The sequence below is a fragment of the Engystomops pustulosus genome, chromosome 3 (assembly GCF_040894005.1).
Source record: "Engystomops pustulosus chromosome 3, aEngPut4.maternal, whole genome shotgun sequence".
Classification (NCBI taxonomy): domain Eukaryota; kingdom Metazoa; phylum Chordata; class Amphibia; order Anura; family Leptodactylidae; genus Engystomops; species Engystomops pustulosus.
Genome location: NC_092413.1, coordinates 143,071,432 through 143,143,520, shown reverse-complemented (window position 1 = coordinate 143,143,520; position 72,089 = coordinate 143,071,432). Strand labels below are relative to the sequence as shown.

Sequence of the window (72,089 nt, the reverse complement as noted above, 5' to 3'; positions counted from 1 at the left end):
TATTAACACTGGTCAAAACTCCAGATTTTTGCAGAAAAGGTTGACAATTTAATATGGATAGGGTTGTCCAGACATGTTTCTGATGGAAAATGTCTAGCGATCTTTTGTCCAGAAGATAAGATGTCAATGGAGGCTTATTCCCTCCTCCACATACACAAAGCAACATACTAAGCAAAGCATACACATATGTGGATGAGTTGAGATTTGTAGCTATTAGCTAAATAAACTTGTTCTGGATTGTTGTGGGACCACATTTCTTGCAATGGATAATCATTTCTTTAACTATAGGCGATGTTACTTCAGCTGAGCTTATTTATACTAGTTACATTTGGAAAATATCTCTACAAATACAAAATTTACATGTCAGGACAAAAAAAGTCCTAAAAAGTTCATAAAATTTTATAAATTCAACTATAAAAATACAAATGACATTCTCCGCATTTAACAAAAGAAAATTGGGTAAAATGTGTGTGATCATTTTAAAAGTAATTTTTAGCAAGTATTTTGCAGACAGTAATTGCTGGCTATCTCCAACACTTCCATCAACAATGAATGGCAGCAGCGGAGATAGCCAAGTGTTCTGCTTGCCAATTTCTGACACCGCTATACAAAGGAATTAAGTGGCAGGACACATGTTTGACCTGCCCCTACATCATTTACCAATAACGGTACCTCCATCAGATTGCGTGGGATCCCGCAAGTAGCTTCCTCAATGGGGTTCTAACTAGAGATGAGCGAACACTAAAATGCTCGGGTACTCGTTATTCGAGACGAACTTTTCCCGATGCTCGAGTGCTCGTCTCGAATAACGAACCCCATTGAAGTCAATGGGAGACTCGAGCATTTTTCAAGGGGACCAAGGCTCTGCACAGGGAAGCTTGGCCAAACACCTGGGAACCTCAGAAAAGGATGGAAACACCACGGAAATGGACAGGAAACAGCAGGGGCAGCATGCATGGATGCCTCTGAGGCTGCTTAAACGCACCATTATGCCAAAATTATGGGCAACAGCATGGCCATGACAGAGTGACAGAATGAAGCTAGATAGCATCTAAAACATGCAATAATTGACCCTGACACTATAGGGGACGGCATGCAGAGGCAGCGGCAGCAGGCTAGAGAGTGTCATGGCGACATACCCTAAATGGACTCAGGCTTCAAACCAATGGGTGGCAGAGAGGAACCAAAGGAGGTGAGCAAGAAGTGCTCAAATAATATCGGTACATGATAAAAGTTTGCCAGTATATTTTGTGGATTACACAGCAGGGTGGCGACAAAGTTAACATGGAAGCCATGAAAACAACCCAAAATTCTGCCTGACACAGCTCGTTTGATAAGGGGACCATGTATGGAGGCAGTGAACTAGTAGTAGATTAAAGGTGCTGCAGTTAAAACTATGTTAGTTGGATCTTGGCATGGAGCTGGCGCTCCGCTGCCAGGCGAGCTTTCGCCAATCCAAGCCCCTGTCTCTAGGCTACTCCCCAAACAGCACTTCTAAGAACCTTTTGTATAAGATCAAGTGTAGTAGCGTTCTTATAAGTTTAGGATATGCCGGGTGAGGGGAATGTAAACAGATGCGCAAGAAGCGCATGATGCGCATGGAGCTGGCGCTCCGCTGCCAGGCGAGCTTTCGCAAATCCAAGCCCCTGTCTCTAGGCTACTCCCCAAACAGCACTTTTGTATAAGATCAAGTGTAGTAGCGTTCTTATAAGTTTAGGATATGGCGGGTGAGGGGAATGTAAACAGATGCGCAAGAAGCGCTGAAATAATATCCCTAAATGGTAAAAGTTTGCAAGTATATTTTGTGGATTACACAGCAGGGTGGCGACAAAGTTAACAACTTTGATGTGGAATCCATGAAAACAACCCAAATTTCTGCCTGACACACCTCGTTTGATAAAGGGACGATGTATGGAGGCAGCTATATGGACGACTTTTGGAGGTAGGAATGGAGACAACGTGTGGAGGCTGCTATGGAGACAATTTAATTTGGATAGTGCCTGTATGTGGCAGTCCCAAACATTTTTCAAACCAGAGGAGCAGGTAGGTGGCCCTCCAGTAAAATGGGATAGATTGAGTGCCTGTATGTGGCAGTCCCAAAAATTGTTCAAACCAGAGGAGCAGGTAGGTGGCCCTCCAGTAAAATGGAATAGATTGAGTGCCTGTATGTGGCAGTCCCAAAAATTGTTCAAACCAGAGGAGCAGGTAGGTGGCCCTGCAGTAAAATGGAATAGATTGAGTGCCTGTATGTGGCAGTCCCAAAAATGTTTCAAACCAGAGGAGCAGGTAGGTGGCCCTCCAGTAAAATGGGATAGATTGAGTGCCTGTATGTGGCAGTCCCAAAAATGTTTCAAACCAGAGGAGCAGGTAGGTGGCCCTCCAGTAAAATGGGATAGATTGAGTGCCTGTATGTGGCAGTCCCAAAAATGTTTCAAACCAGAGGAGCAGGTAGGTGGCCCTCCAGTAAAATGGGATAGATTGAGTGCCTGTATGTGGCAGTCCCAAAAATGTTTCAAACCAGAGGAGCAGGTAGGTGGCCCTCCAGTAAAATGGAATAGATTGAGTGCCTGTATGTGGCAGTCCCAAAAATTGTTCAAACCAGAGGAGCAGGTAGGTGGCCCTCCAGTAAAATGGGATAGATTGAGTGCCTGTATGTGGCAGTCCCAAAAATGTTTCAAACCAGAGGAGCAGGTAGGTGGCCCTGCAGTAAAATGGAATAGATTGAGTGCCTGTATGTGGCAGTCCCAAAAATGTTTCAAACCAGAGGAGCAGGTAGGTGGCCCTCCAGTAAAATGGGATAGATTGAGTGCCTGTATGTGGCAGTCCCAAAAATGTTTCAAACCAGAGGAGCAGGTAGGTGGCCCTCCAGTAAAATGGGATAGATTGAGTGCCTGTATGTGGCAGTCCCAAAAATGTTTCAAACCAGAGGAGCAGGTAGGTGGCCCTCCAGTAAAATGGGATAGATTGAGTGCCTGTATGTGGCAGTCCCAAAAATGTTTCAAACCAGAGGAGCAGGTAGGTGGCCCTCCAGTAAAATGGAATAGATTGAGTGCCTGTATGTGGCAGTCCCAAAAATTGTTCAAACCAGAGGAGCAGGTAGGTGGCCCTCCAGTAAAATGGGATAGATTGAGTGCCTGTATGTGGCAGTCCCAAAAATGTTTCAAACCAGAGGAGCAGGTAGGTGGCCCTCCAGTAAAATGGAATAGATTGAGTGCCTGTATGTGGCAGTCCCAAAAATTCTTCAAACCAGAGGAGCAGGTAGGTGGCCCTCCAGTAAAATGGAATAGATTGAGTGCCTGTATGTGGCAGTCCCAAAAATTGTTCAAACCAGAGGAGCAGGTAGGTGGCCCTCCAGTAAAATGGGATAGATTGAGTGCCTGTATGTGGCAGTCCCAAAAATGTTTCAAACCAGAGGAGCAGGTAGGTGGCCCTCCAGTAAAATGGAATAGATTGAGTGCCTGTATGTGGCAGTCCCAAAAATTCTTCAAACCAGAGGAGCAGGTAGGTGGCCCTCCAGTAAAATGGAATAGATTGAGTGCCTGTATGTGGCAGTCCCAAAAATTGTTCAAACCAGAGGACCGGGTAGGTGGCCCTCCAGAAAAATGGAATAGATTGAGTGCCTGTATGTGGCACTCACAAAAATTGTTTCAAACAGAGGACCGGGTAGGTGGCCCTCCAGAAAAATTAAATGCATGAAGTATAGCAAGAGCCAGTGGGCCCTGTCAAAAAATAGCCATTTTCCTCTGCTTTACTGTACAAAGAGGAGGAGAAGGAGGAAAATGAGGAGGAGGAGGAGGAGTGGATCAATTATTCAGGTTGAGCTTCCTTCACCTGGTGGAGATTGGAAATTCTGAGAAATCCAGCCTTTATTCATTTTAATAAGCGTCAGCCTGTCAGCGCTGTCAGTCGACAGGCGTGTACGCTTATCGGTGATGATGCCACCAGCTGCACTGAAAACCCGCTCGGACAAGACGCTAGCGGCAGGGCAGGCAAGAACCTCCAAGGCGTACAGCGCCAGTTCGTGCCACATGTCCAGCTTTGAAACCCAGTAGTTGTAGGGAGCTGTGTGATCATTTAGGACGATGGTATGGTCAGCTACGTACTCCCTCACCATCTTTCTGTAAAGATCAGCCCTACTCTGCCGAGACTGGGGACAGGTGACAGTGTCTTGCTGGGGTGACATAAAGCTGGCAAAAGCCTTGTAAAGCGTACCCTTGCCAGTGCTGGACAAGCTGCCTGCTCGCCTACTCTCCCTCGCTACTTGTCCCGCAGAACTACGCACTCTGCCGCTAGCGCTGTCAGAAGGGAAATACTGTTTCAGCTTGTGCACCAGGGCCTGCTGGTATTCATGCATTCTCACACTCCTTTCCTCTGCAGGGATGAGAGTGGCAAGATTTTGCTTGTACCGTGGGTCCAGGAGAGTGAACACCCAGTAATCGGTGCTGGAATAAATTCTTTGAACGCGAGGGTCACGGGATAGGCAGCCTAGCATGAAATCTGCCATATGCGCCAGAGTACCAACGCGTAAGAATTCACTCCCCTCACTGGCCTGACTGTCCATTTCCTCCTCCTCCAACTCCTCCAACTCCTCTTCTTCTGCCCATACACGCTGAACAGTGAAGGACTCAACAATGGTCCCCTCTTGTGTCTCGCCAACATTCTCCTCCTCTTCCTCCTCATCCTCCTCCACCTCCACCTCCTCCGATATGCGCTGAGAAACAGACCTCAGGGTGCTTTGGCTATCAACAAGGGAATATTCTTCCCCCGTCTCTTGTGACGAGCGCAAAGCTTCCGACTTCATGCTGACCAGAGAGTTTTTCAACAGGCCAAGCAGCGGGATGGTGAGGCTGATGATGGCGGCATCGCCACTGACCATCTGTGTTGACTCCTCAAAGTTACTCAGCACCTGACAGATATCAGACATCCACGTCCACTCCTCATTGTAGACTTGAGGAAGCTGACTGACCTGACTACCAGTTCTGGTGGAAGTTGACATCTGGCAGTCTACAATCGCTCTGCGCTGCTGGTAAACTCTGGATAACATGGTCAGTGTTGAATTCCACCTCGTGGGCACGTCGCACAACAGTCGGTGAGCGGGCAGTTGGAGGCGGCGCTGCGCTGCCCTGAGAGTGGCAGCATCTGGGCTGGACTTCCTGAAATGCGCACAGATGCGGCGCACCTTCGTGAGCAAATCAGACAGATTGGGGTATGTCTTGAGGAAACGCTGCACTATCAGATTTAACACATGGGCCAGGCATGGCACATGTGTCAGTCTGCCGAGTTGCAGAGCCGCCACCAGGTTACGGCCGTTGTCACACACAACCATTCCCGGCTTGAGGTTCAGCGGTGCCAGCCACAGATCAGTCTGCACCGTGATGCCCTGTAATAGCTCTTGGGCGGTGTGCCTTTTGTCGCCTAGGCTCAGCAGTTTGAGCACCGCCTGCTGTCGCTTAGCGACGGCACTGCTGCTGTGCCTAGAGCTACCGACTGATGGCGCCGTGCCCACGGATGGTAGTTCGGAGGAGGAGGTGGAGGAGGGGTGGGAGGAGGAGGAGGCATAGTAGGCCTGAAACACCTGGACCGAGGTAGGCCCCGCAATCCTCGGCGTCGGCAGTATATGAGCAGCCCCAGGGTCAGTCTCGGTCCCAGCCTCCACCAAGTTAACCCAATGTGCCGTCAGCGATATATAGTGGCCCTGCCCGGCAGCACTCGTCCACGTGTCCGTGGTCAGGTGGACCTTGTCAGAAACGGCGTTGGTCAGGGCACGGATGATGTTGTCTGACACGTGCTGGTGCAGGGCTGGGACGGCACATCGGGAAAAGTAGTGGCGGCTGGGGACCGAATACCGAGGGGCGGCCGCCGCCATGAGGTTGCGAAAGGCCTCGGTCTCTACTAGCCTATAGGGCAGCATCTCCAGGCTAAGCAATCTGGAGATGTGCACATTAAGGGCTTGGGCGTGCGGGTGGGTTGCACTATATTTGCGTTTCCGCTCCAGCGTCTGGGGTATGGAGAGCTGAACGCTGGTGGATGCTGTGGAGGATCGTGGAGGCGACGATGGGGTTTTTGGGCCAGGGTCCTGGGCAGGGGGCTGACTAGCAGCTGACACAGGGGAAGGAGCAGTGGTGTGCACGGCCGGAGGTGAACGGGCTTGTTGCCACTGAGTGGGGTGCTTAGCATTCATATGCCTGCGCATACTGGTGGTAGTTAAGCTAGTAGTGGTGGAACCCCTGCTGAGCCTGGTTTGGCAAATGTTGCACACCACAGTCCGTCGGTCATCCGGTGTTTCCTTAAAGAACCTCCACACTTCTGAAGATCTAGCCCTCGCCGCAAGAGCCCTCACCACGGGAGCTTCACTAGTTGACAGTGGCGCTGATGCACCAGCTCTGGCCCTGCCTCTCCGTCTGGCCCCACCACTGCCTCTTCCAACCTGTTCAGGTCGAGGACTCTCCTCCGTCTCAGAAGCACTGTGTTCACCCGGCCTCTCAACCCAGCTTGGGTCTGTCACCTCATCATCCTCCGATCCCTCAGTCTGCTCCCCCCTCGGACTTCCTGCCCTGACAACAACTTCCCCACTGTCTGACAACCGTGTCTCCTCATCGTCGGACACCTCTTTACACACTTCCACTACGTCAAGAAGGTCATCATCACCCACAGACTGTGACTGGTGGAAAACCTGGGCATCGGAAAATTGCTCAGCAGCAACCGGACAAGTGGTTTGTGACTGTGGGAAGGGTCCAGAAAACAGTTCCTCAGAGTATGCCGGTTCAAATGGCAAATTTTCCTGGGAGGGGGCAGACTGGGGGGGAGGAGGCTGAGGTGCAGGAGCTGGAGGAGTGGGGATTTCGGTGACATGGGTGGACTGCGTGGAAGACTGACTGGTGGTGGACAAATTGCTCGAAGCATTGTCAGCAATCCACGACATCACCTGTTCGCACTGTTCTGGCCTCAACAGTGCTCTACCACGAGTCCCAGTAACTTCAGACATGAACCTAGGGAGTGTAGCTCTGCGGCGTTCCCCTGCTCCCTCATCAGCAGGTGGTGTCTCACCCCGCCCAGGACCACGGCCTCTGACCCCTGCAGTAGTTGGACGCCCACGTCCCCGCCCTCGTCCTCTACCCCTAGCCCTGGGGTTAAACATTTTTAAAATGAGAGTTATAACTTTTTTTTTTTTTTTACTTTTTTTTTTTTTTTTTGTGTGTTTTTTTTGTGTTTTTTGTTTTTTTTTGTGTTTTTTGTTTTTTTTTGAGTTTTTAGAACCAAACAATCCTATCCTATTGCTATGGCTATTTTCTAGCCAAGTATCAAAGGAAGCACACTACTATGCCAGATGAGATGACACTGAGTTATTGCCTAATAGAAATCCAACCCCTACTGAATTTTGCCACTTCAGCCTTTGCTATGGATATGTGCGCCACTAAGCGCAGAACACAGCGGTCGCAAGTCTCACTACAAATTGCTCAGAATTGGCAAGTACATGCACTGCAGAAACTACAGCCACCAGCAGATCAACCAGAAATCAAATATATAGAACGCTACTGTAGGCTTCAAGAAGCTATTTGTATTCTCCTATGGCTATTTTCTAGCCAAGTATCAAAGGAAGCACACTACTATGCCAGATGAGATGACACTGAGTTATTGCCTAATAGAAATCCAACCCCTACTGAATTTTGCCACTTCAGCCTTTGCTATGGATATGTGCGCCACTAAGCGCAGAACACAGCGGTCGCAAGTCTCACTACAAATTGCTCAGAATTGGCAAGTACATGCACTGCAGAAACTACAGCCACCAGCAGATCAACCAGAAATCAAATATATAGAACGCTACTGTAGGCTTCAAGAAGCTATTTGTATTCTCCTATGGCTATTTTCTAGCCAAGTATCAAAGGAAGCACACTACTATGCCAGATGAGATGACACTGAGTTATTGCCTAATAGAAATCCAACCCCTACTGAATTTTGCCACTTCAGCCTTTGCTATGGATATGTGCGCCACTAAGCGCAGAACACAGCGGTCGCAAGTCTCACTACAAATTGCTCAGAATTGGCAAGTACATGCACTGCAGAAACTACAGCCACCAGCAGATCAACCAGAAATCAAATATATAGAACGCTACTGTAGGCTTCAAGAAGCTATTTGTATTCTCCTATGGCTATTTTCTAGCCAAGTATCAAAGGAAGCACACTACTATGCCAGATGAGATGACACTGAGTTATTGCCTAATAGAAATCCAACCCCTACTGAATTTTCCCACTTCAGCCTTTGCTATGGATATGTGCGCCACTAAGCGCAGAACACAGCGGTCGCAAGTCTCACTACAAATTGCTCAGAATTGGCAAGTACATGCACTGCAGAAACTACAGCCACCAGCAGATCAACCAGAAATCAAATATATAGAACGCTACTGTAGGCTTCAAGAAGCTATTTGTATTCTCCTATGGCTATTTTCTAGCCAAGTATCAAAGGAAGCACACTACTATGCCAGATGAGATGACACTGAGTTATTGCCTAATAGAAATCCAACCCCTACTGAATTTTCCCACTTCAGCCTTTGCTATGGATATGTGCGCCACTAAGCGCAGAACACAGCGGTCGCAAGTCTCACTACAAATTGCTCAGAATTGGCAAGTACATGCACTGCAGAAACTACAGCCACCAGCAGATCAACCAGAAATCAAATATATAGAACGCTACTGTAGGCTTCAAGAAGCTATTTGTATTCTCCTATGGCTATTTTCTAGCCAAGTATCAAAGGAAGCACACTACTATGCCAGATGAGATGACACTGAGTTATTGCCTAATAGAAATCCAACCCCTACTGAATTTTCCCACTTCGGTCTTTGCTATGGATATGTGTGCCACTAAGAGCTAAACACAACGGTAGCAAGTCCCCCTGCTAATTCCTCACAAAATGGTAAAAGATGCAAATTAAAATAAAAAAAGTAGAACGTTATTGTAGCCCTAAGAAGGGCTGTTGGGTTCTTTGAGAATCACTCCTGCCTAACAGTAAGCTAATAGAACACCCTAACGCTTTCCCTGACCAGCAGCAGCTCTCTCCCTAGCGGCATCCAGAGACAGAATGATCCGAGCAGCGCGGCCAGCGGCTAGTCTATCCCAGGGTCACCTGATCTGGCCAGCCAACCACTGCTATCGACGTGTAAGGGTACCACGTCATGCTGGGTGGAGTGCAGAGTCTCCTGGCTTGTGATTGGCTCTGTTTCTGGCCGCCAAAAAGCAAAACGGCGGGAGCTGCCATTTTCTCGAGCGGGCAAAGTATTCGTCCGAGCAACGAGCAGTTTCGAGTACCCTAATGCTCGACCGAGCATCAAGCTCGGACGAGCATGTTCGCTCATCTCTAGTTCTAACACAGATTTTCACATTTGGTGCCAAAATATATAGGGCACAAAAAGCTCAGAAACAGTGTGCAGAAACACAATTTTAGTATGCAAATCGAGTAGGTGATGGGTTTTCTTTGGGTACTGTACACAAACATCAACGAACAGATGCAACATTGTTCACCAGAATTCCTGCAGAACAATGTAAACTACACTGAAAACTACACAGAAAATGTTATTGTTGCTAATTAAGGCTTCTAAGAGCTATGGATTCATTTGTAATTGATTCACTATGGGTTCACTTTTGTTAATTAATTTGCCAGTGGAATCTGTTGTGTGTTATCAGAGGTTGTACTTAACTAAATTTTAAGACATTCCAGGGACCATATAGATTTCTATTATGATCCAATACTTAAAACCATAGAATTCAAATAGATTGTACTTTATTTTTCTAATGACTGTATGTGGTCCTACTGAAGCATGAAAATGGCTAGTTTAAACTAGTTTAAATTTTAAATTGGATCCTACATAACCAAAAGATTCAAGACAAGGAAGCAGCACTCCGTGGAAAATTCAGTGTTTTATTTCGCCAGTGGGCAGATGCAATGTTTCAGCTGTCTCTATGCAGCCATTTTCAAGCATGCATTGAGACAGCTGAAACGTTGCATCTGCCCACTGGCGAAATAAAACACTGAATTTTCCACGGAGTGCTGCTTCCTTGTCTTGAATCTTTTGCTACATACGGGATTTGGAGTCGGATCCTTGCGAAGCTTGCACCCACCACGAATTTTAAATTCATTTTTCACTGTGCTGCTCCCCCCGCTTTTTCTTTGAACCTACATAACCAACATAATAATTTTAAGAAATAAATTATCATAAAGCAGTTAAAGTTGTAAATACTCCCTCCCCCATGTGGACTTGTACAAACACTGCATAGACCACAGGAAAATAGCCCATACAATGCAAAAGCAAGATCAGCAGTGCCAGGTGGAGGATAACAATGCAGGTTACTCTTTCATTAGGTTCCCAGTTTTTTTTCATCTACAGAATAGATAATTAGGAGTTAGGAATTTTAATTCTTTTAAGGAATAAAGAAAAAAAAAGACCTCCTCTCTTTCTGTTGAAACAGAAACGAAGAACCCAAACGTCTAAAGGGTTGACTAAAATGGCAGAGGTTCCTTCACAGCAGCACCTACATAAAGTCATCACACTAGCAATCCATCTATAAAATATAAGTGCAATATTGTAATTATAAAAACATTAAAGGAAATCTATCATTTACTTTTATGCACTATAAATCAAAACATACTTTGAGAATGCTGTAGCTACAATGATGCAGAAACAAATCTTGTTTAATCCCTGAACCAAGTGGTTTTGCTTAAGTCCATCAAGTCCTACCTTTAAGAATTAAATAAATGTTTTTCCCCATAACCCGTGATATTTTTTCTCTCCAGAAAGGTATCCAGGCCTCTCTTGAACACGTACATAGGGCCCGCCATAACAACCTCCTGCGGCAGAGAGTTCCATAGTCTCACTGCTCTTACAGTAAAGAACCTTTGCTGTCCCCGGTACTCTCTTCAACTCAATTATGCACTACTTTAGCCTTGTCCTCCCAGCATAAGCTGAGAATACTTCATCACTTTAGTAAGCAGCTCTTAGTGGGCTCACACAGTGACAGGTCCTCTTTAAGGTTATCTGCCCCAATACCATGTACAGAATTCTTCCAATGACAGTCATCACCTTCCTACCTCCCTCTAAAACTTTCATGCCAAGCAGTTTGTTTTTGAAAAATAACATTTTTAGAAGAAAATTTTATTATAGAACATATAGATGGTAATTCCACTGAACTGAATATATTTTTCAGAATTTTATGGTGTCAGAATGAACAGCTATATTGATTTTGTAGTTTTGAAAATGTAAGATGCTGTCTCGACAATAGTATTTAGGAAATACACTGGCATCCAGTAAAAACTGATTTTTGCTGAAGAAGGGGTTTCATGAACCCCCATGACATTGAATTAAGAATGTTCTACATCACAGAGCATTATAAATGTCCTAAATCTAAGAACAACACAGGTGTCCTGCGGGGCTCAAGTCAAGCAAACTTGTTTCCCTTCACGCAATACTGGAATCTGCCCAAACAGATTTCTTAGGGAAATATATCAAAAGAGATGATTGAAGAGGTACTTCTAAAGGAAGATTTGGCTCAGTGATTCCATGTGACTATAGTTTAAAAAGAAAAGAAAGAAAAATTGAATAGAAATGACACTGAGACACTGATTGGAGGGCCTAAATACCCAATGTACCTTCCCTACAAGCTTAACAAACCATGTGTCCCTATCAACAAAAGAGTCTCAGCAAGACAGGAACATTTAACCCAAAACATATATACACTCCAATGAGCAGCTCTGTCAAATTAACAAGAATTATTTTCATGGCTTGGTAGAAAGTGGAAAATGGCTGGCTAATGAAGCGAACGCACTTCAGACAAGGAAGGCATGGCCATTTTCTTCCTGAGACAGTACCACACCTATCAACAGGTTTAGCATGGCATTGCGATACAAGACTTCGGATACAAGTATTACAAAACTTATTGGAAGAGCAGATTGACAAAAGCAATGTTGCCCACGATTAACCCCTTAAGGACCAGGCCCTTTTCGTTTTTATTTTTCTCCCACCACCTTCAAAAATCTATAAATTTTTTATCTTTCCATGTAAAGAGCTGTCTATGGGCTTTTGTTTTCATAACAAATTGCACTTAATAGTGGTGGTATTTAATATTCCATGCCGTGTACTGGGAAGCAGCAAAAAAAAAAAAATCCAAATGCAGTGAAATTGGTGAAAAAAACGCATTTCCAACGTTTTCTTGTGGGCTTTGATTTTACAGCTTTCACTGTGCGCCCCAAATGACATGTCTACTTCATTCATTGGGTCTTTGTGTGACCCGAGGCTGTCATGGCAATAGATCGCTGTTCCCCGATGACGTCAAGGGGAGCGACGATCGAAGCCAGGATTGTGGTGCCCATGCGCGGCCAGGTCCTTACTGCCTCCGGCAGCATTCAAAGGGTTAACACCTACAATCGGTGCTAGCACCGATCGCGGGTGTTAGTGATAGGAGTTTGCTTATGGGGTTAAGATAAAAGCGGAGCTGCAGAAGTCCAGCACAACAAATTCAGCATCTGACATGGTCTGTTTCTGATTACACATATGGTGCAGCTCAGCTGTTGCCAATATGATATTGAAGGCCTACCATAATCATAAACAACTTCATTGGGGGGGGGGGGGGGTTACCAGAACTCTGAGGTGTGTTTGCACCATTTTGCAGCAAATGTGGACATATGTGGCGTTTCTAGGAGCAAAAACTTACCCTAGAGTTCTGATGAATCCTTCTGCTCATTAACAAAAATACAAAACCTATGGAAATTCAGTAGTAATGTCTTTCAAGTCAAAGCATGGGATCTTATTCATATAGAACCAACATATTCCGCATACAGTCATCACTAACAGTCCAAAACATTCTTTGCAAAAATCATTTTTATAAATCAATGTGGAACTATTTTCAGTAAAACATAAGATTGGGTAGGCGAGGGAGGGGCTGCATACCACAAATATATTTTTAACTAGATGTTATGCAGACCCTACCACTGTTTATCGTCCCACTTGCCTACCTCCCATTTAAATCAAAATGTGTTGGCCAGTCTCCCAGCTTCAGTCCTTCACAGTCACTAGAAAGCTTTACCTTTTTGGCTGTGGAACCAAGAAACATTCACCTTTTTTAGACAAACACGTCAACCATACAAGTCTCAAACCCTTTCCTGACAAGAATAATTGAATATAACAGTATATTTTAAAAAAAGATGCATGTTTTCAGTGTGCAAAATCCTGAATCCACTTGTCTCGTTCATTGAATTTCATCCAGTTTTTGAGTGAATGTACTGTATGCATTAAGCTCAACCTTTTCTGACCTCACACAGTGAACAGTGAAATCTGTCAGAGCTGTTGAAGGCTTCTAGTTATAAGTAGAAAGTGATCGGAGAGAATGTGTCTACATTACAAAGCACCTGTCCTGGACACTATGAAGGGAGACATTTTCTAAGCAAATCCAATATTCATGACAACGCAGCCTATCAATTTACTTGGAATTGTTGCCTTAAGAATATTATTCGTAAAGCCTTTCAATGAAGTCACCCTTCCCAAGTAATCAGATAGGCTGCAGTTGTTTGAAGCTGGCTCCTTAGAAAAAAAGATCCTTGCCACCTCTACACATGTGATTGAGGTTTCTCAATTATATTCAACATGAAGAAGTAGATCTGTTACAGAAATATCTGACAAATTCCCCATTACTCTTGCTGGGCTTTGCAGTGATTGAAACACCCACTTTCAGATTGCAAAATTTCTGCAAAATTGTAGATTGTGGCTGCAGGTACTTTCACAGGACTCGTGTTCAAATACTAAAATAATTATTACCACTAATATTTCTATAGGTTTCAATTTTTACAGTCGTTTTAGACAGGCAGACCATTAGCTATACATGGATGCAACAATAGTACAGCTGTACGACAAATTTACCCTTATTAACTTCTGAAATACAATTTCTGAAATATACAAGTGTTGGAAAAGATCCCTAGAGAAGAGAGCATATCTTGCCTTATGGGTTACCACTGGTAATCAATGGTAAAATTACTCACCAAGTTTTATCTTCTATTAAAGGAAATCTACCATCAAACTCATGCAAGATAACCAAATGACACCTACTCATAGCTCCAGGCACGGCGACTGTGGTAATCTTCTTACATTTGTTATCCATGGCCTCCTTTCCTCCAAAATCAACTGTTATAATAATTCTGATGAACCTGAAGGGCTCTGGTGGGTGTTTCCATCAGTGCTATGAATGAGCAAATCAGGTGTCCCCTCCCCTTCCTGCTGCTGCTAGATTACACAGGCAGTGGGAGTGGCCAGTGAAGCAGGGGGTGGGGCGAGACATGTACTACTCATTAGCATAATTTCAACATGTTTTTTTCTTTTAAAGGAAGGAGGCCATGGATAACACATATAAGAAGATTACCCTAGTAACAGTTCTTGGATCTATGTGTCATTGGTTCATCATGCTTGATTTTGATGGTAGATTTTTAAAGCCTCTCTCAAGACAAATGTAACCAGTTTCTTAGAGTTAGAGGAACAGAAACACACACATTGATTTTTTTCTTAAATAATTTAATTGAAAAAAGTATTTCTTAAAAAAATTATAAAATGTAAAGTTATGATGACATTTTCCATTCTGAACACATCCCCATTTCATTGAAAATGTGAGTATACTCACAAAGTAAAGAGCATAATATGGTTGCAGGAGGGGGTGGGAAGTAAAAAAAAAGAAACCTATGTAGAAGGAACAGGATGCAGTAGTTGAATACTAATAAGAAAAATAGGGGAAGGGGAGGCACGGGGTGTGAAGGCAATGGGAAATGCCAGAGAAAGGAGTGTGTTAATAAGCAGGATAACATGGCATAAAATAGAAGTGAGTGAGCTGTACGGTACTACTTCCTCTATTAGGCACAGGCAGGCGTTTCCTTACAGACAAAATAGTACCAGGAAGTGTATCATGTTAATTGACAAAACAGATTAATAATTGATTGGCCAATAAATCCATCATCACAGGAACTCACACAGAAATGTCTCCGTACAACCTCACTTCTATAGATGTGCACAGGCACTGTATACTTCTTCATGCAGGCATAAACAAAAGAGTGGGAGACTTGGGGATTATCGGTCTTGGATACATACAGAATAAAACAAATAGCTAGCTCTGCAACCCTGCACCTTTATCAAAGTCCAGGAGGTTTTGATGCAAGTGGAAGACACTAAATTATATTGCCTTTCTTGTACTCTCAAATACCCCTCTATTTACCATTAGACTGCTCACAATCATACACATACCATATACAACCTCTATATACATTCAAGCAACACATTCACACATCACTCAGCATAAATGTATTCACGTCGTAGGAATCATCTGTCCAGCATACAGCAGCAGATCACAATGAAGTGTAAATAATCTGTAAGAAGAGGGTTGAGAGTTCTTTTGTGCAAAAGGAACTGTGACTCCACTTAAAACCCCACCACTATCCATGATCTCTCTTGTGCACCCTTAAGCTCCTGTAGAGCCCTATCCAGTCCTTATAATTTCTTCAATATGAAGAGCTTTGTCTCATGGCGTAGTCATGTCACACCTGGACGGGAAGAGTTTGGCTCATCTGCAGCCTCATGTCTTGGACACTATTGAGAAGCTTCTTTTGATGACCAGCTAGCGTCACCCCGATACGGAGCAAATCCCTAAAAACAGAAATAACAAATTAAGAAACTTGAAATATTTTTTTGAATCAAACTAGAATTTAAATTTTTAAAATACAAAAAATAAATAGTTTAATGACTTACTCTGCCGTCATCTGAGCCACCAAATGGAAAGAAGTGAATCCAGCACTCACAAAGTTCTCCTGATACTGGCCCATTTTGATTGCCTCCAACCAATCACCCACAGTGGGAAATGTTGTATAATCTGGTACCGTACGGTCTAAGAGTTGTTGCGAAACACTAAGATAAAAATAAAGAATAAATCTGATGTAGACAAGATGTATAGAGTGCAATTCATAAAATTTGTGTAAGAGTGTCTTAATGGAAATCTACCATCAAAATGAAGCATGGATGAACCAGGGGCACATACGGATAGATCCAGGCACTGTGACTGGTTGTAATCTTCTTATATTTGTTTTTAATGGCCGCCTTCCTACAAAAATCAACTTTTGAAATTATGCTAATGAGGTTGAAGTGCTTGGGTGTGTTACCAGAGCCACTACGTGCTGTATATTCACAGTCTGCTACACTGTACCGGAGCACAGGGGAGGGTGAGACATACTCCTTCACAGTGTAGCAGCCTGTAAAGCTTCAACACTGAGGGTCTCTGGGGATACCTCCTAGAGCCCTTTAGGATCATAATCATACATTTTAAAATTTGATTTTAGAAGGAAGGAGGCCATGAACAAATGTAAAAAGATGACCACCAATCACGATGCCTGGATCTATGAGTAAGTGTGGTTTTTCATGCTGGATTTTGATGGTAAATTTCCTGAGCTGAATTGTGCTGGACTAAGGCATCACAAGATTTATTAAAAAGGCACCTAAATTTATGATGCCCCAATTGATCAAGAGGCACATCAATTCCTGACAGAAAATTTTAATTTCAACAATTGAGAATTGAAAATGGAGTTGTAAAGCACATAAAAATATTGAAAAAAAAATGTCACATATTCCAAAGAACTTACGATGATTTCCTAGACACTTACCCTGCTTGTGCTGGACTAGTCACTTTCAGACTGGCTGCATTGCGTATTAACTTGTCCAAAGAACTGACTATCTGTGAAAATTTTGGCCTCAAATTACGATCACGGAGCCAGCAGTCAAGCATGAGTTGATGTAGAGCAGATGGACAATCCATTGGAGGTGGCAGACGATAATCCTGCTCCACAGCATTTATCACCTGCAAATGGGGGATTTATCCATTAATACATAAATATAGAACATTTTTAAAGGTAGTTTCCCTCCCTTGTACTCCACCTTACTTACATCTTGATTTGACATATCCCAGTATGGTCGCTCACCATACGACATCACCTCCCACATAACAATGCCATAACTCCAAACATCACTTGCAGATGTAAACTTCCGATAAGAGATTGCTTCTGGAGCAGTCCACCGAATAGGTATTTTTCCTCCCTTAGTGGATAAAGCAAGTAAAGCATATTATAGAATTGGCACTTACTCCGATTACTGTACCTTAATTTCTGTATAAAACTCAGTATATTTCTGAGTTCACATTACATGAGATTTCAAAAGTAATTATTTCTGTGCATCAATAACAGCCATGTGAGCTCCATGGGAACAATGAATTTCATAGGTCTTACACCAACATTAAATTATAAATAAGCTTCCAAACAACAATAGTGCAGCTGATGGTACATTTTGTAATATACTTATTAACGAAATATGTTCCGTGTACTTTTTCCCCCTGCCTTTCTTCTGTAGCAGTTTCTGTAAATTGGGTCTCCATTCAACACCATCAGTCGGTCAGATAAGAACCTGATTGCATTATTCATAACTTAATTCTCTAAAGTCTCTGGCTAGTCTTACTTCAGAGAGCTCAATCATCAATGGAGATTTGCTTTATTTATGGAAAGAGTTAATAGATAGTCTTATTTGCTTGAGGTGAATGGAGCTCTCAATGCTTTCTTATACACAGCTCACCACAGGAGAAAGAGCAGAAAGACACAGAATCTGCTTTCCTTAATGGAGTATATTAATTCACTATTAATTCATATTCCTTTTGTAAAATAAAAAAAAAAAAAAAGCTGCAAAAGTTTAGTTGCTTTTTAAGTGATGAAAGCCCCAAGCCTCTTTCTTTACACTTTATAAAATCAGTTTGGAAACTGGTGGAAAATTTCAGAAATTACATTCTAGATGCACAGAGAGGAAATCAACAAATGGACCCAAATATATAAGCTATCAAAGACCCATTGAATAATTTTGCCATCAGTGTTTAGTGATATGAAACTGCTTACCAAAGAGCTGGTATAAGTCGGGTCAGACCGGCTGTTCTCCAGGAATCTTGACAGTCCAAAGTCAGACACCTTACAGACGAGGTTGCTGTTCACCAAGATGTTCCGAGCAGCAAGATCACGATGAACATAGTTCATTTCTGACAAATATTTCATGCCAGAAGCAATACCACGTAATATTCCTACTAGCTGGATAACTGTGAATTGTCCATCATTCATCTGCAGAGTGTGAAAAAATATTTATTTAAACTATATTTACACTCAATCTAAAAAGTACAAAAAGTTTCTATTTGGATACTTGGCAAAAAGTGAGCATCTTAAAAGGAAACCTACCACTTGAAGTGGCAGGTATAAGAGGGAACTACCGAGCACAAGCTCAGGGTGAGCTGGTGCCGGAGCTTATTTTTGTTAGTGTTTTAAACCGCAGTATCGCGGTTTAAAACACTTTTTAAACTTTATGGCCGAAGCTGCTTCGGCGCAGGGAGGTATGCGCTCAGTGCACCATGCGCACGGCTCTCCTTCACTTCCTATGTAGCCGCGTGCACGGTCGCGCGCATGGTAAGCGCCGAGCACGTACCTCCCTGCGCCGAAGCAGCTTCGGCCATAAAGTTTAAAAAGTTTTTTAAACCGCGATACTGCGGTTTAAAACACTAACAAGAATAAGCTCCGGCACCAGCTCACCCTGAGCTTGTGCTCGGTAGTTCCCTCTTATACCTGCCACTTCAAGTGGTAGGTTTCCTTTAAATGGGAACCTAACACCTACTAAAGTAACCTGTGGCTTCTATAGCATTACAGTATATATAGTACATATATAGCATCTTTTAAAATATACTTCTCTGGAAAAATAAGCAAACTGTTTTGTAGAAACACAGTTTTTCTTGATTTCCTTTAAAGTGACTAATAATGCATTGTCAAGAGAAATTTTGAGCTTAAATCATGCGATTATTTGGTCTGCTCAATCAAGTGCTTTATCCCAAAGTTTTAAATCTTTTTGCATAGTGGGAAAACGGCACCCTTTTGTTCAGGTTACCAAATCCACACATATAGTTTGGAATATAAAAAAAAATAAACAGCAATGAAGAGCATTTCTGCACATGTGTTGTACATGTAACCAGGGGCGTAACTTGAGGGGGTGCAGAGGGTGCGGTCGCACCAGGGCCCAGGAGGCCCATAAGGTCTCACTTTCCCATATGAAAAGACTAGTACTATAAACCATACATTATAGTTGGGGGCCTGGCACAGACTTTGCACTGGGGCCCATCAGCTTCAAGTTACGCCACTGCATGTAACCAAAGGAGTCTGTTACAGAGCATGAGCCCCTACTGTAAATCAGCTAGTGATGCCTTAACTTGGTGAGTCATTGTGTGTATTCAGGTGTCTGAACATTTATTAGAGACCTGTGGAATTATTACTTAACCATTTATTTCCATGCTTCCCTTCACTGGGAAAACAATAGAAAAATGTGTGTTAGATCAGAGTTTAAGGCTGCAAACTGCTTGCTAGATCTTGTTTATTTAAGGATTCCATTCTATGTCACTGCACCAGTAAACTAAATGTGAAGATTATAACCTGCCAACACTTTACCTTCTTATATTCAGGCATGCTATGACAAATGTGTAATGTAAACACAAACTTTCTAACACAACAAAAGAAAACTTGTTTGGATCATCTTATCATGAAGTACCCTGTGTGTATCAAGCCTGGCAGACCAACATTTGATTCCCATAAATTACTACACACTCACCCTCAGGAAAGAATCAAGTGCCCCATTCTCCATAAATTCTGTCAAGATCATCACTGGCCGACTCCTGGTCACAACTCCTTCCAAACGTATGATGTTTGGATGATCGAACTGTCCCATAATACTGGCTTCACCCAAAAAATCACGTCTTTGTTGTTCTGTATAGCCTGCTTTAAGCGTTTTGATTGCTACCAGCTGTTCTCGGCGTCCTGCTTGTTTCAGTCTTCCGCGGCAAACTTCACCAAACTCGCCTAGCACAGAAGAGAAGAAATCAATCTGCCCATTCTTTTTGGCACTGTAACAGATCGCATTCTACTTAATATATTCATGATAACCTCATGTCTGCACTATACACTTCTAAATCCCCAATTGTATCATTAAACGAAAACTGAGAAGCATCTGACTTTTAACAGATAAAGTAAATGTGTTTATGAGACAAACCTGCGCCAATCACTTCTTCAATCTTCACACACGAAATGTCAATTTCTTTAGCAAAGTCTCGCACAGCTTCATTAGGATCCTCGTAAGTGAATGGATCAATATAAAGCTTCATGCCAGGAACCACTGTGAGAACAAGAAGTATCAAGTACCTTTAGCAACTGTGCCATTTGGCAATCAAATCTACAAAATCACCCATACAAAGAGAAAGTCAGGAAAGCCATAAAGTGATTTCACGGTCAAAATAAGTTTATATTTTGAAGAATAACATTTATGTAATATATTCTACCATAAGTGCACATTCATGAGAAGAAAAAGGGTAACCAACATGGCGAGTACAACCAAAGACTGAATTGATCTGAATTGATGAAACATGTGCTTCATTGCCAAAAGTAGTGTGAAGAACAAATCCATTCTCTTTTTGTTTTTTATATCTTTTACGGACTGGCACACAAAGTATAAAGTTGAATTTATAAACATGTATTTAAAAAACTGGGAAGAAGTAAAAAATCAATGCTCATAGAGTTAAATGACTGGTTAGGTGAAAAATACACTACCATTTAACGTGCCATAGTTAAATTAATGTATTTTTGGCTGGCAGTCAAATAATAGAAGGGGATTCCACAACTAGGTTTACGGTACATTCACACGGCCGTCTGGGGGGGTATATGCGGCCAGGTATACGTCTTCATAGACGGCAATAGTGGCCTGGAGCTGTACGGTGCCACACATGCATGCTCCCTCTTTCTCAGTGTGCGCGGCCGTGCTCTATGGAGGGGGAGGCGGCAGCCGGGCGGGTATACGGTTGTGTGAATGTACCTTAAGGTGGTATTTTTGCTACATTTTTATTTCTGAGATTTTGGTGTAATGGTACAGTGAAAATATGCAGTGCCTATGTAATTACCATTTACGTCATATAGAGCATTAATAATATATAACTAAAAAAAGCTAAAAAGGCCATATACATTATTACCTAAATTTACTCTATTTCTTTAAAAATTATCTCTAAAGACAGGCCAGCCATTAAAATTGTATGGGTCTTTCTGCAATGGGGTTTCAAGATTTCTGATATACTCGTATGTGTGAACAAAAATATCCAGGGTAGACCGACAGTGGCTAGCTCATCTCACCTTGTGGAAAACACATGTATGCTCAATTTATTGTGTATGATGGGGAAAGGAGGAAGATACATGGGAACAAATTGTAGCCATACATTGCATATACAAAATATCTCCAAATTGTTAATTGGGGCTTCATACCCAAGGAGGTTAAGGAAACAAGGGACATGGCTGGTCATTAATAATGCAGGTGTGGAGGCAACACCATTTAAAACCCCTAATAAAGAAAAGCATTTCACAATACCAGAGGAGTGGCACTAATTGACAAAAAAAGGGGTGTAGCTATTCAAGGGGAGGGGTGGTATGCGAGGACAATGTGCAAGAAAGACTCATATAATTTAACAAAGACCAAATCACTAATGCAGCTCTATGGGATCCATTCACAACTTCTAATTAAGGTAATGAGGGGTGGGCGATGAGTTGAGGGCGGTAAACCCTCAGAATGTAAATACTGTTTAATGGACTCACCCTGACAAAGAAATAGCCTAATAAAATGAGCTGTGTGTTACAACAAACATTATTTTTCTCTCAAAGTACATATCTACACAAGGACACTGCAGGTAGACTTCTATATTTCCTTGAAATGGTTCACAAATGAAGACAGATTGCCCTCCGCTGCTTGACAAATAATTCTTAAGCTAATGGATTTCCTCCTAAATGTAATATGGCTGTATGCTAGTAAATGAGAAGTTAGGAGAGTAGTTATAGTGTGATATTAACGTCATACTTAAAGGGGCTGGCCACTTTATCTCATATTTTTATAATGTGTATGTAAGTAAGGGGGGGGGGGGCGGTATAATAATAAAAGTTCTGCAGCTCTTTCATGATATGCGAAGTGAAGCCGCCTGTCTTTTACCTCATCAGCCAGAATGGCTGTAGATGGAGGGTCATGTGATCTCTGACCATGAGCAATCGCCATGAATACTATCATAAGGTCCTGGCCGGGTGATGAACAGATAAGATCACATGACGATCCATCTGCAGCCATTTTATGGTCAGAATTGTCTGAATGGACAGGAGACTTCACACAGAACTATTCATCAATGTATATTGGTAAATTACCCAATATCCTGCCCCCCACACTTGCACCATGAAAAGTGGCCAACCACTTTAATAGCATTTAGCGCTTTTGTTGGGGTGGCCATTATTCCAAAAATTACATAAGAGCTAGATTTAAGACCCGATCTTCTAAGGGGGAAGATGAAGTGATCATGATTGTTGTGCTATTTCAGTAAATCCATTTCAATGTAAGAGAACAGTACAGCAACAAAAAAAAACAAAAAAAACACCCAAATCCCAAATATTTTGTTTTTTAATAAAAGAGGCGCAAAGGCAGTCTGTAGTATATCATACGGACAATTAAAAAGACACATTTAGGTTTTCAACAAGCATGGAGAACTACGGCTAGGAAGAAATAGTGTTAACAACTGCCAATTAGTGCCGAACACCACAGGACATTAATTACAAATTGCTAAGCAATGCATAGTGAGAAGAGACATAATGTGCAGCCACCCAGAACAAGCAAGTCAGCTGTAACTACCAGAAGAAAGGTCATCAGATGTTAGAACCAGTCACAAATGGAGACTCATAAATGGCACAAACAGGAGGGAGATGATATAAAATCACAGGTTAATAAGAGGGCACCAGGGAAAATTCATCTTGTACAACAATGAGATCCAGGCTGAGAAAATGAAAACAGAATGGCCATGGGCAGCATAAAGCTGCAAGACCAATCAGTAAACTATACTCACTGTATTGCTGAAGCTTCTCTGTGTATTCAGATTCAGGGTCATTCCTCTGTTTTCTGCTAAACATAATTAAAAAGTGTTTTATTAAAATGCTTTATCAGAAATCTCTACACAATTTTACCAAATGGCAAATCTTATTTATAGTTAAAGGGGTATTCTCGCCTGGGCACTCACATTCAATTTCATTAATCTGCCATATATAAACATTTCTTCAATTGGATGTTATTAAAAAAAATGTTCCTGTGTGAAGATAATTTCTCATAAATGTAGTGATATGGTCCCTTAGAAACGAGATAGCTTCCTCGGATACGGCCACCTCTGCTGGAGTGAGTGCACAAAGGAACAAAAAGTTTTTGTATATGAAATGTCCGTGAGTTACTGTATGTCACACAGCCATCCTGTGGTAATGATTGCTGAATCGTGGTGGTCCGGCAGGGCTCAATACAGCATGTCTGGCCACCGCTGCCAGAGTGTGACATGGTCGTATCCGAGGAAGCTATCTGGTTTCTAAGGGACACCATGGCTACATTTATTAGAAATTATATTCACACAGAAAGATTTTTTTTATTAACATCCAATTGAAGAAATGTTTACATATAGCAAATGAATTTAATTAAATGTAAATGCCCAGATGAGAATACCCCTTTAATATTACCATTGGTATTTTTTGTGGCAAAATTTAAATCTGATCTTAATAAAAGGAGAAAAAAAAAACTACCAACCCTGACTTCGGTTAGGGAAATAAGACTTATTATAGTACTTCTCAAAATATATTTGACCCCATCATTTTCAACCCCAGTACATAACTCACCTGAAACAAACTATTACAATAACGACCACTGCAATTATAAAAATGAGCCCAGCTGTCACAGAACCAACAAGCATCGGGACCTGCTCCTGTAGACTGCTCCGATCCCCTGTGCGGAAAACATGGAAGGGAAAAAAGGAGGAGGGGATGTGAGGGATCAGTGGGTATGGGAACATTAAGGAAGTGACCAATCACAAGGACACAGAGTAGAATCTGTAGACAGAAGGTGCTCAGAGTGAGGCCTACTTGAAGGGTAAGGGAACAGTAAAGGATAGGATAAATAGCGAAGAGAAGTGAGGACCTGTTTGTTAAGAAAGGGTAAGGAAAAAAATATCACCTGGCAGATACATATATACACACATATATATACACACACACACACACACACATACATATGACACATTTGTCAAAAGTTTATAGAAATATTTCCTATTTTTATTGAACCCAACTAATCAGTTGAAAAGAAATTTTGCGATAGTTTAAAAAGTCGCCAATTATATATGAGGCTCAATGGCTTCTGCTTCTACATCGACACATTCTGGATGAAAAATGTTATAAATTTGTCTCTTAGCAATGCTATGGGTCAATGTATGAATATATTTTGGGAATGGCAAGATGGTAAAATTAAAAAAGTAGATATTTCTAAAGTAAAGGGGGATATTGGAAGAGATTTATTAAAAATTGCACATGGCATAATGGTGCAAAAATGGTATTTTGTATTAAACCAGTTTTCTCAATTCACTCAACAAGGGTGAAGGGCTTTGGTTTAGGGTGGTGTTTAGGGAATATGACCTGTCAAAGCGAGACATTTTCAAGTTGCCTGTCTAAGTTTACATGGTCTAGCTATTACAAAATGCGGGGCTCTAACCATACAGGTTTTTTCTCTTCATGTTGATAGGCACTATTCTGGGAAGCCTACACAGTAACCTGTCAAATATAACTTTCCCTTGGCTTGTTACAACTGGCAGCCGCCTAAATGTTGCCATAAGCATAACACGCTGACATGTACATGTCCCCGGTGAGTTGTCTGGATTACTACACAGGCATACCTGCATAGTAAACACAGTATCTGGCAGCTAGTATATAAAACTTCAAGATGGAGAAGATGTTGACAAGTGAGACATTAATAGTAGATGTTACAGGGGAAAAAAAAAAGTAACACTCAAAACGTAAGACAAGGCGTGGGGTTAAAATATGGTTCAAGAAGATTTCTAAATGATTCATTGGTGCTTTTAGGAAAAACAGAAGAAGTTGAAATGAAAAGAAGTACAGAATAGGGATTTACGCACCATCCTCAGCTACTGTCGGGAACTCCTTTGGTTCACTGTAAGCACCATATCCAGCTACTGTACGAGCACGGACCTGTACCACATATAGAGTGTCTGGAAATAGACCCTCCATACGCACACTTGTACGCTGGCTGGTAACTGTATTTCCTGCCCCACTGTGACCCTGGAAAGAATTACAAAATGTTAATACTCATAAAATGCAACATTAATTATTCTAAGAGCCCCCTTCTGGCAGGATCCACTCGTCTTCCCTTGTTTTTAAGGAAAAAAGGCTTTGAAACTTTTGCAAATGAGCCCGAGGTGCTCATGGCTCCATTAACACCTAGGGAGCCCAGATCCCCTCAGAATAATTTGCATAATTTTAAAGGCCTTTTCTTATGCCCTGGTTTTATCAAAAGTTTAAAGAAGAGCAGATCCTGCCAGAAGGGGCATACACCAGTATGTCAATGTGGTTAGTTTACAATACTTGATTCTGGTGGTTGATGTCCTTAAAGATGAAAATAGGGAAAAAAACTATTTGATACTCACCTTTGCATAATATCGGATTTCATAATCCAAAATGATGCCATTGGGACTCTCCGGGGGAGCCCAGGACAACATAAGAGAATTTGCCGAGCTGCCATGAGATTGTACAATAGGAACCGGTGAAGGAGCTGTAAGAAAAAAAAAAAAAAAAGTAGTGTTAGTTTTCGTCCATTTAATTATTTTTCTACTTTTCCTACTTAACGGGGTTGTCCCAAGTATACAAGATAACTAGCTTTGCGAGGGTCTTACTGCTCTGACCCCCACTTATCTTGTGAATATGACCCCCGCTCCTCCAGACACCAGGGATACCATTCACACTAATGGATAGAGAGTCAGTAAAAGAATGCCGCTCTGCCTTTCTATAACATAAGAACGACAGAAATGGCTGAGGACAGTGTTTGGGTATCTGACAGCTCCCACAGACTGTGAATGGAGCGGCTGGGCATAGGCTAATCCAGTTTTCCATCCATTAGTGAAAAACGGATCCCTGTTCTCCAGATTGAGGAGGTTCCGTTCTATGGATTGCTGGGGATCCCAGCATTCGGGGATTCACAGAGAAGGTGATTAAAATCCTGCCCACAAGATAGGTTAAACACTTCGGATAACTCCTTTAATGTCTGCTATCCCCATATCTTTTTTTATCAGTTTTTATCCTCTTATTAACAATTTTAAAACACTTGTAATAGTAATACATGCTTACCAGCTTGGTTGGTTGTAATATTCACAGAATAATAATTTGGAGGGTGGGGGTTCTTGCTTGACACTCCATTAACTGCTTGTATTTCAAAACTGTATTTCGTGTGAGCCTGGAGATGACTGACTGAGACGTGTCGTTGGGTAACTCCAAGTTGGCGTGGCCAAAACTGAACATTATCATCACAGCGAGAACACACTCGTTCGGAACACTTTTTGCAGATCACGTTATATGACACATCTTCTCTGCCACCTAAATTAGCAGGTTCTCCCCACTCTAGGACAACAGAGGTCTCATTGACATTGGAAATCACATGTTTGGGTGCTGAAGGCACAGCTGAAAGAAAGAGAAAAGCATTTTGAGATGACCATACCGATTCCCTTTGGATAACAACCTACATGACCATATCCATATTTATATAAAACCTACTGTTACACTGATGTACAAAGGGAAAGAATATAAAATCAGTCAGAAAATTGTTTCCTCACTTTCTTAGTCACTTACATGTACATGGTTTTTCTGGAGTCTCGCCATCAGCTCTGTAATAACCCATCTGGCAAGAACAGATGGTGGCTGCACTAGAAGTGGCTCGGCTATTAGCTGGGCATGGAAGACAGGGTCCTTCTCCCTGTATTGACTTGTATGTCCCACGGCTGCAGGCTGGTAAATAAAACAAGAGGTTAAAACCTAATCGATATCATCCTAGAAAACAATAGGATAAAAATATATTTGCTTTATCCATCTTATTGATGTGCAAAGCAAAGTAGCGGACCTTGTATGTATAAAAAAAAAAAAAAAAAAAAAAAAAAAAAAGAAGAAAAGCAAAAAAAAAAAAAAGTCTTAAAATTACTTTTAAGGAAAATCATTGTTAGATTGATTACCTAGACATTCTGTGTTCTTTGCCACAGCTTCATATCCTGCTGCACAAGTACAGGAACCCACCGGCACCATCCACTCTCCATCCCCATTGCAATAGAGCTTGAGTGGGACAGAGACTTCCAAGGCATTAGGCACACAAGCCCCAGGAGCAATAACCAACGAGGTGGCTTCAGCACCGGTCAAAGTCTCAGGAAAACTAGCAAATCCTGCTATTGTCTGTGGACACTTCTTATAGAAAACACGCACTGAAATTAAAGAAACACAGGCACCCAAGTCTTGAAAAGCCAGATAAAAACCAGCACGTGACAGAGGCCCAAAGCTCCGCACTTTAGTGTTAACACGGCCAGAGTCACGTCTTGAAAAGCTCTCATCAGGTGCAATGGTGTCCACCTTGATATATGGAGTTTCCATCCAGGAAGGGCTATTCTCAGAAGCAGAGTCAGTGTCTGACTCGTAGTAAAATAGATTAAAGGTTTCTTTGCAGGATCCTGGTATATTTGGAAGGCTGTTACAATCTCGCACAGTAAACTTTAGCTCAACATAGACACGCTGAACTTCTTGTCGAGGAATAAACTGTGTCCGTAGCCAGTTATTTTGATTCAACATCTGTACGTTACACACTTGATAAGTCCTAATTGGATTAGATGCTTCATCGTAGCCACTGACTTCCTCCCACTACAAAAAAAAAGTGGAAAAAGAAAAGAAATTAAAAAAAAAAAAAAAATACAAATAGAAAATGTTGTTTGGCTTTGCAAGCATTCTTCTTATGGTAAAAAAGAAACTAGAAGCCAGTTAGACTGGTTGTAAAATATCTTAGAATGGTGTAGAAAAATAGACATGTTCCTCTGATCCACTAATGTACTGAAACTGTGGTGATCTTCTGATATATTTGTTATACATGGCCTCCTTCCTTCTAAAATTAAATCAAAATTATGTCACTTACGGGCTTTTGGGAGAGTTACCAGTGCTCCTCTGTGATGCAGATTTACAGGAACACTTCTCCCGTACCCATTATATCAGGCAGAAGGAGGTGGATGGAGGGGGGGCAGTTCTTCGGAAGCAAAGGGGTAGTGGAAGAAGGTAGAGTCTGTGAAAATGATAGCACAGAGCATCTCTGGTACTAACACCAGGAGCCCCTTGGGTAGGTAGCATCATCACATGAAAGTGGATTTTAGATGGAAGGAAACCATGGATAACAAATAATTAGAAAGTTCCTTTAAAATCACCTAGAACATGAGAAGGAAAGTAGTGAATAGCAATTACTTACCCCATATTCAGGATATGTAACCCATGCCAACTCTGACGTAGTCCACCGAGTGTCCAAAAGAGTGTCTACAGAAACAAAAGAAAGAAACTAATAATTAGAATAAATTATTTGCATTACTAAAACCATTAGACACTTTCCACAGGCGCACATCTTCCATATGTTTTCACTGTGCCACACGAACACAATATATACTATAGCAGAAGCCAGGTAGCCACAATGCTTTCTTTTGCACCCGATTTGTAATATTAAAACATCAGAAGTAAACTCGTCTAAGGAGATTGTTTAAAGCAAGTAGATCTTATTAATAAGAGAATAATATGTAAAGATGAAAGGATATCCACATGTTGCTAGCAGAAGAAGGTACTTTGTAATAGTATGAAAATCCACATGCTGTAAAAGTATTCACTTTTATTTAAAAAAATTGCTCATGTGAATAAAAATAACTGCACTTCTGCAAAATATAAAGATTGTAGCTTAAAATTTGCAAACATTTTGTCTTGTCTTGATAACTATAGAAAAGTTTTAAAGAAAAAAAAAAAAAGGTATGGCTTTGCTCTTTTCTATGTGTGACTTTTCTAGTGTCCTAGGTCACGGTACAACTAGCTTATTCAGTCAACCATATGTAATAATTATAAAATCTAAATGCAAAGTCTAATTTTCAGATTACAGATCCTGGTCATAAACCAAACAGGCCAAAAAATACAAAACATAAATCCAATTGGTCCACATGGGAAATTGGCATCGCCTGAGCTTCAGAAGACTCTTACACCAGTCGGTTTCATTCACCGATTGCTATAGCTCTGGTCTAAAAACATTGCAATGTTGACATTAAGAGGCAAGTATTAAAGGCATATTTTATTCCACTTTTCCCTCCAACCATTATTGAAAAGTTGTCCTCAGACTTATGTAGAGAACGAGTTCCATGTTTATAACCACCCAATTCCCATAAAATTACACCAGGCGAGGGGGGAAAATGATGATACTTAAAGTGGGTGACTCATAGCTGGGAAAGGGGACAGTGCGATGAGTGTATATTTATGGTATAATAACTTCTATACTACATTTACCTACATTGAGCACATAAATTCATTGCTTCAAAATAAATACACAAACTAGACATTCAGTCATTCCATCTCCGTCCTACATATTTATAGACAGTATAGATCTTGGAGTTTCGTAATATTTATTCTGGAAAGTTGCCCGAAATATGAAGTGCCAGAGTACAAGTACAGGAATTACGGGTCTAGTGAAGAAGCTATGAGCAATAAAACAACATGCTTAACCCCTGAATTATACTGATCTACCACTTGAAGCTCAGACAAAGAAAAGGAAATGAAACCGTGGATACCATCAAAGTCTGGTGTTCTCTTATAACAAGTTACTTTAGCTGCGCTTAGAAGCAATATTCATGTTTTTTGTTAGCAGGAGGTTGGTAAACACCGCCTCAAAGTTTGTAACAAACGCTGCATTAATGGCGGCATTTCTACAGTGGGATTAATGGCTCTTTTACACTTGTGTGGTTTCCATGCATTTTAAAGGCATGGAAATAAGGTGAAATCGACACTGAACTCAAAACAAATGCTCTGGCATCATTACCATATCTGTAAGCATTTCACTCTTCTTACCAAGAAGCAGACTTTGCAAAGTTAACCACTTTAATATGGCCGGTCAGAAACAAAAGTGACACATTTTTACACAATATGCCATTATACCTAATGAACAAGCAGCAGGTCTCCATATTGCCCAGGGCGAGGGACTTCAGATTTTCTATTCCCCTGTACTTGAATGGGTTTATCACTACTCCAGAAAACCCTACATGTGATCTCTGAGCCAATCATATGTAAAGCCAGAGATGGCCCACATATAATGGGGCTGATTTATCAAGCTGTCTGAAAGTCAGAATATTCCTAGTTGCCCATGGCAACCAATCACAGCTCAACTTTTATTTTACTAGTGCTCATGAATATTTTAAAGGGGAGCTGTGATTGGTTGCCATGGGCAACTAAGAATATTCTGACTTTCAGACAGCTTGATAAATCAGCCCCAATGCGTGCAATGAACGCAATGTAATCATTGCACAGGAGCCAGCGATACCGTCTGAAGGGTTGAGTACATAGTTTCCTACATTTTTCCCTAAAATGCTAAAATGTAATAGGGTTTCCAAAGAAGCCAAATACCTCAGGAAAAAAAAAAAACACGCAAAGGGCAACTTGAATTGCTTTTTCAGGCTGTACAATTGCTAAACAGGTCTTAAACTGGCCATCCGTGAGACAGTTGTCTACCAAATGCTTGTTGAACAGACAGCTATCCGTCCGGAAGCACCTATAACCACTCATGTACATACCCTCAATTTCAAAGCAGAGAGAGAAATAAGCCACTGTCAGATGACGATTTTCCAGTGAAGCTTAACCCAATATACAGAAAATGGAACCTATTATTGTAAAATATGCTGAATATTTGAGTGAAAACCCAAGTTTCACAAGAGGTCCCCAGCAGGATGGATTTAATTGTTCATCAAATACATTAACACACACCTCCAACTGTTAACACCTAATTGTCTATTCAAAAGTTTCTGGGAGGAGTAACATAATATAGTGAAAAAGGGGGAAACATAATTCTTTTCCGAAAGGCACATGAAAGAAGAGGCAAGAGGTCCTCGAGAGGAATTAAGTCACTGAGGGGAATTCATCAAGACTGCCAGACTCCGGAGATGGTCCCCCCAACATGCCAAAAGTAACATGTGGATTGGATAAGCAAGAAAACTGGCAGGAAGGGGGAGATTCATTTGACATCCCCACCAAAACTGGCATAAAAGGCATAATGAATCTCCCCCACTATCTTTTATACAGTATGTGAAGGAATCTGCTTGGTCACGCGACAAACTGGTTCAAATAAGTGTTAAGTAGCAATAAAAGGGCAAAGATCCATAATATTATCATTTGAATCCTTAAGTATGCATGTGCTCCTGATATCAGATGAACGGTAGGGACCCTCCATCAGACACGCCCTCTGAGGCTCAGCCATCATATGTACAGTATATATGACATCAGCACGGGAACGGAATGCTACAGATGGGAATGGGGGCCCCTACAATAGTGGGAAGTTTGGCTTTTCACGTTTTTTTACGTACAAGAAGTCCCCCAAAGGGAATTTTCAGAATATCCCTTTGAGAAGAACATTCATACAATCTGTACAGGCTTCATAAGAGCAGCTTTTTAACATGAGAATAACTTACAGAAGCTTACACCATCACCTAGAAGTTTTATATCAGGGAAGTTACAAGATATGCCATGAAAAAAAAAAAACAAGCTTTATTTCCTTAGAGGAACTAAAAGGAATAAATACATGAAGCATCTGGGTGCCACAAATTGGACCAGCTGCAGGGAGCTGATTTTCCGATCTTTATGTACTAGTCAGCGGAACAAATGCAGATGTAATGTTGCATATAATGAACTGTGTCCAAAGAATTGCTGGGGAGCCCTAATTTGATCCAATCAGTGCAGATGTAGTTTGACTTTACAGAAAGTTACAAAACATATTCAACAAAATAAAAAGAAAGAAAAATTCAAAAGTCCAAGATGCCTTCAACAACAATAAATACAAAGATCATTGAAATCATGTCTCTTTTCCCTTCATATACGATTGAAAAATGAAATTTTAATGAAAATAAAAAATGTATCATCAATAATCAAATCAATAGATATAGATAATGTGTATTCAGATATATTGCCATAAAAAATACCAAAAAGTACAAAACAGAACCTCTTGGAAAACAAAAAGGTCTGTTGTAAACTGTAAATTGGTTTCAAATATCATATGGAATCAGACCAACAGTGAGAGCAAAGGTGAACAGAGCCTCACACATGGATGATAACAATTGCAATAATTGTGTCCTCCTCTAAAAACGGCACATCAATGGTATGCCATATCACCATTCCAGTCCCCAGCGAGTCATTTCAGAGAAAGTTTAAACAGCTGCCAAGTCCACACAGCTCCAATGTCACACGTCACTTTGCTACGATGCCGATATGAACATTTTGCCCCTTGACTTTAATTAACATTTCTATTAGTTTTGGCTCGTCAAAACCTAAAGCAATCCTTAAACAAGGCTTGAAATCTCTATTATGGAAAGGGTTATTCTTCTATTTCTGATTAGATGCAGAATGACCCATCCAATAACCCTGTTATGTCTGATGAAAACGGAAAGCTGCTTTTCCTCCCCGGCGACTTACTCGTTTATGAAAACGAAGCAAAGACAGTTAACCTCTAACCCTCTCAAAAAGGAAAGCAACTGTAAAAGGGAAATTATCATAAAAAAAATATTTGCACTTTTATAATCACAGGACACCAATTGGCAGTGATGCCCTATGTCTTTCATTCGCAGTTTCTTTTACTGAACCTAAAAACAAGTGCAGTAAGTTATCAGAAGAACAGAAAACCTTCACTATAGGCTATCCAATGAAGCAAAACATCTGAGGATCACATCTTAGATTATTAATTCCCTTAGTGTCCACTAAACAAAGATGTACATGACAACCCCATGCATTTACAGCTGGCCACCCTGGACTTTCAGCTTTTGTATGCAGCAAGAGTTGTCCTTCAGAGGTCAGGACTTTATTAAAGACTGTGTTCGGCTCCTTCTAGACTTTTCCTACTTTATGACAGATGCCCAGGATAGGTCACCAGTATGTGATCAAGGGTCTGACCCCTGGACCCCAACTTTTCAGGTGGTCTAGGGGGGCGGAAGCGCAATGTTCAGTTCATTGTGCAGGTTCCAGAACCCATAAGGTGCTGGAAAAGATGTGCGATTGTCTATTTTTAAGATAACATCATGTGAATTTCAATAACTTATTGCCCTACCTTATAAATGGCTGACAAATGTATGAATCAGAGTTTATCATTTTTCAATTGGGCAACGGTAAGATTTAGGCAAGTGGTAATTCTTTTGGGCAGCATTCTTTCAGAGACATTTCTTATTGGCAACGGCTGAATCACTTTTGGTTGTTCTCACTTAAGTGTAATGCCTGTACATGGACATTCTTTGAGTCCATCTGTATCTTCTACCCACTGGCGGCAATGACATCAGCAGTAAAATATGGAGACTCTTCAAGTACAGCAGGAGACGCCAAATGAGATAATTTCAAGCACTCTTCACTCAGTTTGTACTACAGGCCTGGAGGTATAAGTGAGGCACCACAGCATCTAAAAATATTTACCTGCCTCTCCGTTAGAAACTCTGGCAAGTCAATGACCCTTTTTCTCAATCTTGGCTTTTAGATGCTTTGTGAAATATGGAGTTCCCAGTAATTTACTACACGCTGAGCAGAACAGTTGAGCCAGACATCTGCATGTAATACATACATATGGAAAATTGCAGGGTTGTCAAGAATCCAATTGTTTGTATTTAAATATAATTGGAACATTTATCACTATAAACATATGCAAATGACAGTATATTTATCTGTGGAGAGACTAAAAACAAGACACAACATTTGCATTCAGTGATGGTGATGTAAGCTGCAGATTTGATTGATCAATGATTTTTCCAGCAGATTAACTGTAAACTTGTGTATCTATAAGAAGCATCACGATTTGACCAAGTTAAAAGAAATCTACCATCAAAGCACAAACTCATAGATCCAGGCACTGTGGACAGTGATAATCCTCTTCTATTTGTTTTTAATAGCTTCCCTCCTTCTACAATCAACTCTTAAATGATTCACAAGGGCTCTGGAGTGGTCATTACCAGAGACCCTCCTTGTTGTAGCTTCAAATGCTGTTACACTATGCAGGAGCACTTCTCCCTCCAACTGTGTGTTAAAGATCACTGCTGCAGTGAAATTACAGCAGGCAGAGGGAGGAGGGGGGAGTTTTTGCACAGTGTAACAGCCTGTAAAGCCAGAGCATATATGGGCTCTTGTAAGTGCCCCTAGAGCCCTTCTGGTACATTACAATAATTTTACAAGTTGCTTGTAGTAGCAAGGAGACCATGGATAACAAATACAAGATTACCACAGTCATGATGCCTGGATCTATGATTAAGTGTCTCTGGCTTATTATGCTTGATTTTGATGGCTGGCAGAATTCCTTTAATCGTAATTGCAGAATACTTCAATTTACAAATAACATGGGCAACTAAACGGGATATGTGCTCTTTGAAACCACTTGTCATTTTAATTTATGCTTTTTATTTAGTAGCAAATAAATTTTTTTTATAACCTAAAAATATTGAACCTTATAAAACAAATCCAATTTCCATTCTACTTTCCAAAGTTACATCAATACAGCTTACCATGAGCTTCAAAATTTATCAATCTGAAAAAGACTATTCACTGACTAAAAATGGCAAGTGTGTATTCCATAAAAGGCTGTATAATTGCAAGGCTAAAATGTAATTATTCAATTATAGATTCTGTTCACACCAAAATGTATCCAATACATTAATGTAGCAATAAATAATTCTTTCATAATTTTATTAAACACCCCCCCTTCAAACTAAGCGTATAGAAACGCCATATGTAGATTTCTAAGTAAAAGGGGTAAACTTATTTCATACATTCATGCCTTATGCAGACTATATGGCATATGTGTCAAAAATATTTAAAATTAGGTGAGGAAAACATTATCCTACACCTGTGAGCCAACTTCAACTTTGGGAGTAGGACCTTCCTAATCTTAAAATCACTGACATGAACACACACCTCTCTCCATTCTTTTCTATTAGAGGTCCAAAAACTTGCATGCCCATTTTTGCAAAAAAAAAAAAAAAAATTAAAAAAAAATTTAAAAACTGAAAACTATTGTCAAATGGTGGCAAAATGAGCAAACTCAACATGCTGGAGGAAAGCAGACTTTCCAACCATACAATGCATCAGTGCTCATCACTGTATATTTAGCAATAACATGCTGTGACACTATGGCAATCATTCATGAACACACATCGGAGAGTGGAAGCTTTGCATCTTTATATACGACAGATCAAGCGTCACCTTGATACAGCTGAGGAAGAAGGAGGCACAAGAATAAGTAGGCTGTAACATAACTACCTCTATACTGAATTATTTATACATCTCACATCCGCTAGTAAAATAGCCCTTCACTTTCAATAAGTCAGGTCTTTCTTCCTGCAATATATTCCTGTTCCATCTGCTGTCAGAACTTTCCCTTACCCATCTCATATTATGTACACATAGGGGACTTTCATCTCTAATATGTGCTATGGGCATCAGCAACACTGGGGAGGGCACCAAGAAAAAGCAGGGATGTTTAGCTTGTCACACAAGATAACCATTCCCATATGGGTGAGCAGTGTTAGGGTAACACCTATAACCTTGAAATATTAGTAATAACACTGCTCCTATAATATCAATATGATAAATAGCATAAACAGAACAAACAAAAGTTTCTAATAAAGTTCTACACCACATGAGCATTGGAGAACCACAACCAGTCACTTTTAGGCAGGGACCGGAAAGCACCAATCTATTAGAACAGTTTTGTACAAGGATTCTTTATTAGCATTACATTACACATGTGTTGCCAAACTACAATGAGAGGATTTACAAAGGGTTTGGTACGGAACAAGAGAACGTGGGGGAAGGGGAGCCAAGAACCTTCTCATATCTTATTTCTGGTATTGTGGCAGATCTTTCTGCTAATTCTACAGTTTCTTTTGCCGTTTCCCAGGCAGTAAACCTTGTTTTCCTATGTACAACGTGGTGGGAAGTGATTTTTACGACTTTCATCGATCTTGAGGACAAGAACTTCTCTTAGCACTAGGATTTTACAATACAGACGGAAGTGAGCCTCTGCCTTTATACCCCTGCTGTCACAATACACACTTTCACTCTTATAAAGACTTCAAATTGGGCGTGTCAGCAACATTTTAAGGTGGTGGCCAAGATCCGGTATTATGGGACTGTTTGTCGATGCCTTCGGTGCATGACCAGGCAGTTCTCATTTCTCCGTCTCCTGGATCTATTGACTTGTGGGATAGATTTGTGTTCTCCCGCTACTAGGTTTATCCAGTGGGTTTTGTGAACCACTGTTTTACATACTTCCGAATTTTTACAAGTTTCATACTAGCCAATTTGCACACAAGCTTTACCAGGTGTCACAAGAACATTACCTCCAGATTTCAGAGCACCTCCACAACAAGTAATTAGAATTGCTGTAGGAAACTATAAGAAAGGTATTCCATGAAATATAAAATTTAAAAATTAAAATCACAAAAAAATTGGAAGTCTCCTCAAATCTTTTTCTTTGTAAGGCAACATCTTTCAAGCTTTTTCAATAACGTCTTGAGGTTTCTTGCTAACCTTTAAGTAATTTGAAATAATGATTCCCAAGAACCGCTTGTCATATGTTGACTGCAATGCTGATATACTGCTGCCCTACACAAAAAGTATGCTATAGGGGGACACAAAAAAACCTCAAGTGATCCGAGCTAGAATGGAACCACATGGTGGGCACCAGAAAGATAAAGCTTTATACAATATACATATTTATACACAACACTCTGCCCTGAGAAATATTTCTTTTTATAACATAAGGTTTCAGTGTAATTTCGAACCCTGGCGATGTTTCAAGTTGGACACATTTTTCTCATTAAAAGGAAGGGGGAAAAAAAAAAAAAAAAAGAATAAAAAGAAAGGCCTGGATTTGGTGAGATTGCTGTGTAAAACAGGGAAAGCTAATCCTAACACAACCCCCTCCGTCAGACAGTCCCAAGGGACACCCCCCTCCCTACAGGACAGCTCGGCTTAGAAAAGGGCCCCTGTTGAGGGGGAGGTGTAAGCACACATGTACAAGCTTTTTCAGGCCTATGTTAAAAAAGTATGACTTTTTGGCAGCCCTTTGCCATGCTAAAATGGCTCCAGGGGGTAAAGTGTAACAATCTTTATTATTAAGACTTGGGGACAGATTAATGTTTCGCCATTGACCAATGCATTCTTATTGTATGTCTCAATGATTTCTTTTAAGCAAACCTATGGTTTAAAAGCAGCAGAGCTGCGGTCACTTGCTGGAGTCTTAACCTAATCACTGCCATAAACCCAATGGCTTAAAATGTTGTGCTAAAGCAAATTTTACGTAAACTTAAGTAAATTACAAGACTTCCTGCTTACAAGGAATCATTCTAGGCAAACATTAAACAGACTGTAAAGTGTTAAGCGGCTACAATTTTACATATTATGTATTCAGCCCAATAATTTTTTTCCTAAATTTTTACAGCTATATTACATCGGTCATTATAAATCCAGCATGGAGTTGCCATGGTAATAATCTGGGAATTGTGCCAAGGTGAACTTTGATACTTGTTGTATCATATTGTTGTTACATTATTCTGGGCAAAGGGCCAGGACACAGAATGACAGAAGATCGATGTCATCTAGTAGTCCATGACTGGCAAATCCAGAAAAATAAAAATCACTGCAGGCATATTCCAATGTTAGCCAATGTGCCTGTGATACAGCATATAACAGGTATACAATAAAGAAAATAATGTGCCAATGTGGGAAAAGCAGAGTAGATGATTATGACTTGTTTTGGATAGAGAATCAAAACAGTGTTAAAGATGCTGCAAAATGAACTGATTTGGACAGGTTAAAGAGATGACCATATTTATACCAAAAGGGACTCTCTCCAAATAACATAAAGTTTATTACCAGGAGTAGACCAAGTGCCGACACATCACAATATACTCCATCGATGCAATCCTCAAGATACTACACGTGCTCCTTTGTTTACCGAGAGCATTTTCAATGACAAGAGATACTTACATAGGAATGGACATATTAGATTGAAAATTGTGAGAAATATACCCGTAGTAAATAAGTTGTTCCCAGAATATCCTTTAAACCATACACTATTCAGAGCTCAGACAGAATTTGGTGAGCATTGTCATTTCTCTCTAATCTGATTCTAGAAAGCTTTTTGTTCTTTCACTGTATCATTCTGCACACTGGTCACTTGTATTGTTCACATTGTGTCTGCTCATCTCATGATTATACGATACCATGATGACAAATTATACACTCAGAAGTGCTGCCAACGGTTGGAGGGTCACTAATATGCCAATTTCTTTGAAACTTGCCAAATGATATATATCTACTTCACCTATACTTTTTGGAAAAATCCATTATCCATAGAAGTGTTATTTTATGTAACAATTTAGACACAAGATTCCAGAGTGTACATTTAGGTTTTATATTTTAGCAGAAGTTTTGATCTCTATTGAAAAAAAGAAAAAAAAAAATCACAAGTTGAAGATAATGGGGCTCATTTACTAAGGGTCCGAACGCCGCACTTTCGTCGGGTTCCCTGAATATTTCCTATGTGAGCTGAATTGCCCCAGGTTTTTGGTGCACGCAATCGGATTGTGGCGCATCGGCTTCGGTCAGATTCAGAAAAACCGCAGATTTTAAAAAACAAATTGTGTCGCAAGATCAAGCACTCACATGCACCAGGAAGAAGGTGGTGAACTCCGGCGGACCTCGGCGCAGCAGTGACACCTGCAGGATCTCGGATGCACCATCTTAGTGAAACAGGCAGACCCGAATCCTCGCTGGACAATGCACCGCGGGATCGCGAGGGAAGGGTGAGTAAATGTGCTCCACTGTGTGTAAACAGAATTGACACTAGCGAGGACTCTAGTATACAGCAATACCCAACAACTCATTTGCAAATGTATGATTTGTTTTCTATTCTAACTTTTTAAAAGTTGTCTGAAGTCAGCATACTTTAACAGTGCTATGTATGTTTCTAATTTTGCTGTTGAGATACATGGCTTCTCATCTCTGTTTTGCGTTTTTTTGGGGGGACTTTTTAGGTGCATTAATGGAAGCATGGGGTCACTTGTACTTGCAAATATAAGAGGTCTCTGATTTGCTCTGAAAAAGGCACACAACAAAGAAAACCTCCGTCTTGGAAAATAAATTTAGGAACACTACAACAGACACTCACCAGCTAACTTCTGAAGATGCTGGCATAGCCACAAAAACGTACCCAAAAAGGAGAAAAAAAAAAAAAATCAGGTCTAAAAAATATGTGTCCCCTATGTCTGCAATATGCAATGCTTTTAGGCAACCTGCACATGAACCTGGCAGTTATCAGTCATGAAAAGCACATGTTAACATCTTTACACTCGTTTTGCTTCCGTTTAGTGGGTTCTTGGATCCATTTGTCTGTTTGAGTTGCATTTGTCTTCCATTTTTTTAACATCCGTTTAGAAATTTAAAAAAAAAATTTATCTAAATGGCGCACAGTTGTTGTGCCCATGAAATTCAACAGGCATCGTATGATAGATCTGTATACCATGCTCCATGTCCTAAATGGCAAAACAACATATGGTACACATGTAAAAAGATAGTTAAATGCTATGGGTAGATAATCCAGACATTGTGCTCCCACATTGTGAATGTAAATCCACACCTTGCTGCTACAATATTTTATATGTAAATTAACACTCCATTCAAATGTTCAAGAGGCGAAGCCAAATGCTGGAGCTTCACATTGACAGACATCATAGAATATATATGTATACATATCTTTATAGCAGCATACACAACTATATAGACCAGGAGACTAGTGAATCATCAAACAAGTCACATAAAGGAAAAGACCAAGAAAAACACATACGTAAGTAAACAAAACACATATTTGACCCAGCATTCCTCCTAGGACTAAAGTGGTTTAACTCTATATTTGAGAAAACAGATTATTCACAAATTCCAATGAGGTAAACCTCAAACTGCCCAAACCAGAAGAGAGAAAAAGGGTGTGATCCACACACAAAACTTCATGGTCCCAATGCAGTAAAAACATTGGAAAGTCAGCCTGTACAAGATGCCTGAAAGCAAACACACAGAACCATCTGTAAGTCTAGACTCGCACAATGGGTTTCTGGTTTCAAGAGGTATCATTGACATTGATCCTGTGTACACAGGAAATTGAAGGGTTAATGAAGACTCATGAAAAATCCATAGCAGGGTGGAATTAGGAATCCTAACTTTTTAGTCAAAAGACATCATCATTTTTGACACAAGATTTCAAAATGTTATGCAACTCTGATAGCATATATGTTACACGTTGGTTGCCAGAGCGTCTCGCGGATCCTTCATAATGTGTATGAAGTAGCTAAGAGGCAACGTGAGAGTAAAAACCTTCACCGATATAGTAGGAGATACCTGGGGGAAAAAAAAAACATTTTGGAGAAAATAGTTGGAAGACACCATTCGTAACAACACTTCTAACGCTCTTAGAAAAGGGAAATTAATTTCAAATTATACAATATACTAGTAACTATCCAAAACCTCAGGGCTGCTCACAGCAGAATTAAAGACTATACAGAGTAAATTACAATTAAGCAATAAATATTCTGCTTCATAAAATGCAGAAAAAAAAAAAAAAAAGCACAACATCCCCTGAAACATCAAACGAGTGGGCAAAGCCCTCATACCCTCCCCTCCGACAGAAACTGCAAACCAACACCGCAGGAATGTGAAAACATCCCAAGGCACATGTAGTGCAGAAACATTACCAGAATGAGTCAACATCCCAACACACAACAAACTAACAAGGAGCGACTACGCTCAGCCACCATCTGTGGCAAATGGAGCCAATGCTCTCCCAAATAAGCCATAAACCGGCTGCAGAGATGTGAGCACAGATGACTCGAAAGGGTGTAAAAACTTACGACCCACCTGTGCTTCTACCCTTCTCACAAGTGCAGACATAACAAACCCTGGCGAGCTTCATCTAGATCAGGAGGTACAGACAGAATTCGAGTAGATGTGGGCTCATTGAATTATGGGAGATTATCACTTTTCACCCTCATGAGGTGATGTATTTCTACTATACCAGCTCAAGCACTTCACAGAGACATCGCTAAGCAAAGGTTTATGTAGGGATCACACATGGCATTTTTGTAGAGTCTGCTTTTTCTGAAGTGGCGACAGTAAAAATGCAGCATCCAGCTTCAATTTACATATTTGGGGAGTGATACTTTAAACAATCTGTAAAATGGCGCAAACCAAGTCAAGTTTATCAAAGTATTTGTGATAATGTTAAAAGAAATCTACCACCAGAATGAATGATTGTAAACCAAGCACACTTACATGCTGGTGTGTGACCACTCTGGCAGGATTGGCTATTCTTTTAGCTTGTTATGCCCTTTAATAATTATGCAAATGAACCTGAGGGGCATCAGGCTCAAGTAATAGCTATGGAGCCCGAAGCCTTTTGGGCTTATTTGTATAATTATTAAAACCTTCTTTTTTTGTAAAAACAAAGCCATAACAAGGTAAAAGAAGAGCAGATCCTGCCAGACGGGGCACACACCAGTATGTTAGTGTGCTTGGTTCACAAATCATTCATCCTGGTGGTAGATTTCCTTTAAACACTTGTTGATGAGAGTGGAAATACTCCACATTGTTAAAAAAGCGGTAGAGGTGGTACGAGACATTTTGTTTATCCCACTATATTCGCTTATTCTGCACAAAATAAGTTTGCTAATACAGTGGGCATATTTTACACATCGCCATACTCCTTTTCTAACAAAAACATTAACAAATAATTTGTATTGCATGTGTTTACACGTTGTTTCACTTACACTTGTGTTCTTGCTCTAGGGGTGGCTGGTTTCAAACTCATTCTGCCCAATAATACAACAAGAACATAATTTGAAACCTCTTGTGAGGGAAGACACTGTCTACACTGGATTTGTAGACCAAATTGCCCTGTGGCACCACCCCTTGAAGAGAGCAGATTCACATCCACCATAAAATTGTGCAGCTGATCAAAACTTGTGGGGAAAATTTTGCAGCCATATGAAATTCCATAGACAATGATAATGACAATGATAGCCACTTTCCGCTGGATTTTGGGTGGCAACTGCACTTGATGAATAAGGAAAGATTTTCTGTGGCAGTATGCCAAGACAGTTTTCTAATGGTGTGAACTTGTCTCTAGACTTCTATGGGTTTGCCATACCTGGCTCAGATTTTAAATGGAAGCATGGGGCGCTGGCCTTCTCTTGGATTATCTGTGGAGCTGCAGGGGACGACTTCTGCTGCCAAACATCCTTATACAGAGGTTCGTATTGCAGCCACTTGTTAGTGTTTGTGTTATGGCTGCGAGACCCGGAGCTGCTCTGGTTCAAGTAAACTAAACATAGATGTTATGGGGATCAAAGTTCTACTCTGGAGAAGTCCGCACATTGCAGCCATAATAGAAATGCTAAAACACAGACAAATGTGCCCCAACTCTTAAGTAACATTGCACCCCACTCATTGAAAAGAGTCAAACCCTTAACATAAAGTGACATGAAGAGGAAAGGTCAATTTTCATGTGGATTGCACATTTCAACTGGAATTTGTATACGGTGTAAGAACAAAATTTTGCGACAACCACATTATTGTTCATTTCCATTAAGAAATATCCACATGGTGTATGTTTATCTGCCCTTATAGGTATATCTATGCAGCAAAACATAAATAAACAGCTTATTAAGTCAACATAGTTCTATTTTGTTGAGTTATTAGTTTAAGGGTTTATTAACAAATCCGTTTTTTCTCAGAATGCCACCCATGTTTTTTTTTTTTACTGAACTATTCTTGTCTAAGCCTGGGTCAAAGAGAACATCATGGGAGCGATGAGGAACTGGCTGCAGGGAGTGCAGGTAGGGGAATATTCTTTTTTTTTTTTGCTGTGGCTACCCATCTACTGCGGGGGGGGGGGGGGGGCATGTGCTGTGGCTACCCATCTACTGTGGGGGGGGGGCATGTGCTGTGGCTACCCATCTACTGTGGGGGGGGGCATGTGCTGTGGCTACCCATCTACTGTGGGGGGGGGCATGTGCTGTGGCTACCCATCTACTGTGGGGGGGGCATATGCTGTGGCTACCCATCTACTGGGGGGGGGGGCATGTGCTGTGGCTACCCATCTACTGGGGGGGGGGGGCATGTGCTGTGGCTACCCATCTACTGGGGGGGGGGGCATGTGCTGTGGCTACCCATCTACTGGGGGGGGCATGTGCTGTGGCTACCCATCTACTGGGGGGGGGCATGTGCTGTGGCTACCCATCTACTGGGGGGGGGCATGTGCTGTGGCTACCCATCTACTGGGGGGGGCATGTGCTGTGGCTACCCATTTACTGGGGGGGGGCATGTACTGTGGCTACCCATTTACTGGGGGGGGGGGCATGTGCATATTGTAGGGCTCTTACGGAATAACATTTTAAAATATGTGGCGTTCATGGCTCTCTCAGCCAAAAAGGTTCCTGACCCCTGCCTGAGTGTGACAAACTAGAATAGAATAAACTCTGATCTCCACCAGCCAAAAGCACAGCATAAAAATAATCATCAGCCTCTTATTAGTTGAAAGCACAATATTTCCTATATTCATTGGTTTCTGGAAACAAAAACAGACAACTATCTATAAGAACAAAACAAGTGTGAATGATCCCTAAGATGGAGCCAGCGGCGGACATGAGGTGTGGTACATTAGGAGATTATTTCTACACTCTGTTACACTGCCAGGAGGATTTCTGTAATTATATTGGACACAAGTGAATCTGTTCCTCCTTTGTCTTTCTTCTGCATTTATAGTACCTTCATGAATTGTATTGTTCTCTACCTGTTGTCATAACTCGCTGAAGGCAGCCATTTTGGTGGGCTGATCCAATTCACTACAAGTTCTTCCTAAGCAACGTAAAACGGGAGTTGCACACACACAGTCTTTTTAAGGCGTTTTAAAAGCAAAAGCCAAGAATGGATATGAAAGAGCAGACGTTTCATTGTTTGCTTCTTCATGCATTCACTCAAGGGTTTGGCTCTTAAAACTCCAGCAAAAACAGCTACATAAAGACTGTGGCGGCTTCAGCCTAATAGTAATAAGTGCTCACTATTGTGTAGGTGTCACAACTGCAGAGATAGTAACTAAATCAACATGTTTTAGTGTACCGTATATATTATTACATAAGTAACTATGGGATTCAGTGGCATACCATGTACAACAAGCCTCAGGGAGTGGATATTTTTTAGTAATATAAACCTAGGAATATGTGCAGCAATACAAAAATAAATTAACAAAAATAATATTATATTTGTACTGCAAAATGCAGGTTTATTATTTTTGCAGCAGTTGTTTCACCACTGACTTGCCTTGTCATGTTCCCTCTGGAGCATTTTCTCATCTATTCATCACTTCTACTTAAGGCAAACAGAAGTAAATGATGAGAATGACAGGACAAGCCTTAAAAAAGGGAATGTCAGGTCATGTGACCAGCACTTCACCTGGACAAAATCAGTGTGGACAATTCCCATGGATGGGGAACAGAGGGGTCTAGTAATTAGCACAAAATAGAAGAATGTGACAGTACACAGTGCGGACCACCACTAACAAAAACCTCCCATTGTGCAGTAACCAATACAAAAGGGATCCACAAAGGAGGAAACGACACCCAATTATGTCTTCATTTACCTTAATTAACCATTAAAATAATCAACTTATGCAAACCAGTTAACCAAATGGCCAGCAATTGTCTTTCATCAGAAGTTACATTTCCTGGAGTTGTCTCAAGTGGAAATGGTCACCAACTGCTTTCTTAACTTTAACCACACCCTACTCTTATCAAGTATACAAAAAGATAAGGCAAGAAAGATTGAGGATCCAGAGGCTTCTGCCAAGAAATTCAACACAAAAGATGGAATGGTGGGAAGAAATCTAACTTTAACAAGCATTGGAGGTGATGGATCAGTGTGACAACACTGATCCATCATGTAAATTGGAGGCCTTCAACACCTTCCAGGCAATGCATGACCCCGACCGGAGTAATACGGGAGATAATAGCGCAGGGTACAGCCAAAATAGGAAGATCTGGGTGAAGTTAAGAAGTTTTATAGCTAGCCTGTGACTCCTAGAATCACACAAAGCATTGGACCAGCACACACACAGTTACTTATCCACCAGAAATAAGCCCCAATAAACTAACCTGGTATATCCAGTACACCACCCCAATAGACACCCATAAAGAATAATACCCCAAAAGGCTTCCTCTCCTGGAATGTGTCTACCCTGGTGCTCACAGACATATCCCCCACTGTCTGGACCTCATAGACATGAAAATCACACATCACAAAGACATCATGGGTATGGAAGGCAAGAGCCATCAGCCCTTCCACACCGTCAGGAGCCATTGGACCAGATCTGTTCCAAACCAGGGCTCCACATGAACAAAGACCAACCGGCTGTACAGATGGGGTGATAGCTGCAGAACCGCATCAAAGGTGAGGAACTTCTAACTGCGGGTGACCCATCAATCACTCCCATCACTCAGATGCATCGAGACCGAACCCCGGCCCATGCCAGGACCCGTACAATGGGGCCATAGCCACAGGTGGTGGCCCGTGTGTCAGGAGCAGCACGTCCGTGTGCCCCGCGTATTAGTCAGGCGGAGCACGTACTCAGCACACGGACACGTCCCCGCATCTCACCTTCCAGTCCTGTGACACCCGCCAGCAGCAGCAGCACGGAGCCCGCCAGCCCCAGCATGTCTGGGTGACCCGCTCACACCACACCCGATACGAGACAAGAGGCAGCAGACTAGCCGCTCATCCGAGTCACCGCTCTCCGTATCCTCCAGCTAGATCCTCCGCCCGCGGGTGTACGCCAATCTCTTTGTTCCTCCTCTGTGCGGGCGTACGCCGGTACCTTCCCCGGGGTGTACTCGTGCCACTCTGGACCCCCGCGGGTGTTTACAGTCTCATGGGCCCCCCCGCGGGTGTACTCGGGTAACTCTCGACCTCACACTGGCGAATCCCGCACTGCAGCCACAGCTCAGTCTGGGGGAGGGGGCGCGTCAATCACGCTCGTGGCCCCGCCCACATGCCCTGTCAGCAGTCACCTCTCCTATTGCTAGTCTGCTACCAGCACCCAACGAGTCGCGGCACACGTGGGGGGAACCGAGCTATGTGGGCGTGGTTTAGTTAAAAGATGAATTGAGTGGGGCGGTCCATGATGCGAATACGCCCCACCCCTGATCATGATTGGTCTTTTTCTTTGTTGTCATGGTGATAATTTTGGGGACATGTCAATCAGTGCAGAGGACCAGCTGTGTGCAGCGACCTCTTGTGGCCGCGGACGTCATTTCAGGTGACAGGATAAAGAGTGGAGAGCAGGAAATGGGGAAGGAATAATGAAAAGTGCGGGGAGCATTAAAGAGCGATCCATCATCGCCATCACTGGGCTACAGTACAAGTTGTCATGATGTAACCGTCCTCTGCTCTACTAAGAGGAGCTTCCTACAATTACATTCCAAGGAATAGTGAGAATTACTCCTGCCATGTGCAGCTATATGGATGAGGGTAAATAGTGTGTAAAGGGGCAGCATCCACAGAAATGGAGAAGGTCTCACTAGGCTAGTAATGGATGGAGACATCCTAGAATGCCTCCTCCTATACATGATACAACCATGAAGTGGTGGTGCCTTCACTACCAGCCCATAATAAGATACAATCTGCTCAGTGCAGTTTACAATGCATTTTACATTGATGTTTTGTTGTTTTGCTAGCTATAAATCATATGGGATTAACCACTAGCTGTCTGCTTTCTTGGACTTTTTTTTGTCTCAGTTGAGATGTTTGTGCCTCAACTGAGACAAAAAAAAATAGCAACAGAGACAAAATGGGGGAGATCTATCAGCCTATCTATACCAGAAGGAATAATTTGCACCTGAAATGCCATGTGCGACACTTATTGAAGGTTTTAGACAATTTTAGGCATTTATTCGATCGCTCCAAAAAGGGGCATGTCCTGTGTAACTAGAGGGTGTGACTGGACAGATAATAGCCTGTGCGCCAGAAAATGCAAACTAGACCAACTAATAGGAGGAGCAAAGTACAACTCGCCTGTCTTAGGCCTCTTGCATACAAGTGATTTTGATGCGTCAAACTCACATCATGTGCTAGCTGCAATGTCTGGCCCGAATGCTCAGAAACCAAAACGGAACTGACATGCAGAGTTCAGTTCAGGTTTCTCAGCGTTTGGGCCAGAAATTGCAGCAAGCACATGATGTGAGTTTGACACATCAAAAATCACTGGTATGCAAGAGGCCATATACTGCACCAGATTAATCATCCAGCATCAGACACAGGGATTAATCTGGAGAAGCAGAAAACTGTCTAGTCCAATGTCACAAAAAGTAGTACAAGAAACCAAAGTGGTGATAAATCCCCCCATAATATTACATAGGCTACATACACATTAACATTGTTTTTGGATGTCTGCAAGCCATTGTTTTCATGGATAACACTTGGACCATTGTATGGGCAAACTAACTATGCCTCAAATTACAGAGCTGGTTCTATTCCTGTAATTTGGTTCAGTAGGAACATTTTGTAGGACAACCAATTACATGTTAACATACTGTTAGGTTGTTTACATTGTGAGCCCCATTGGGGACAGGGACCAATTTGAAATGCTTTGTTCAATGCTGCGTAATTTGTGTTCACTATATAAATAAAGTATTATTATTATTATTATTATGTTACAATTGAAAACATCAGCATATCTTTTATCATATTGAGATACTCAGATTGGATTCTTAATACTGAACATCTGGCATAGAAGCCCTGAAATAATTGCAATGCCTTGCGAAGCGCCAGGTTTTGTGATTATTATGGTACAAAAAAAGACGTTTGCGGCACTCACCCATTGGAAGTATTCTTTATTGCAGTCTCACATAAAATCAGTCCGACATAGTACAGCCAAAGTGGGGCAGAGGTAGGAGCGGGGGATCAAGCAAGGCTGGTTGGCTTTGCTTGATCAATGCTTTGCTTGATCCCCCGCTCCTACCTCTGCCCCACTTTGGCTGTACTATGTCGGACTGATTTTATGTGAGACTGCAATAAAGAATACTTCCAATGGGTGAGTGCCGCAATTTTTTTTTTACCATTTTTGATACCTGATCCCTTTATGCTGAGCAACCACCCTCACTGACGTCTTTTATTTCTACACCATCTCTGAAGACATACATTAACTGCTGGTTAACGGGGAGCTGCGGTAGTGCCCCTGTTGTTCCAAGTTCTCCGTTTATCTTTTTTTATTGTGATTATTATGCCCTTTATGCCATTTCCATGCCAAGGGGGTGGCGCTGGGGGAGTAGTGGGCAGGCGCAGTGCTAAAACAAGTGAGTGTTCGCAGGCTGTGGCATATTTCTACACCAGGTAGAAACTGGACATCTTCCCTGCCAGATACATCAGGAGGTCTGCAAATGAGAAAGTTTACTACTAACATGTACTAGATGCAGAGTGCCTAATCTAACACTAAATATGCCAATTCTATCACAAAGCATGGATCATGATGACAAATCTTGTGACTCCCTCCTTTACTTTTACGTGTCTAACTGCTTTAGTAAATCATGTCTGCTCAGTGCCTTGATATGTCTTACCCATTATACCATTTGTTGACAACATGCAACCTTTATTGATGCATTGTAAGTTTTTTACATTCACGGGAATGGCGCACAAGGTCTTCTTTTCACACAGTAAGTTCCCCCCACATTGAAAGTATGCACACATTGCATTGTGAGAATAGAAATGAAGTGATGGCATAGCACATAACTCCCCACAGTATCGTAGGCTTTGGATAATTAATTATAATCCCTGAACAGCACTATCTTCCAGATGCTACTAAACAAGAGCTGTAGCATTTGCAGGCTGAGTCATTAAATGCTGGTCATTAGATCATTTCATATACATTTGGCAGTATGTAGAAGTATAGTCATACACTAAGCCTCTGCCTCTATGAATCTGTTGTTACAGAGAACTGGAGGTAACAAAGGAAGGTAAATACTGTACAGTGATGTCTTGAGGTTTCCAGTATTTCACAAGATTCATTTCATACCTTTGCACCTACTTTGATTTCCAGGCTATTTCTTCACACTAAACTGACATTTTTGGCATTTAGTGGGATAAGGAGTTATGAATCCCTCCCATGTGACTCAGAAACCTCTTCAAGTGTCATCTGCTAGCCTAGGGCTACACTGATGGTTTCCAATGACAGTGATTCCTTCTTCTCCTGGGATACTCTCATAAGTACTTTTGACATAGAGGTGACCTCCATTAGGAATGACAGGATGTCATTGTCCAACCAGACATATGGTGTTAAGATGTTAAATGATTGCGCACAAGCTGTTTAGTGCTTTTCAGTTATCTTTGCTTGCCAACGTGTGAGTGATGTATTTTGTATATCGGAAGCCCAGATAACCTCAAAACACTGTAACTGCTGACGATTCCAGGTCATTGGGCAAATGTGACAGCAGATTACAGCAACGGGTGTATATTGCAATGACACCTCATGAAATACAGTTACCATGTGGAAAGAAAAATAAGGACAATCCACAGAAAGGGCTTGGTTACATTTATGGAAGTTAGCACATACTAAGTATTGTTTCCCACAGTAAAAGCCAAAATTTGTTCTTATTTTGAAGTACAGGTTATATAAAATTTATATATGAGTTCTAATGCCCTGATTTCAATTGACATGATATATTCCAACAGTATGACCTTTACACATCAGGAGGAGATTTATATGATAAATGATAAATCCGGTGCTGCCGGATTCTTTAAGAGGCTTCGGCCGGCTGGTGTAGTTTTGTTCCAAAATCTATGTAGTCTGCAGTGGCGATCCTGCCCTGCGGCTGCCCACTCTACCACTGGCCAAGTCCCCTTTAAGCCTACTTGCAAAATGCCAGGCATTTCAGTTCTCTGGCATAGAAGCCCTGATCATGCCCCCCCCCCCCAAGAGTTTATCACATATATGGTAGATATGAAAATGTGTATTCAAATAGTTATATCTACTTGGGGCATAGAATTAATGACACAGTTGTACACAAATTATACATCCAGAACACAATCTGAACAGTGTTTTAGAAAAATATTATCTCTTTATTATTGGTAATCAGTTTTATCTTAAGATGGGTATTCTATGATTTTATTTGTCACTTGTTATGAGTGTGATGATCAGTTTCAGACAATTGCAGACATCAGGTCCATTCTTCACATGGCCCCATGCAAGTGAAAGCTGCTGAGATGCAATACCAAGCACAACCACTGTAATATGTGCAGCACTGTGCTTTGAAGGAGTGAGGAGAGTGCAGCAAGCAGAAAAGCTACAAACTGCTGATTGGAAGGGGGAGTTGGGTGTTGCCATTCATAATATTATGGCCCCATGTCAATTGGGGAAGATTTATCAGAGATCCTATGCCAGAAAGTTGCATAGACATCCTGAAATAATTGCAATAGCTAGTGAACTGCCATCTCTTTGCCAAGGGGCGTGAATAGGGTTGTAGGTGGCTGCAGAGTGGGCAATTGCAGGGCGTTCCTAAACCGGTGGAAGTTCACAGGCTGCAGAACATTTATACACCAGGTACAACATGGCATAGAAATATATGTTGTCCAGCCTCATATTTTTATAAAGTCGTTTTCTTAGCAATACCAGAGCCCAGGAATTAGCTGGAAACTGTGCCATCATCCCCTAGAGGTAACAACAGCACAGTGTCTTAGTGGGGAAGCACAGTGGCTAAGTGGTTAGCATTACAGCCTTGCAGCGCTGGGGACCTGGGTTCAAGTCCCAGGGTAAACTTCTGCAAAGAGTTTGTATGTTCTCCTCCAGTTTCCTCCGACACTCCAAAACATACTGGTAGGTTGATTAAATTGTGAGCCCCATTGGGGACAGGGACTGATTTGGCAAACTCTGTGTGTGCTATATAAAAATAAAGGAAAGAAAGGAACAAGCATGCATAAGTAGTCAGTCTACCACCAGTGATCTAGTGGCAGATGTCCTTTACAAATAAACTAACAGAACCTATTTTGTACACAACCAGAGGATTGAATGTAAATGGTCTGTGTGCTAACCATGGAAAATGCAAATGACTCAAAATCATGGTCTCCTTGCCCTGTAAGAGGTATCTCATGTGATCAAAGCAGCTCTGAGGATAGTAAAAATCACATCACTGCTGGGATGAGACAGATGACCACCCTCACAGCTTTTATGTATGCTGTGTCTCTCCTGTTATGTTATGTGGTTTCATGATGCAAGTATCAGGGTTTTTATTTTTTTTTAACCTTAGATGGTAACTGATTTTTTTCTGCAATATTTTTCAGCAGCTGACTGGAACTGAGTAAAGAGTACAGTCTGGACAGTGATATTTTAGAGCATGACTCATGAGATGACTCAGGTAGAGACCACATCACTCACACCTGAGTGTATAGATAGCCTAAGGAGATAACCTATGCTTCAGAAAATTCCTGTTAACATATGTTTCAGTATTTTACTTGGGTTTCGAGTGCTTGCTCTATTTTTGAGGTTTTCTTACATTAAATATTATAAATTAATATAATTTGCATAACACAGTGCTGATTTTTTTTAATATTGGATTTTTTTTTCTCTGTTGTCTAACTTTTTTTTATTACCACTTTTCATTTTTAATTTCAAAATTGCAATGCATTCTATAAAAAGGAACATTTTGGCCCAAAAAACAACAATTCCTAATCAGAACAACTCTTGTAAGTCTAGTGAATTGTGTTACACAGCCTCCAGGCAGTAGAAGTAATTCCTAATAATAGTTAATAGGTGCAATCTATTTACTAAACTGAAATGAATTTTTAGAATCTCATACTATTTTGTTTTGGATTACATTACATTATAGAGGTTTTGTAGGATTCTCTTGTATGGATTATGGTTTGCTGTTAACAGCACCATGGTTACAATGCTGTGAACAAAATAACTAAACATTGAGCCATTAGGAGAAAAAGTAGGTCAAATAGATTTCCATTATTTCTCTAAATCTTACAAATCAGAAGGGAAAAGACAGATAAGAATACGAGTGCTTTTAAAAATAAAAGAAAGAAAAAATATGTTTATTTACAATATTTATTTACAGTAAAAGTACTGTATTTACTATTTTTTTTGTCTATGTTGTTTTTCATGGAATTCATTTGTTTGCTACCTAGTAATCCTTATTGCTTGATAAGGTACAGTAGGAACCCATGTTTGCAAATAACATATGCAAATGTTGCTAGGCAAATTAATTGATATCTTGACTACCATCTGGTGTTACATTAATATTTGTAGCCCAGTGTGTTCTTAGAATATGTACCAAGTTACAGTGCCACTTGTTAAAGTCTTCATGTTTGGGCTGGGGATACCAGAACCACATTGGGTTGGTCATTTGTGAAGCCCAGGATAACAATAAATACAGGCGGTCCCCTACTTAAGGACACCCGACTTACAGACAACCCATAGTTACAGACAGACCCCTCTGACCTCTGGTGGAGCTTTCTGAATGCTTTACTATAGTCCCAGACTGCAATGATCAGCTGTGAGGTGTCTGTAATGAAGTTATATTGATAATCCTTGGTCCCATTACAGCAAAAAATGTTTAAACTCCAATTGTCAATTGGGCCAATTTTTTTTTTGTCTGGTTCTACAATTTATAAAATATACAGTTTCGACTTACATACAAATTCAACTTAAGAACAAACCTCCGGAGGACTGCCATGCAGGCAGTCCTCCGGAGGTTTGTTCTTAAGTTGAATTTGTGTTTGCCTGTGTCTCTCTATATAAATTAAGCAGAAACAGATTATCCAATAGCCAGTTATATCATAAGAATACATCTTCTAAACTAGATAGAGACCCTGTTGCCTATGCAGTCTGCTACTGCGTCATGATGTGGGTAGGGCACTGTAGACAAGTTCAGGTTCAGAAGTTACTGTAAAAGGAAAGGGGATAGCGCCGGGAAGTACAATAAGTCCCACCATTATTATTCTCATTTCTTTAGGATCCTATCACATGTATGGCAGATAAAGACAGAACAAATGCCAGAGAACCATGTGATGTTCCAGGGACTTTTGTTTAACAAATCGCTCTGTAGAAATGATGGCTGACACTACTTTTCCAGTGGGAATGTGAATTGCGTGAATGTATGGGCAACCCTGTGACCCTGTGACCAGTGGAATTTATAAAACTGGTAATAGGTGTATGATGCCAGACTGGGCACAAGTGGCTATATCTTATTAGTTAATGCTCAGGTTGTGCCTGAGATGGAATCTGTTACCGCAATAAAACCCCTTTAGATACCCATAGAGAAAGGAAATGCACAGATTATTATGCCCTAACATAAATGGGGATCTACATGGCTCAGAATAATAATTAATAATGCTTCCTTTATTTTTATAGCGCTTACAGATTACGCAGCAATGCACAGAGCTGGCCAAATCAGTCCCCATCCCCACGGGGCTCATCAATCAACCTACCAGCATGTTTTGGAGAATACTGTAAGTTGCATTTTTTTAAGCAATTCTCATTTTACTTGTCTGCTTCTGCTTTTGTTTTAAATATTCCTGCGCCCCCACTGGTCTTGGGCTTACATAAAAAAGTGCACAGCCACTAGTTGGTGGTTAGTGGTGACCTGGCAAAACCACTTACGGATGTGTGGACCTTTCATGTGTTTTGAAATTAGGACTATGAATTTGAGACCAGTGGGAAATCCATTAAGAGTTGGATTTTTATTTAGCCCATTCTGATCCATAAATAAAAATGACTCTAGCAAACCCCTAATGATATGGGATGTATGGAAAATCAAATTTAACTTAAAGGATTTCTTTACTGAATAGAAGTCAGGTGGAGATGATGGCCCTCATCAGGTCTAGGATAACCCACTTTCTATCAACTGGACTCTTCCCTGGTGACAGAATAATGTGTGAAATTCCATTATTGAGCAGATCTGTTAGTTATTATTTCTATTCAGATCTGCATTTTAATGCACAGCGGATATGGCAATGAGTTCCAGTGCATCTTCTCTTTCCTAGTTTCACAGGGAGAACAGTGTACTGTCAATTAAGACTGAGAAGGAAGTGCTGGGAGGTTAAACTTGACAAGAGAGGCCTGGACCTCCAAGCCATGGTGCATCAATATACTCATTTGCATATAAATACCTTTTTTTGCTGCATTCCAGCCATGAATTTTCTTAAGAATGCATTGTTAACGTTACCTACAAGGATGGCAGATATTTATCAGAAGTGTCTGAGAGCAAAACTGTTGTTGATTATGGCAACCAATCGGAGCTCAGCTTTTATTTTCATACAGCAATTTATAAAATGAATGCTGAGCTCTGATTTGTTTCCTTGATAAAATCTCCTCCTATATGTTTAGTGTATATGTGAGACCTGACAAATTCCCTTTAAAACTCTTATTTCAGTGACATTAAGTATATTCTTTCTTTTGGATAAATTCAGTTTCCAACTTAGTGAACTCTTTCAGTAGAATATGCAGAAAACTCTTTTACAGTCGTAGCATTTTCAGCATATTGTGAAATGATGTTGTCTGTTGAGATGTGTGTTTATAGGCTGGTGATAAATTTGACAACCACAGGCCCTATAATATTTACAAAGCTCTATTTAGATAGAGCAATCAGCTTGTTTAGTTTATATCTCCGCACACATGCTGTAGTCCTGGAAAGTTACATGACCCTACAAACAGACATCATTTAGGAACTGGAAGACTTTCTGTGAGACAACCTAAATAGTTTTATAATAGCCACATTTGGAAAGTAGTTTTTAACTGTTGCATCTTGACACAAGACAATATCATTTGTTTATCTTATTCTCCTGTGTCTTGGATCATTTACTGTGATAATTTGGAAGCTTACATTAAAGGCTTTTAGACTGGTTTTACTACAATCGTAAAGTGAGGAAAAGTCTTTGTGATCTCTTATCAGTGAAATTCCATCAGCATAAGTAGTGTGTCCCCATATATAGGTTGGGTTATATGAGACGCAAACCCAGACGGGAGAAGAAGCTTGGCTTTCATCACACATGCATGTCATAGTTAATATGTTTACCAAGCTCTTGCCATACAATAAACATAACTTTAAAGAGGACATATGTGGAGGTGGAAGAAAGCTGTATACTTCTTCTGAAAGCTCCTAGCTCTGGTAATTATAGAGTGCACGTTATACTGGTTTCTAAGGTATCCAGCAGAATTTTATGTGCAAGGGCTTGGAGAGCTTTTCTAGATAAGGAATTCCTCTTTCATGAGAGCAGTTTTGGTTAGCAGGCACAGAGCGGTGTTACATGCCAAACTAATTTTGTCAAATGTCTATATCATGTGCCTGTGTTTAGAATTCTGGATGTTATAAATGAATGCATGAGACATGTGTTTTTTCTCAAATGAGTTCAGCAGGGCAATCCAACTACTTATCTAACTAGTTTCCTATGGACAGTGCTGAAAGAATGCGAGATTAGTAATGATAGGGAAGATTTCATTAAACAGAAAAATGCCAATAATATGTGATTAGATATAGGTATATAATATTTATACAGCATGTATGGACTGTTTCCCTGGTAAACCCCCACCTGTCTACATGTCATACTGTTTTCATGTCAGGAGCTAACCCAGGATAGTCATAAGAGCTTAACCTTGCTCATTTGTCAGAAAAAAAGACTGATAATATGTGGATGAAAAGGGACCATAAAAGAGGTCTGGCGCATCACTAATAACAGCTGGGTTTTCTCAATCCACCAAGAGATTTTACTATTATGTGTGGGAAGACATTTACACCCATGCAAAAGAAGGAATGGCAAGCAAAGGAGAGCAGGTCTCTATTAAAGAGCTTTTCCAAGAGTAGTAAATGGATTTGTTGTTTTTCCAGAAGCAACATCAATTTTGTCTATGGGTTATGTCTGTTACTAAAGCTCATCTTCATTTCAGTGTATGCGAATGAACTGCAATATTGCATGAACTCCACTGACTTTTATGGTTAGAGACTTTGATTATACATGCTTGTCCTGATCTATTCTACCACTTATCTCAGGTGTCAATGACCAGCAGGAGACAAAGGTAGATCACAGGACCAATAGAAGTGGGACCTATCGAAGATCCAATGTAGGAGACCTTTACGCTGTATTCAAAGGTTTAACCATAAAAATCAATAACCAAAATATGACTTTAATGTATTGCAGAGAGGATGAGCTTCTCATATATAGGTAACAAAATAACTGTAGACAAATTCGACATAGACATTAAGAGGGAGATTCAACATATACCTTTGCTCTGTTCTCCGGAGTATGATAAAGCTCAGCCCCCTGCCGCCACGTTGGATAAATCATAAGGCTTAGAACTCATGATGTTTCTGCCGGCCACACTGCGTGGGTAGATAAAACTATGCCAGCTCTGACCTGGTGTAGTTTTGCACAAAAGACTGGGAACATTAAATGATGGAGACTCAAAGCCATAGATGCTGCACTAAGGAATTCTGGGAAGTATGAAAATATGTTTTCCAAGGTGTTAAATGGAAAACAATGCCTCCTTTTACTACCTTGAAAGGCAGCCCCCTTAACATCAAGTATGACCTACAAGAATTATAATAACATGATGTGGGATTAAACCAAACTCTTACCTTCTGGCCCTAGTCAATAGCCTCTCACAGAGCCGAACTAGTTCCCTACACTGTACTGATGGGACCCAACCAGATGAAAAGGAGGGACACAACACTAGATGGACAACACATTCCAATGACCCTAGAGTATGTATAGTCAATAGACAGTGTGCTGATACACATGTTGGGTCGTTTGTCATCCCAGTGGATGCATCTCTACACCATAGCATTATGTGTAAGGTAGAATACATATATCTCTTATACATCTAAAATGCAACTATTGTGGATGGATATGCACATGCTAAGTATATACATAATATGATACAAGAGCTCTATGTGTATATGGTGGACCCTAATCCTGTATTGACTATACAAACAATAGCATCAAGGGGATACGCTGTCCATTAAGTGTTGTGTCTCCATTTTAAAAAAGAACTCTACCATCAAAATCCATCATGATTACCAGGGACACCTAATCATAGATCAAGGCACTGTGGTAATATTCTTATACCTCCTATTTTTTTCTAAAACCAACTTTTAAAATGATGTTATTGAGCATCCGGAGCTACCCTAGCCCCTTGGTCATTGGGCTTTACAGACTGTTACACTCACTGATCACTCAGCACTTGTGCAGTGACCAAGGACGGTGAGACGGTGTAACAATCTGTAAAGCAAGGTAGCCCAGACTCTTTAGCATAATTGTAAAAGTTGATCTTAGTAGGAAGGAGTATGCCCCTGGTTTATCATGATAGATTTTGATGGTAGATTTGTAAGCAGCATCCAGTTCCAGTGTTTTTACATGTTTTTATAACCTTCTGTATAAAGATTTGAAGTATGAAGTATTGTGTCATTTTCAAACTGTATGTAAGATTTGGAATTTTTGTAGGTTTGTGTAGAAGTATACATAGCAAATACATGTTTTTGTATCTTTTGTTGAGAAAAGTAGCTAGATATATACTAGGCAAACCTGTTACTTCTAGACCTACATCCTATTTGCTGGTAAATCTAAAGCAACTACAAGCATAATTTGACAGGCAGTATAGGCAGGTCAGGATTTTCAATTAGGTACAAGAGGCACGTGCTAAGGGCAGCCCTGTGGGAAAAGGCACCTGCTGCTCAGGGTCAGGAATGTATTATACATGGTGTATTGGGAGTTGGTGCTCTCGCCTCTGTTCAATACCTGTCACACTGATTAATGGACTTCCCATGCAACTTGTCCTAGTGTGTCTAAGACAGGGAATTGTGTCTGTCCTATTTGGAATAGGGACTAATGTGAGTAATAAAAGTATCTGAAAGTGAAGGAATATATTAGAAGTGTGTGAGCGACACAAATAATATAGATACTATATATTACTACTGATAAGTTTGAGCTTCTAGAATGAAAAAATACGGAGCCAATCAAATTGTCAGTTTATTAATTTGTAGAAGTCTAATGCAGACCTTTTTGCCTATCTATTTAGCATAGGAGAACATCAAAGGGACTTCAAATCATTAATTCATTGATACAAGGCCATTGATGATTTATTCATAGCGGGTTTGCATTTTGATGGCATTTACCATATAGTCATGTTATAAGTCTCAGTTTTATCTGATAAATTACTGTGTGGTGTTAATATATCTATTGAATTACTCTTTACATAGTTTTTTCATACAATGTAAACTTGGGCTTGTTATTGTAATTAGGGCTTGTTTATTGCGGGAAAAGGTGACATTTAGATTGGTACTATTATAGGGAACATTGGGACTTTTTGATAGATTTCTATTACATTTTTTAAGCAGTAAATTGCAATTGTTAATTCATTTTTTTATTTTTATTTCTTATACCCTTTACAATACGGGTATAATAATGTTATATCAGAAGTGACGGTATGTTAGAAGTGACGGTACCAATTTTCTAGGGTGGGTTTTATTATTTTACACTGATCTTACACTGATACCTTGATCCCTCATACAATACATTTCAGTGATTTTGTACTACAAAGTATTGTATCTGTCAGTTTGCCAAGTTGACCCAGTTTCGGACTGGACCTCATAGGCCACTCTTATTTATTCTTATTTAAACTGTTGTTTTCCTTTTACATTATCCTTGCCATTTTGCTGTCCTTCGGCCTCTATGTTGTTGTTTTTTATTTGTTTTGGTTATCAAAAAGTTTCTGGAGACATTTTCTGTACATTCTGTAGATAAACATGTTTGTGAACAAGGCCTGTTAATTTTTTCACAGAATGTGCTGGTAAATTCATTATGACCAATAGCATTACAGTATTCTTATTTCCTTTTTCAAGCCCCCCAATGCTGTTTTTTTCTGTCTGTGATATTATGCATTTGAGAGATTAAACGAGAGAGAAGATCTTTACATACACGAAGAGACTGACGTGTCTTGGGTTTGTTCTCTCCTCCTGAAATATTTAATTTGAAAGTCACCTGTTCAACATGAAGGACTGTTTTGATTCCTAGATAAAAATCACTAACACCTGGAACCCCAGAGGGGTATTTAAGTGTGCCATCACGATCCGTAGGATGGAATAGATTTTCCAAATGTGGCAATGGGCCACTAATGTGGATGATCTATTTCGACCTTTGTCTTCAACCAGTTCAAGGTAATAACATTTTTTTTAATCTCTACAGTCTTCAAGGGGTTTTCTTGTACAACTACGGAAGTACTTTAAGTTTGGAAACCTTCATGCTAATATGATCAAATCCTCAAACTGGCCTTACACGTTTGATTTATGTTAGATGTTAGATCAAACAATTATCAGATATGTTGGATTTCCAACCTGCTGAGTTCTTTGCTTCTCCATGTAATAGGAGCTTAAAAGACAGCTTTGACAAGAAAGCAGGCCAAATAAGTTATTTGTTTTCCTGCTTTGGTATGATAATGCTCCTAGTGCAATGGAATGAGATGATATTTAAGCTTTATGCTTCTTGCTTTAATGGTTAATAATAAAAAGTATATGCAATAATCATACTTTTTTGTTGTAAATGAATATGTCAGTTTTTTGTGTGGGTGGATGTAGCTTAGCTGCTGTACATAGGACAGGAACAAAGAATCAGTGTCACATAGATGGCGCCTGATATAGGTTAACAGTAAACAGCTTGCACAATCAATATCAATCATCAGAAATACAAGTGACATTATGCTATTCAATGCACTCAAACTACAGTATGTAACATGCCTTACAGCATAGTCTTGAAAATTTCCTTTGGAGTATTAAAAACTTCCCATGGGCTTTAGACCTCCTAGACCTTTACAGATAATTTGTAGATAAATGAGACATTGTATTCCCATGTTAATGGCAAATTATATTCCGCTCCGGAAATGCTCAGTTAATCTGTTGCTGTCCATTAATTAGAGAGTGGGCTATAAATATGTCATAAATACATGTTTTTACCAAGAACCTGTTAGAAACTAGTCAATAGAATCAAAGTAGTCGGGAACTAGTGCGGGCATCTTGTAAAGCTAGTTTATCCATTTTTATGTAGTGCAATTAAAAAATAACATAAGCAAAAATTATTTTTTGATTGCAGGCATTTACTTTTACATTGTATGTGTTAAAAACATTACATTTACACCAAAGTACATTTTGGTTATGTTTTCTTAATTACACTTGCACTATTTTAGTCTATGGCATTGGGGGCCAAATAGTGTATCATGATCTGCTAATATACATGGGGAGTCATGGGAAAAGGTATCAGCATCTTATGCATTGGGCCAGCTTTACTTCTTGACCATTCACTGTGCATATTTCAGTCCTAAAATCTAAATCCTGCTTTTTGATACACTTGAATCCAGATGAGCTGCAGATCAGAACAAACACTCAGAAATTCCTAGTTCAGACATATTTGGATAAAATGTACCCTTTTGAGTGTTGTTCTATGAGTGTTGTGATAAGAACACTTGAGAGTTATTTTAACAAGTAGAAAAAACATAAATTACAAAAGAATGCTGTTTTAGGGACAAAAGTTATGGAAAAAATTGTTGATGCCATAAACCATGCCCATAAGGGGGCACCCTTCATGTAATGAGAAAGACTGCTCCTAGTTGAAGTGTTAAACACGATTTGGTAGATTTATTAGAATAATCTAACATTAGATACAGGGCCAAGAACAAAATCGGAAGGGTGCTAAAAAAATGTGCACAGCAGCAAATATTAAAAATTCTATAAAAAGTGATCAAAAGAATAGAAGACTTTTTATGTTTTGTACAAGAGGTTTTAATTTATGTAAATGTATGAAAATATATAATGTATAACAGTGTCCCAAAGTAGGCAATTATACAATGATGACCCCTCTGTTGCCAGTATCCTTATCAAGTCCAGTACAGTCACAGGGCTTCCCCCCATCCCAGTACAGTCACAGGGCCCCCCCCCACCCCAGTACAGTCACAGTCCCCCCCACCCCAACCACAGTCACAGGGCCGCTCCCCACCCCAGTAGAGTAACAGGGCTTCCCCCCAGCACAGTCACAGTGCCTCCCCCCACCACAGTACAGTCACAGCCCCCCACCACAGTACAGTCACAGGGCCTCCCCCCACCCCAGTACAATCACAGCCCCCCCATCCCAATACAGTCACAGGGCCTCCACCCATCCCAGTACAGTCACAGGGTCTCCCCCCACCATCCCAGTATAGTCACAGGGGGTTCCCCGGCCCCAGTATAGTCACAGCCCCTCCCCCAGTATAGTCACAGGGCCCCCCTCCCAGTATCGTCACAGGGCCGTGTGGCAGCCACAGGCCGGGAGTTGGTCTGCAGCGGCTCAATGAAGCGAAGGCCTCACTGAGTGCCAGTACGATGACGTCACCACTCAGGAAATCAATAACCAAGGCCAGGTGCCGCTGGGAGAGGTATTTTGCCCTCTGGCGCGGGCGGACTCTATTTCCTCTTGTGCCGGAGCGCAGGGTGTTGGGGCCCATGAGTGGAGCAGGCATCACAGAGCTCAGGGTGCCGAGTCCACGTGCGGAGCGGGCACCGAAGAGCAGAGCGGTCATCAATGAGCAGGATCGAGGACCAGCAGGCGTCGGGTACTTTGCTGGGCCAGTCCGACGCTGGCTCTGTTACACTGTATAATGTGGCTCCAACATAGTGCAATGAACCTTCCTAGGGCAAACACGCACTGCTTAATACCCTGTCCCTATGGCCACAATATTGTATGATACCCTCATCTCTTATATACGGTGCAAATAATCTGCCCCACCAGGTACTAAAGCCATTTTTCCTCTATTTCCAACTTGTAATTTCCACCTTTTTGTGTACCCAGTGATACAGCACATTTTTATACCCAAACTTATAATGTCCCCATTTGTGTAGAACTTCCCCTCTGCTTATCCTGGCTACTTTGCTGTTTTCCAATCCTCTTTAAATTCCCCCTTGTTTCTATGGGAAGCCCAACCCCTTCTTTGTTACTCTATTCAAAAAATCAAGTGTGAATAACCCTTACTAAAACTTACTCTTAAATCCAGACAATGTGAGTGTGGTAATCTTTTTATAATTGTTATTTATGGCCTCTACCTTCTAAAATGCATTTTTTTAAATTATGCTAATGAGACTGAGGGGCTCTAGTGGTTTTTTTCAGAGACCCTCAGTACTGTAGTATCACAGGCTGTTACAATGAAAAGAACATATCTCCCTCTCCCTACACTTGTGTACTCTAGCAGCAGCAGGAAATGCAAGGGGGAAGGGAGACCTGCTCTGCTCATTGTAACAACCATGTAACCGATTGTGTCTCCATGGGGAGAGCGGGCCAAATATTACACAACTAAATTGAATAACAAAAAATAATAATCTTTATTAATCTTGGTTTAGAACATAGACAAAAACATGTTAAAAAAGAGTTAATTACAGCAGTGGATGGGGTACACAGATAAAAAGGAACTGTATCCGGAATTCACGACATAAGAGTACACATGTATATAGGTGAACAGGTCATATTTCTGACCTGGAAAGAAGATGTCTTTTTAGAATATATATGAGGTCAAATGCTTACCCATGTGGATAATGGAGACTAAACGTGACCCGGGAGGTTCCTGCCCCGACGCGCGTTTCGGCTATTGCAGCCTTCGTCTGGGGGTAGCGCCATAGAGTTCATAGGTGGCTATTTATTTAATATCTCCACCTATCAGCAGCGTTGTTGTGCAAGGTGGAGACGGCTGCGCATGCGTAATGGCCGAAAAAACCGGAAAGGAAGAAATGCGCATGCGCCCAAAAAGTGAAGTGTTGCGACACCACGGCGCGTGCGCCAATGGTTGTCAAGGCGACACTTCGTATAGAGGCGCATCACAAACATACGGCGCATGCGCATTTAACCGGAGCGTACACTACACGGGACCTGAATATCGCGGCAGCGTGTAAGTACCGGACTCATGGATGGTCCTGAAAAATACCCATTGGTACTAAGATAGTTTAATGTAACTATTACCCACAATAAATCAATATTATGCCTTATTAAATTGTCTCCAATGTCGGAAACAATTATGAATTAAAAGTGGTGATGTATACATAACGTGGACCTATATACAAACAATTGACAAATTACTACCTTAAATACAGAGAGAAAATTATAAGATTACAAAAATTGTAGGTTGATTATACCAATTCTAGACTATGTATATCTATATGGGGGTCATAAAAAATTATTTTGTTTACAACACATCATTTGCGAATTTTTTTAAAAATTTTTGTTAACAACATAGCATATGCGAACACTTGGTTGGGTAAAATAATAATGAGAGTGAGTGAATAAATGTATAATAATAAACTTATCAATTTATAAGGCGAATGTGCATGCATGTCATGCCTGCACATACGCTGTTAATTCGTTGTGCAGCTTAACCTTAATAATATGAAGGAATAGGGAGTGAAGGAAAAGTGCAGTGAAGGGAAGGTGAGGGAAAGGAAAGTGAAAACGTGAAGTGCCAAACATTAAATTACGTGAAAAATTATTAAAGGTAAATTGCAATAAGTAACCAAGCTATTCAATTCAAAAAAATTTTTTTTGGTACTAGGAAAGCGGGTAAAAATACACGCCACCACAATTCACAGTCTATTTGCATATCCTGGATCCAGAGCATATAATGTAGTAGACATAAAGTGGCCATGGGCACCTGAAAATTTTAAAAGGGCTATGTAATTAAAAAGGTTATCATAAGTCCAAATTTGTAGAAAAAAGAGACCATTGGGTGTCCATGGCCGCGCTAGTAGTTTATGGTAAGCCATTGTGGCTTAGACTATCATGCAATGGGGAAAGAAGGAATAATGCAAGAATATGTCGAGTCCTGAAAGGTAAGAGAGGTAAAGGTCCATTATTAATGCGTGTACGGTGGTTAGAGGTAAGAAACGTAAGCCATTCGTATATATCTTTTCTTCGCAGCCGTCTAATTTTCACATTGTCTGTAGTGAAAGAGCGATATTACTATCACCTAGAACTAAAAAACATATATACAGTTAAAAACCTGTTAAAATAATTTTATACAAAAGATGATGACGCAGGTAGGGAGACACAGCATGATGAACAGAGAAAACTAAACGTGCTATGGTATGTAGTGATCAAATATGGTGGTCAGGTGTCTCATTCTAAAAAAGGGGCAAAGCTTATTGACTCATTGAGGCCATTAGGTTGGATGGTAAGGCTTTGAGCCAAATCGGTGTATACACTACTAGGGGTATTTACAATTTTAATGCAATCTTTGGATGCCACTTGGCAAATTTCAATATACAGGGACGTTCCACTACCCCAGATAATAGACTCCACTATTTGTCCATCATTGTAACAACCAGTATCAAGACATCACAGAGGGGCTCTGGTAACATCCACTAGAGTTCCTCAGACTCATTATCATAATTTTATAAATTTATTTTAGAAGCCAGAAGGCCATGGATAAAACATATAATAAGATTAGCACAGCCATGGTGCCTGCATCTATGAGTAAGTGTCCCTGATTTATCATGATGGATTTTGGTTGTAGATTTTCCTTAACTGTATCTTGGTTTAGAGGCTGGAGATAGAATTGGTACTAGGGATATTTCTCCTGCTGCCGAGTTAGTGGGAGAGACTCTGAAATCTGTGACTGTCCCACTCAATCTGGGATGGTTGAGAGGTATGCTGTAACCATGAAACACACATGGGAATGCACAGGGTCAGCTCCAGGTTTCAGTAGGCTCCTGTTGATAGAGCCTCAGTGGGCCCTTTTTCAGTGAACTCACGTGGCAGCATTAACAATTCAGAAACTAAAAATGTGTCCTGTTCCCTAAAATATTCCCTTGTTTATCATACCAAACAGCCCCCTCATGGTTATTTTATGTAATGCTCCCCTCACCCCCTATGGATTCATTAGATACAGCACCCCTCACCCTCATGGATTACATATGTACAGCCTTATTTGGGGCCCCCCAGCAGCCCTGGGCCCGGCATTTGCCAAGGTATGCCAGTGCTGGCCCTGGGAAAACATATACAGTACATGTTTAAAACAATGTTTATAAGGTTGTATTTTTTTGCAATTTCACATTAAATATTTGTTACCAAAGTTAAAAATTAATTTCTTTTCCTTTTTTATTTTAAAATAGGTTGTGTTTACAAGTTTTTAGAAGGAGCTCAAGTACAGTTTAATGTATCACATTGTGTACGCAGGTAAATTGTTAATTGTTTTCAGCAAAGTGGTGGCCAGGAGGTGAGTACAAGGAACCTAGTCAGTTGAAAGAAAAGCGTCATCATCCCTGGCACAAGGTATGCGGCGTGTTTACATGGGTGGAGAGGTAGGTTTTAATTAAGGAAAGGAGCCCCAGGCTTTATAATGAAAGGGGCATGTGATCAGATACTCAGATGGAAGAAAGGGGATGTGGTAGGTTTACCAAGAATGAAAAAATCTTTATAGAATGCCAGGAATAAAGTGTTCCTATATAAGCAAGGCATTATTATTTAGGCTGAAATGTGGGGGAGTTACTAAGGGATTAAAAGGAAAGATGGGATATGAGATTTCCTTATTGCATAGTACACCTTCCAGGCAATAGAATAAAACTGAATTTTACTGTTTGGTGGCTTTGTTCTAGAAAGGCAGGTGACATCTTTAATCTGTAACAGAAAGGTGTATAAGGCCAAATACATTTCTTAAATGATGTCCAAATACTGGTTGTGCTGAGAAACTAACAGCAGAGATTTACACAGTGTATCAGGGTAACTTCCCAGCTGCTCAGCATTGATTCAAGTGTATTTCCTATAAAATAGGGACAGTGAAGTCACAGCATTTGTCTTCTCAAAAGGACCCCTAAAGGGATTGCTTAGAAGTGCCTCACAATGATAACATAATTACATATTGTATCCAGAGGTTTAAAATGTATGAGAATTTATCACCTGTCTCTTGTTCACAATGGACGTGACCGATGAATGACAAAAAATTATGTCTGAAACCATGATATGGAAGCGTGTTTGCTGCAGTTGGATTGGGACTATAAAGATTTCATAGCCAATTTTACAATACTTTTACAGTATAAATCATTAAAATACTGTGGCGGTGCGTGCAGGGGTGACAGTCATTGCAGCACAAAGAGAAGCTGGGTGCCAAATACTACTCTGTAAGTCTTAACAGAAATGTCTTGGTTATGTACACAGCCTTTGTGAACTACAGTTTTTAAATAGGATTTTAATTGCATAAAATAACATGGAGAGAACATTTTCCAGGAATAAAAACTGGCATTGCTGTGCAGTAAGAGGTTCCAAGGTAGATTGGGCAGTGATGCAATGTTTATGCAGGATGCCAGCTTTGTAAGAAGGTAACTTTACTTGCCCTGGTTCTTTTTAAGTGCAAGAGTTAGTCATTAAAATCTCATTACGGCAAAAAGTATTTTGTTTTTAGTATGAGGGTGATAAGGTAAAATATTATCTTTTCACCAAAAGCACTATATAGGTTATTTCTCTATGTGTAACTCTCACACCTTATAGCTGAGCTAGTAACACTAATGAAACAGAATCACTGTATGCCCTGGCATCTGCCCTGACATCATCACTCGTTAATGTAAGTGTACTATACTGCTAAATTTGCCATCCGATTGGTTGCCATAGGCTATAGCCCATTTTTGCTCTTTGCTCCGTCTTATTAAATCACTGCCTTTATGTCAGAATGTGGGGCACACGATTTCAGATTTGTCCTGAAAAGCAGCACTGTTATGCAACAACACCCATACAGACTGATAGACTTCAGCTAGCAGAACGGATGTTCTTGGAATCAAATGCCTCTTGTTTGCCTGGCTCTCCCTCTTTACCCAGCTGCATCTAGAGACCTTCCAATTGGAAAGTCTGAGCTTTCAGGAAAGCTTCCAATCATAAGACAGCCTTGCCATCTTGTCCCAATCCACAAAACAATATGCCAAATCATTAGCACACGGACATCATTTTTCGTTTTACATGTTTTATTACAATAGCCCGATAGAGCGGTAACAAAGCATTGTTCAGGCCAGAGAAGGTTCTGATTTATGCAAGATAACATTCCTTAGGTATTAGTTGGAGGAACTGTGCAGATCTGAGAGGCTGTATCTTTGTCTGGCATGGGCACAGAGCTCGCACATTTGTGTATGTTCTGCTAGGATCAGCTTCATTTGATTTCTCTGTCATATGGAAAACATTAGCAGACTCAGCAAACAATTTCCATAAGCTCTGGTGTACACAGCGCAGAATATTTAGCACTATCAAGCTTATTATGAAAGATCTTTGTCTGTGTGTTTGCCGGCCTCGGAACATATGTGACTCTGTATGAATATCTTTCCAAATGCTGTATGGCCAAAATATGTTTTTCTTAAGTTCTAACTTTGATGAATGTGTGCAAAGGGGCACAACAGGCATCAATGTGGAATGCAAAAGCATGGTTTTCAGCTTAAAGGGGCATGACTTGGAACCATTATTACTGCAGTGGATCACGACTAACTAAAATGTTCTTGCTGTCTGAGAGGTGCTTTTGTTTTTGATCATCACTTTACATAAAAGTTTGAGTAACTTTTCTACTACATCACTTTGCTTATGTATTTATACTGAGTCACAGCATATGTTGTAGCTCAGAAATGCCTATTACCATTGAAACCAGACACTTCTTACAAATCACTTATATGTGCTTCTATAAGGTAAGTGCTCTCCGCTACACAACTGATTAATGCCTCACTCACACCAATATCTCATCGTTCCATATAATCTCTGAACTCTATGGTACATTATGTGGGGACCTTCACAGGGTTCAACATGATGGGGTGCAAAGGGTTAAACCTGGGGCCCTAGGGAGACTTTTCATGTTATAAAGAGATTAAATACAAAAAACAGTAGTTTGGGGCCTTAATTTTGCATGGCCCAGTATTTTCAGATTCTATCTCCAGACCATGGAAATGTATGTGGCTTTGTGTTAATATTTAAAAAATTGAGCAAAACAAGTAAATAACAAGCTCTAATAGTAAAATGTTGTCATATATAAACTGAAAATATGACCTAGTTGTTGCAGTGACCTGTATTATTTACAAGGAAGCTTTTCATGTGAAAATATGTGGCTTGAATGCAAAAACATTTTTATTTTCATTTCGGTGCACCATGAGGACCTGTCCTATCTTTTGCAGCTCGGGCAGTCAGCTCATGAAGGGGCTGTGGAAAACACATCCTTGTATGTGAGTCCATATAAAATATGGACGTTTTAGCTGTTAAAAATACTGCTAGCAAATACTTGTATACTAGTCGTGTGAATGACTAACTCAGTGTCAATTGAACTGATGGAGAAAGCCAAAATAATGAATTAATCTTTATTTACATAGCACCATCATATTCTGCAGTGCTGTACATACAGTGGGCTACGTATACACAATAAACAGGACAATGCTAAATAACAACAGTAGTATAGTCAGCGGGAAAGGGGAAGCTGAGACCCCATCTCCCGGGTCGCAGGAGCACCTGTGCCCCTCTCCGCTGCTTCGGTCCCCTGGCGATCCACTCACCTTACTGCGATCCAGCGCTGACACCGGCAGTGCAGTGCGCGTGTTCCCGTCTCCTAGAGCACGCGCATCGGCTTCAGTAAATTTAAAGGGCCTGCGCGCTTTGGCGCTGGCCATTTTCAGAAAATGATTTAAGCCTACACTCCCTGCCGGATCTTTGAGCCTATTATGCCATTGAAAAAGCTCCCCTGCGATATTCTTGAGCGTTTCTGCGTTCTTGTTCCTGTACTGCTGTATGTTCCTGCGTTCCTGTTCCTGTGTTACTGTGTTACCATTCCCATCTGCCTGGACCTCCCGTTGCTGACCCCGGATTGGACTTCACCGTGCATCTATGCCGCCGTCCCTGATCCTGTGCCTTAACCTGACCACGAGACTGTCTCCTGCTAAGGTACCTCGACCTCAGGGCTAGTCGCACCTGTGGAACAACCTGGTGGTACCTCGCCGCAGCAAGACCATCCCGCTTTGCGGCGGGCTCTGGTGAAGACCAGGTGCCACTTAGATTACGGTCCCAGGTGTTGGCTAGTACCACCTCCCGCGGTGGTCCAGAGGATCAACTGATCCCAAATCCTGACAGTTATCAATAGTTAAAATTCCTTGAAAGATACCAATATGCTTTCTGATGTCCAGCCCTTGTTTGACCTTTTTCCTCCTCATTCACCTGTAAACATACACACTCATGTTGGCCAGCAAGGCAAGATTATTATTATCAAAGTATAGGTAAATGGTTTTTTTCTCCATTGTTGTGTATTTTGATTTATTTTGTTATATATTTATTTGTAAACATGTATTTGGCCATGAAATTAAATATGCACTTTATTTAACCTCTTGGCGCTCAGCATCCGATATCAGATGCCGCACTGATGCCGATTCGTTTCAGGATCTGAGCCGAACCGGCATCGGGACACGGGGTGCTGGCTATAACTAATAGCCGACACCTCAGTGTAACACCCGCGGTCGGAGTGGGCTCCGATCCCGGGTGTAAAACCCGTTAAATGCTGCGGTCAGCGCAACCAGGGCATTTAACATGCATTTAGGGGGTCTTTCCCCCACGATTGCCCCCCACGCCTTTTTTGGGGGCGCCGATCCTTGCTATGGTAGCCCTGGGGTCCAATCAGGAACCCAGACCTGCCTGTAGGCACTGCCTGAAAAATGGCGTCTATGACGTCATCTTAAAGGCACAGTGTCAGCCTATGCATGTACAAAGACTGACACTGCTAATACCCTGCAATACATCACTATGGGCGATGTTATAGGCTCTATAAATGACAAAACCTGGGTGAAGGAGGGCCATGACTCAATATGGTGCCCATGATTAAAATGGGGTTGGGGGTTGTATATATAAGTATTCTATACAGTTAAACTGGCGAGGGCTGTTATGGGGTTCTGTGTATAATTTATTTGGGGGCTGTATTTACCAAAATTTCATTAGAGTGGTGTTATATATATTAATTTATTAGGTTGGCAGTATTTATTAAATTATTAGGGGGCTCTATATTAAATTGTGTAAGTCGGGGTATATACTACTTAGGAGCACAGTGTTGTTATCTAAGTGACATGGAAATTAAGACATTTTCGGGTAAATTCAACAGTGATTGTGATCACCATAATGAAATCATGATGATGTTGTCTTCCTGATGGATCAGGATCCTGAAAGGTACTAGACACCACTAATGTCTGTATCCTTGACTGACTATTAATGTGTGAGACAGTGTGTAGTGCCAGTCACAGGATGTCAGTGATCTGTGGGGCTGGGTGAGTATATTGTTAGTAATTAATAAGCTTTTAGATTCTTTTTTAAGATGCATCTGTAAATTCAGGGGGCTTAATATAGGTGGAGATCAGGTCGAGGATTTTTCTTTTTTTGGGGGAAGGGCTTTTCACCTCAAACAGCAAAAAGGCTAGAATCGCTTTGTCCCTGTATTGTACTGTTGAAGACTGAGGTAGTGGTGGCCACCACCTTCCCCTCTCTCCTCTTCTACTGGGTATCCCTTTTTTCTTGCATAGACCATCCTTTTACCGTTGTTTGGTTTGTTTGATCTTGATGCCTTGTTGGCGTCTATGTTTTTGTTTGTCTTCTTATTTGCATATTCAATAAAATTTTAATCTGAACAAAAAAGATGCACATGGGGGTAGGGACCAAACTGAACAGGAAGAATGCCAAAAAAAATTTTTTCATTACACACTGGGTTAATATGACAAAAACTGGAGAAAAATGTATATATATTTTTGTAATGTATAGTATAACTCAAAATGAACATTATAAATTAATTCACTAGTGTGCGATGCTCGTTTTGATATATGATATGTTTAGTCTACAGCAAACAGGGTGACTATGGCGATGTTTTTTATTGTATAGCGGGGGATTTATTTTATTTTATTGGGGAATATTAATGTGTATTTTTAAATATTTATTAATATGTGATGTGTTGTGTGTCTTTTAATTTTATATTTCCCCCATGAGGTCATAAAAGACCCCTTGGGGACATTTCCACATTTTTGCCTTCTTTACCTTTTTTTTTTACTTCTAGTTTTCACCTGTAACTGGGGCATTTGTATGAGGGGGCAGATGTTTGATCAGAGCCAGTTGTAATGTAGGTAGCCAAAGAAACTTTAGAAAGTAGTGTAGGTTACAGATGCCTATGAGTCTGGAAAGAGATTTTAAAAATATCATCAAACCATAAGCCATTCCATATTTGTTCTGCAATATGAACACTTATATATAACATGGAGAAGAAGATTTCAAACAACTGCCCACCTACACAAGCCAGATTCTCCCAGCAAGTTCAACCTAACAGCAGAATGCAAAATGCTACACAAAGAATTTTATCACAGGACCTGCAGGTTGTTCAATAGAATTGATGTCAAAGTGTATTATATGGATACAAATGATGTTACATGGAAGGTGTTTTAATAGAAAATCTTTGTCATCCAGAAAGAACATGAGATCAAATTATCAAGAGTACATACTTAAGCGTTTTGGTGACTTACTACCATCCAAATCAAGCTTGATAAATCAGGGACAGTTTGATCCAGGCACTGTGGCTGTGGTAATCTTCTTCCTTCTAAAATCAACTTTTAAAATTATGCTAATGACGTGGTACCCTAGACCCTCTGTGATCTGGCTTTACAGACTGGTACACAGTCTTACTCTTCCTCCTGCTCCCTCAGCATTTGCTCCTCCTTCCCCCTGCTCCCTCAGGCAGTGATCAGAAAATACTTACTGTACAAGATCTGTGGAGGGTGAGGCAGTGTAAAA

General features: G+C 40.8%; 1 protein-coding gene across 2 annotated transcripts; it reads right to left on the bottom strand.

The window, feature by feature from the left end:
- Nucleotides 1-14,573: 14,573 nt before the first annotated feature.
- EPHB3 (EPH receptor B3) lies at nt 14,574-46,359 on the bottom strand. 2 transcript variants are annotated; one of them, XM_072142358.1, is made up of 16 exons: nt 45,942-46,359; nt 28,450-28,514; nt 27,185-27,857; nt 26,808-26,963; nt 26,310-26,639; nt 25,613-25,737; nt 25,085-25,247; nt 23,799-23,904; nt 22,991-23,046; nt 20,125-20,247; nt 19,687-19,934; nt 17,946-18,161; nt 16,954-17,103; nt 16,674-16,867; nt 15,769-15,924; nt 14,574-15,666 (listed from the first exon to the last, which is right to left on the bottom strand). In XM_072142358.1, exons 1-16 carry the CDS (start codon nt 45,997-45,999, stop codon nt 15,558-15,560), a joined length of 2,928 nt encoding a protein of 975 aa, XP_071998459.1. In that variant the 5' UTR covers nt 46,000-46,359; the 3' UTR covers nt 14,574-15,557. The 2 variants fall into 2 exon arrangements, with proteins under 2 accessions (XP_071998459.1, XP_071998460.1); XM_072142359.1 differs by having other exon boundaries at nt 22,991-23,043.
- Nucleotides 46,360-72,089: the final 25,730 nt, after the last annotated feature.

Bases quoted from the DNA above. Each gene is read 5' to 3' on its own strand.
- EPHB3 (XM_072142358.1), bottom strand. From the start codon at position 45,999: ATGCTGGGGCTGGCGGGCTCCGTGCTGCTGCTGCTGGCGGGTGTCACA. The intron at 20,248-22,990 runs GTGAGTATAGTT...TTGTTCTCACAG, and splicing joins AGAGAAGCTTCAGCAATACA to TGGTTCCTGGCATGAAGCTT. The intron at 19,935-20,124 runs GTTTGTCTCATA...CTTCTGTGCTAG, and splicing joins TGAAGAAGTGATTGGCGCAG to GCGAGTTTGGTGAAGTTTGC.